The sequence below is a fragment of the Anopheles marshallii genome, chromosome 3 (assembly GCF_943734725.1).
Source record: "Anopheles marshallii chromosome 3, idAnoMarsDA_429_01, whole genome shotgun sequence".
In the NCBI taxonomy this organism is placed as follows: Eukaryota; Metazoa; Arthropoda; class Insecta; order Diptera; family Culicidae; genus Anopheles; species Anopheles marshallii.
In genome coordinates, this window is record NC_071327.1 from 31,724,797 (window position 1) to 31,792,663 (window position 67,867).

At 43.8% G+C, this 67,867-nt stretch overlaps 13 protein-coding genes across 14 annotated transcripts; 6 read left to right on the forward strand and 7 right to left on the reverse strand.

Moving 5' to 3' along the window:
• The first annotated feature begins 5,348 nt into the window (after window positions 1-5,348).
• LOC128714515 (phosphatidylcholine:ceramide cholinephosphotransferase 2-like) lies at window positions 5,349-15,107 on the forward strand. Its single transcript, XM_053809390.1, has 4 exons — window positions 5,349-5,453; window positions 13,884-14,586; window positions 14,655-14,833; window positions 14,946-15,107. Exons 1-4 carry the CDS (start codon window positions 5,349-5,351, stop codon window positions 15,105-15,107), a joined length of 1,149 nt encoding a protein of 382 aa, XP_053665365.1.
• Window positions 15,108-17,016: 1,909 nt separating this feature from the next.
• LOC128713485 (protein tilB) lies at window positions 17,017-18,305 on the forward strand. The gene is made up of 2 exons (XM_053808344.1): window positions 17,017-17,026; window positions 17,095-18,305. The coding sequence occupies exons 1-2, from the start codon at window positions 17,017-17,019 to the stop codon at window positions 18,303-18,305; spliced, it is 1,221 nt and encodes a 406-aa protein (XP_053664319.1).
• Window positions 18,306-18,335: 30 nt separating this feature from the next.
• Window positions 18,336-18,971, reverse strand: LOC128715021 (uncharacterized). Its single transcript, XM_053809902.1, has 3 exons — window positions 18,896-18,971; window positions 18,596-18,834; window positions 18,336-18,527 (listed from the first exon to the last, which is right to left on the reverse strand). Exons 1-3 carry the CDS (start codon window positions 18,969-18,971, stop codon window positions 18,336-18,338), a joined length of 507 nt encoding a protein of 168 aa, XP_053665877.1.
• Window positions 18,972-19,902: 931 nt separating this feature from the next.
• On the reverse strand, window positions 19,903-21,774 carry LOC128712237 (uncharacterized). The gene is made up of 4 exons (XM_053807133.1): window positions 21,557-21,774; window positions 20,707-21,490; window positions 20,155-20,646; window positions 19,903-20,094 (listed from the first exon to the last, which is right to left on the reverse strand). Exons 1-4 carry the CDS (start codon window positions 21,706-21,708, stop codon window positions 19,903-19,905), a joined length of 1,620 nt encoding a protein of 539 aa, XP_053663108.1. The 5' UTR covers window positions 21,709-21,774.
• A 1,892-nt stretch (window positions 21,775-23,666) lies between these two features.
• Window positions 23,667-26,459, forward strand: LOC128711765 (threonine--tRNA ligase 1, cytoplasmic). Of its 2 annotated transcripts, none has more exons than XM_053806651.1 (4): window positions 23,667-23,849; window positions 24,188-24,236; window positions 24,325-26,250; window positions 26,314-26,459. In XM_053806651.1, exons 1-4 carry the CDS (start codon window positions 23,667-23,669, stop codon window positions 26,457-26,459), a joined length of 2,304 nt encoding a protein of 767 aa, XP_053662626.1. The 2 variants fall into 2 exon arrangements, with proteins under 2 accessions (XP_053662626.1, XP_053662627.1); XM_053806652.1 differs by having other exon boundaries at window positions 24,328-26,250.
• A 527-nt stretch (window positions 26,460-26,986) lies between these two features.
• On the forward strand, window positions 26,987-27,958 carry LOC128714437 (phosphatidylinositol-glycan biosynthesis class X protein). Its single transcript, XM_053809312.1, has 4 exons — window positions 26,987-27,111; window positions 27,176-27,454; window positions 27,546-27,729; window positions 27,800-27,958. The coding sequence occupies exons 1-4, from the start codon at window positions 26,987-26,989 to the stop codon at window positions 27,956-27,958; spliced, it is 747 nt and encodes a 248-aa protein (XP_053665287.1).
• A 499-nt stretch (window positions 27,959-28,457) lies between these two features.
• Window positions 28,458-30,289, reverse strand: LOC128711203 (putative inorganic phosphate cotransporter). The gene is made up of 4 exons (XM_053806069.1): window positions 30,047-30,289; window positions 29,108-29,983; window positions 28,860-29,010; window positions 28,458-28,519 (listed from the first exon to the last, which is right to left on the reverse strand). Exons 1-4 carry the CDS (start codon window positions 30,272-30,274, stop codon window positions 28,458-28,460), a joined length of 1,317 nt encoding a protein of 438 aa, XP_053662044.1. The 5' UTR covers window positions 30,275-30,289.
• Window positions 30,290-43,201: 12,912 nt separating this feature from the next.
• Window positions 43,202-44,906, forward strand: LOC128713421 (WD repeat and FYVE domain-containing protein 2). Its single transcript, XM_053808281.1, has 5 exons — window positions 43,202-43,362; window positions 43,619-43,966; window positions 44,045-44,284; window positions 44,352-44,690; window positions 44,768-44,906. Exons 1-5 carry the CDS (start codon window positions 43,202-43,204, stop codon window positions 44,904-44,906), a joined length of 1,227 nt encoding a protein of 408 aa, XP_053664256.1.
• Window positions 44,907-46,286: 1,380 nt separating this feature from the next.
• Window positions 46,287-47,066, reverse strand: LOC128712499 (uncharacterized). Its single transcript, XM_053807390.1, has 2 exons — window positions 47,003-47,066; window positions 46,287-46,936 (listed from the first exon to the last, which is right to left on the reverse strand). Exons 1-2 carry the CDS (start codon window positions 47,064-47,066, stop codon window positions 46,287-46,289), a joined length of 714 nt encoding a protein of 237 aa, XP_053663365.1.
• Window positions 47,067-47,382: 316 nt separating this feature from the next.
• Window positions 47,383-47,883, reverse strand: LOC128715246 (uncharacterized). The gene is made up of 2 exons (XM_053810126.1): window positions 47,823-47,883; window positions 47,383-47,744 (listed from the first exon to the last, which is right to left on the reverse strand). The coding sequence occupies exons 1-2, from the start codon at window positions 47,881-47,883 to the stop codon at window positions 47,383-47,385; spliced, it is 423 nt and encodes a 140-aa protein (XP_053666101.1).
• Window positions 47,884-49,394: 1,511 nt separating this feature from the next.
• On the reverse strand, window positions 49,395-50,347 carry LOC128712500 (uncharacterized). The gene is made up of 2 exons (XM_053807391.1): window positions 50,290-50,347; window positions 49,395-50,224 (listed from the first exon to the last, which is right to left on the reverse strand). Exons 1-2 carry the CDS (start codon window positions 50,345-50,347, stop codon window positions 49,395-49,397), a joined length of 888 nt encoding a protein of 295 aa, XP_053663366.1.
• A 569-nt stretch (window positions 50,348-50,916) lies between these two features.
• On the reverse strand, window positions 50,917-55,845 carry LOC128714097 (uncharacterized). The gene is made up of 4 exons (XM_053808973.1): window positions 55,749-55,845; window positions 54,450-54,452; window positions 52,581-52,751; window positions 50,917-52,517 (listed from the first exon to the last, which is right to left on the reverse strand). The coding sequence occupies exons 1-4, from the start codon at window positions 55,843-55,845 to the stop codon at window positions 50,917-50,919; spliced, it is 1,872 nt and encodes a 623-aa protein (XP_053664948.1).
• LOC128714098 (uncharacterized) lies at window positions 53,224-54,487 on the forward strand. The gene is made up of 4 exons (XM_053808974.1): window positions 53,224-53,527; window positions 53,627-53,789; window positions 53,864-54,059; window positions 54,134-54,487. The coding sequence occupies exons 1-4, from the start codon at window positions 53,224-53,226 to the stop codon at window positions 54,485-54,487; spliced, it is 1,017 nt and encodes a 338-aa protein (XP_053664949.1).
• Window positions 55,846-67,867: the final 12,022 nt, after the last annotated feature.

Consider the following 67,867-nt stretch of genomic DNA (forward strand, 5'->3'; position numbering starts at 1 on the left):
AAGGTGTGTCATTTGTCCCAGGAACGGGTAAATGATGAAGTACTGTAATAACGTTTAGTGTACTGTCGGATTATAAAAAAAGCACCACTATCAAGATGGAAAGAAGGATTTATCACCATCGGGAAAAGATAAGGTCAAAATTAAAGGTGAAAAAGGTGTGCAGTTTAAGCAAAACCAAAATAATGGTGGGACACATAAAATATTTTGTATTGTGAGTCGTATTAAAGCGCTAACAGTTATAGTATTAAATTTTAATTTATTATATGTTTTGTATTGTTAATTTTTTGTTAACAATTTCAACAGTTTGCTCGTTTGTTATTCACCTCATGAGCAGCAATCTACGGAAATGTCACAATATATTCCTTTTTTATCACTATCAATCATGTAGCAGCACGCAGCGGCACGGACTGGGTGTAGGGACTTATAAAAAGGGTACCATCATTGTGTGTGTGTGTGTGTCCCGTAGGGAAGGATCCGAATGATATCCACATCATTCATCAGTGAGCGGGTAACGGGAGGGAGCCAACAAGGGTGTGTAAACCAGGGCTTGCCGGTCAATGGGTCATCGTCGTGCTGGGCACAATGGGTGGAAAACCTGTAGAGCGAACGCTTGCGTACGCGCTGCTGACCACGATTGACCACAAAACCAGGATTATGGTGCGGAAAAACGGATATCGAAAGGATTGCATGATTGTTCGGCTCCCGGCAACATGCACACATGCACACCCCATTATAACCACCACGGTGAATTAGGTCAAGGAAGTGAGTGACCACCACAGTGAAGCACACGGAAAGGGACACTACAATTATTTTGTCTGCGGACGCAAAACGTAACGCCCCACTCCCTGGACGGTGCAGACGGTTGGAGCTAGAAAGAAAAAAAGGTTAACCAAACCGGATATTCCGTGCGTGACGGTAATGGTGAAATATCCTTTCTCCTTCCGCTGTTCGCTGTCCAATTTTCTCGCTGTGTCATTTTTTCCTCCCGTTGGCGATTTTCTTTTCGCACTCCTTCAGGAACAGGCTGGCGGGGAATGTTGGATACCCCCGAGTACCGTGTGTCATTCTTGCACGTCCTTTCATCTTTCGTACGTTGCTTTCACTTTTTCGTGCTGATGGTTCCAGCGCTGATTGTTTACTGCGCAGGATGAACGGCTTCCGGTTGTTGGCTAATTGATTGAAATTAGTGATTGTTGGTTTTGCTTTTATTTTATATCTGTGTGTGTGTGTGCTTTTTTTTCGCTTTGTAACCACAGTGATGGTAAAGATGTTTGCCATTGTGATAAGGTTAGTGTATTACTGAACATATCTTTGGAGAAGAAGAATATAAATCTTTGCTAAAGAATCTTTGAAGATTTTTCAGAGATCAAAGAATCTTCTTTCATAAGTCGTGGACTCTTTCCTTCGGTTGAAAAAATCCATCCACTTTCATGAATGTGAGATAGATTCATCGAACACTTGCCGAGACACCTTTAACTTTCTATACTAATAAACGCATTCCATTGCATCCATTATAAGAATTGCTCACTGAGGTAGATAAGAGCAGCACCGGCACACATTCCATCGTTCCACTATGACACTGTTCTTGTGAATTCGCAGACAGTGAGTCACTTAGGTGACATATCATCGAGTTATGTAGGTCATATTGAAGGATTGCAAGTGGGTTAAAGGTTGACAGGTTTGGTTGCATTATTTTCTTCACAAACTGTGACAGTTTTCATGTGATGTACTATTAAGCTAATAGTTTTTTTTTACCAAAAACCACTGAGTGATATGAAAAAATAAAGCCAAGCCATCATTGAATTGCTGCCTTATGTAATTATTAGTCGCGTAAACAACCCATAGTGTGAGGTTTCAATTTTCAATTACCGACGTTCGACACCCCAGCTTTTTCCCCCGTTCATTGACTTTGAAACATTTATGAATAGTTTATCAACTAATAGTAGCGTTCTGTATGCTATGGTTTAGATTTTCCCATTCACAACCAACTTTTCCTGAGCAGGGAAAGGCTGCAAATGGAGGCGCTTCTTCGTATCGTGGCCATGTTCGAATTGCTTCAAACGGAATGTGCTGGTATTAGCCAGATGCTTACTCATTCGGGGTAGCGTTATTCTGTGTAATGCTGCGTAGGAATGGAACTTGAAGGTTGGAAAAGTGTACACTGCCCAATGATTGAAGCGTAATTGGATTTCACCGTGTCTTTTGGCGCCTGGTTGGTGTTCGAGAAGTTTATGGAACAAGTTTCAATGCCATGTTTCCGGTGCGTTTATTGCATCAGACGCGAAAGGGACTTTAAAATGTATTATTTTAGGTCAAAGAAACAATATTTCTAACAGTTTTTGAAGATCGATGTGATTTAGTGAATGAAAAGTTTCATTGCAAACACGCTGTTGAATCGATTGAATGCATTTGCCGCGAAAGGAATTGCACATTAATTTCCTTCACGTATGCATACAGCCAGAGATCACATTCCAAAACCTCGATCTTATTCACTGAACCACTCAAGAGTGCATTCAAAGACGCGCAGTGCAACGCTTCCGCGATCGGTGCACCGCCGGTGGACACAAACACTCGCACTCACGCGCGCTTCCCTTTCCGACTTCCCCACCCGTTCTGGTCCACAATCGTGGCGATTAGCTGACGCATCCAATGAATAGCAAAAGATGCTTGAAAAATAGTTTTGCACCAGCAGCACTACCACCACCATCGACAGCAACAAAACACCGGAAATCGGTCGGCGGCGAGAAACTCTCGAAAGATCGCCGTGAACCAGCCGCTGTGGTGTGCAATGGGAGAGAAAGTTGGGAAAATGATACGCAACAACATCAAACAAACCCGTTGGTGTTGTGAGAGGGAAAATACCGGAGGCAAGCAAGGAAATATTACGATAATAACACATAGGATAGTTAAATTACTTGATTTAATGCTAAATTCAAACGTACTGGGTTGATGTGCAGTATTATAAATCATTGTTGCTAAGTATAACATCGATTTATAGTTCAAATCTCAACATTAGAGAGTGAGAGAGCGAAAAAAGAAAGAAAATTACGTTTGTTTACCAGTTTGCTCGCCAAGGGTGTCAAACTTTGTTGACCGAATGTACCTGCTATTGCAAAGTTGGTTTAGAAGCTTCTTGAAATGCTGGAATTTCACAATGAAGTAGGTCTTCTATACAAACAAACAACCCTAAATGAAACGAAACTTTGCTATGAGTTTGACACACTTGCACATCGGAGAATCCCAACAAGTGTCCGATCGCTGTCTGAAGTGTTTGGCGGGGTAATCCAACGCGCTAAAGGGCCGCATCTGGATGGTTCGTTTGCTGCTCGCGAGTACCGTGAGTGGTGGCACGTTGTAACGAACATAAACACAGCGGAGAACCAGCTCGGAGCGGAAAAATAGTTGTACGGGACCAGGGGGCAAAATACTACCGTGAAGAGATTTTATTTTAACGTAATTTTTCAGTTGTATACACGTTTATTGTCTTACTTTATTAAGATTTCAATCATGTTACTTAGCAGTAAATGAATAATAAACAAAATATTAAAATAGATGGTTTTTGAATACTAAGTTTTTAATACTTAAGTGAGTAAGTGAGTAGAAGTTGGAGTTACAATCATTAAAAACATTATTGTTTTATAAAAATCAAATTTCGAACTATTTTACGAATATTACAATAAAACTTCTACAAACCAGCTTCTACGCGGTTCATTGTATTACATTGTATTACATTTAATTGTGTTAATGTTTTGCTTCATATGTCGAACCTATCATTCGTGGAACCTATCTCATCGATTCTTGTTTCGCTCTAGCTGAAGGTAAACCCATCATGCTTTTTCGTTTTGGCTAGTTTGTTGTTGACGTGTCTTATACAGAGTTTGAATTGAATAATTCTTTCGTCTCTCGTTATATCTGTTGTGAGAATGGAATGACTAAATTACCAAAGCAACGCGTTCGATGAGTAGAGTTTGACAGTTATAATACGCGATTAGAGAGAACAAACAACCAGAAAATCCTCCATACAGTATAGAGTAGATGCGCATACTTTGAGAGGTCATCTTGGCCCCATCTTCCCCTACCAGTTGTAAAGAGAGCGTTCGGGGGTACGTACCCGCTATTGTTTGGTTTCCGCGACGTATTACTTGAAGGTTGTTCTTCGAACTCGCCGAGTCGCCGGCTCCGCGGCTTTTCTACGCGCCCGAGAGCGCCACTGCTCCGACCGTTCGATCTTCCACCAGTTCCAGTACCAGCGCGATCGCGTACGTGATTTTCCATCCACTTTGGTGTGTGCGGTTGTGGTACGCACTTAAAGGGAAACCCAAGCGGCCAGGGTGAGAAAGTGCGATGTGTTTGTTTGAGTCTGTAAATGTGCAGTAAGCGGTAGAGCGGTAGCATCGTTTGCTTTGTTGTGTCTGCGATAAAGTCAATCAATACTGCAACAAACGGCCCGGTACGCACGTACCTAGCTCGATCTGTCTGTCAGAAGGAATTATACTTTCACTCCCCGCCCTCACGGGTTTGGGTGAGTTGATAAAAGCACATCGGAAGGCGCGAGAGTGTGTGATAAGAAAACAATAGTACCCCAGACGAGGTAAAAGAGCATCCACGTTCGCACGCTGCATTCAGTGGCTCGTCCGATCGTGCAAACGGTGTCTCAGCATTCAGGCGTGTCTTTACCGGTTGCATCGCTCCCAACAAGAAGGGTGGCACGGTGAGTGCGTACAATGAACTTACAGTTGGTGCAGTAATGGTGTTACCCTGTCGGAAGACCAGCAACATACGCACAACGTCGCGCGCATCATAATTGGCCCGGAAGAAGTGTGTGACGGCGCGGCGGTGTGTATCGCGACCCGTGCAACCTCGTGACAACCAGTTGTGAATCTTTACCAGCTACTATGTTGCCACGATAAGCGTGATCGTGCGCCTAGGTCGGCCATGTGTTGTGAGCCGCAGCGGCAAGAAAAACCGGAATAATATATCCTTGGACGAATCTAATTCAACGCGTTCAAGGCAAAATACGTTTGGAGAAGGTTCTTCTTCCGCCTTGTCTACCATCAACTGTCTGGAGTGTTGTTGTGCGTGAGTGTGTGGAATTGGTTTTGTTGAGTAGAGAATTCCACCAGCTCAAGAGTCAAAACATATCTATCGCCTCTGCCATCGAACGACCTTAAAAAGCATAGAGGGATAAGAAGGGTCTCTTCACCATTTATTAGACCGTTGCGCCGTCCGCCTGGTCTGGTTTCGTAAGGGGAAAAAAAAAATTGTGACCGCTGCGTGCCTTTACGCCTGTTTGCTGCAAGTGCGTGTTTTGTGTGTTTGTGTGAGTGTATTTCCGCCATCGCCCAACGATGTCATACTACGCACCGAAAGCAAAGCCGGGAGGAGGTACGTTGAGGGCGGTGTACGACAAACTATACAGCAACTGTTCAACATTCCGCAAGCTGCACTACGAAGTAAGTAGGAGGGGGGTGTGCTTAGCGTTTAATTGTCCGCGGTACCATGTGACGCAAGGTACCGGCGGCATCCAAAGGCACGGTTCTATTTCTCGACCATTCCATTCTGCTGCGATGCTACTGTGAAGAGTTGGCGTGCGCCTGAAAGTGTGAATTCGACATCCACCGGCGAAAAGATCACTTGATCAGACCGTCGACCGGTCCGATCGCATGGAGTACCGCTAAAAATAAACCGATAGAGAATGTTTCGAAAACATGGCGAGTCTTTCGCTTAGAATCATAAATAAGCGGTTGCACTTCTCGGCAAACCCTCAGACACAGGGGAGGGCGGATATTCCTGGTGGGTGTACCTTCGGACGACATCTGACTGAGATGATCGTCCCATTAATGGGTCAAAATAGAACGAAATAGGTATCGAGTTGCGCACCGTCTCAACCGCAGCCGCGTGTCTTTATATTACATTGTGAAAAATTGCGCCGTTGGGAATTATGTCAAACCCCGTCGGCTTTGAAAGAGGCTTAACCAGGTCTGTAGAATACGGATGAATGGGTAATTTTGTCCTGTTGAGGGTGTGTTGATATGGGCAGCCGCGAACTCACCGAACTGCTGACGACACATATTTTCCACAGCTGTTTTAGTGTCGGTAGCAACAGCCATTGGCACCGTTGGTGTTACAGTCAGCTGAATTCCTTCCCAGCCCGGAAGCCACACAAATCGAAGGGAAACTAAAAACCGTTCACCTCATCATGCACCGTGCGCCCAACCGAATGCTATCGCCTGAAGTTGTGTGTTGGTGTTGGCAGATTTATTTTGTTTATTTTATTTCGTTAAGAAACTGTAGCAACAAAACACATCCACGGAGGATGTGTTCGTTGGGATGATACATACCAGCATACAGTTGTTTTGTTGTATTTTGGTTTTGTGTTTTTCAACGTAAACCAGCTGAAACAAACATTGATGTACGCTGATTCACGTTATTCTGTTCAAGAAACTTCAGGTTTGTTGCGCACCGAGAAGATGTTGAATGGGATTGTTGCTCAATGGAGGCACTTGGCAGCCTTAAGGAAAGGTAATATGAATCCATTTCGATTGCGCTTTATTTTGCGGTTAACACCAATCGACCGGTTTTTTAATTCTGAGATATCAGAGACTCAACATCACTTTCAATGATGTGAAGTTTATGCAAAGATCTATGTTTGCAAAGGCAGAATGTTTGTTCTGCTTCTTCGTTTTCAACACAATACTTTCCATTTCTAAAGATATTTCCCGTTCCTATTAATTATGTTACACTAATAATCGCAAAAATATCACTATACAAGCTTTAGTGAGCACATCCCATTAACACACAACACCTCCAAACGCGACCCTAATTAACAAGCCCCCTGACCTGACTCTCCAGATTTAGCAACAATACAAACTGCTGCTAAACACGTGTGCTAAATGATTCGATAAAAAAAAGGGAACTGAAAGGCAATTTACACTGCTTCGGATGCAAATACTTGTCCAAAGCATTGTTCTTTTTCGCAACGGTTGTCAACCAGTGCTCGGCAGTGCAGTGGACATCAAACAATAGCATGATACGTAGAAAAGACTTTGACAAAACATGGAATATTTGTTTTATCATTTGATCGCCGAGTAATTGCTGTTATTTTATTTAAATTTTAGTTCATTAACTTTATTTTAAAATTTTATGTGATTTGTTTTAAAATTTAGAAATACAAAAATATTATTATTGTTGTACTTATCAGCATAAAAAAAAACAGTTGGAAACTATTTTTCATCTACAAAAGTAATTTTAATTCTTGGATCTTTACACTACCGATGTCAGGGCTTTTAAAGATTCCCACTTTGACAACCTCTGGCTTAGTGAAAACCATTTTCCCAATGAGTGCATCAAACAAGTAGCACTGTGTAACCACTTAAACCAAGAGGTGTACTTGAACCAAGTTAGCACAATATGTCTCTCGAGTGGCAAAAAAAAGTACACACTTGCGCGTACGTATGCGCATTGGAAAGCTCCAGCGATACGAACGAACAGTACGGCGTCGTCTGTGCGGCCTTGGCAGTATGATCTCTCCATCGTCAATATGCTAATCATCGGTGTCGCGATGTTGTGCAACCGAATTCTCAGTCAATCGCGTTCTTCCATTCATGCAGCACAGCGCAATGCAGCAGATATTTGTGTTTTTAGAGCCTCACGGTATCAAACGACGAATTCGTATCGGTTATTGGTTTGTTTTGTCTCTTATCCACCATTTCAGGGCAGTCTTCCAGGTTTTCTATTAAGCGGAAGATTTATTTGCAGCCAGCGAGTGTAACCAGTTGTTATTGGGAGCCAATTGAAGATGATTAATATTGCTGCGGTTGGCAAATACCGAGTCTTAGACGAGTGTCGTCCCCGTTCGTTCGTCGAAGTTGAACTTGGAACTTTCGTGCACGGTGGCAGTTCTTTGTTGTGTTTCGCTGCAGCTCACAAGCGATCACACCGTCGACGCATTTCCACCGAATGCACCACTGACGTGGTCGGTACGTGACGTTTCGGGAGGTATCTCCGTTGGCGCGTGGGATGAGATGGGTTGGTTTGCTTTATAATTATTTATAGACCCGTCCCTTCGAACGGTGAGTGATCGCGATCAGTCCTACGTACGCCGTGTTTACTGATGGATTTTAACGTCGCCAGCACACTACAGCTGACCGTAGTGCACCGAAGAGCGCGCCGGCGATTGAGACTGACGTTCGCGGACACCGATGAGTGCGGAAATTAGCAATTCGTTTGCACTGCGCGGATCGTTGCGAATATAAATATCGATCGTCCGGCACAGATTAAATGCGTGCGGTGGCCAACAAACGGGGCCCAGCCGTCAGCGGAGCGGTGTGATCTGAAGGCCACCAGAGTGTTGGAGTATTGACGCGCCCGATTACCCCAAACGCGTGTCTCCCCATTTGGCCCAACCGTTTGCCCGGCTGCGACGTGCTACCGGCGTGAACACAAATCGTTTCATTCTGCCAGAAAGCAACCCGATTCCCGTTTGTAGATAACGATCGATTGCTATATCAGCCGAGTTTTCGAGCGAGAGCGGAAAGTTTGTGGCTTGTCCCGCCGGTTTCGGTGCTCGAGGAGGACGGATGGTGAATAATGTATTGGCTGTGTCAGATACCTATTTCGGTGGCAGGACGGAAGCGGACGCATATGCAAATGTACACCCATTACGCGCTGCATTTTTGTGCCCTGCTTCTAATGGTACTAATGGACGAAAACACTTGAGCAGCTGCATGAAGACAGCATACAGTGCGTTGTGAGCGATGGGAAACTCTTTGTTGGTCGGTGGACTTGCGGTGTTAATGAAATGTGTCAACTTGTGCTCTTTTTTTTTCTTTGCTCCTCAATGTCGACAACAAAACCCATTACAATATCAAGCAATTGATCAATTTAGACATGAACCTTTGATACACGCGGGTACCATTACCGCCACAAATTTGCTGTTCACACGAAAGTTCTTCGCGGTCCGCAGGTGATAAGCGGTCAGATAGAGTTGGAGGTGATCACACATGCACTCCGGCAGGATGAGTGACACAGTAGGACACAGTCTCTGCTATTGTCATCGCCATTTACCATCGTCGTCCAACTGGCCAAGGACAGTTTGAGTGATCAAATTCAGCATCATCATTATCTCGCTAAGGCAGACAGCTTCCACACTGCTCGGTACTCGTGCACTCACGAAGCCAGGTACACTCGCCCGCAGTATGTGTAGTGTGTTACACCAATCTGAATCTGAAGGCTTGATGATGGATGACTTGACTAGTGAGTGGTTGGTAGCGTCAATCTAAATAAAACCCTACGCGCAATCGTTCCTCTTAGGGAAGCGAGCAGTAGAACACTATCATCAAAAAAGTTGGCGGGATGATAAGGAGATGGGACTTTTTGCTACCTTGGAATTTGTTGTACGTCCATCACGAGCACACCCATCTTTTGGCAAAACGCAACTGTAACAATGAGGCGTATTTGATTGCGAGGCGAAAGTGGTTTCGTTTTATTTGCATTCTTGTACTCGCAATCTTCTCGATCGTAGGCGATAGTGATTCTAGCACCAGACGGCACAAGGCTCTAAAGCTTTTGAATAATTCAAAGCCTATGTGCTCTGGAAGCTGGTTGTACAGCTTCATTGACCCAACCGTATCGTGTCGAGTAGGGAAATCGACTTCTCTACACACGGGATGAATTATTTAATCCCCGGCAATGTTCGAGCCGCGTTATGGTGTAGCGATATAAGTATGTTCTCTAACCATTCCCCCATTGCCTGAATTCCATTGTCAATGTAACTCACTAATGAACTAAGCTCATACGCTATCATTACCATCAATTAGTTGTACCTCATGGTTTCCGTTTTTTTTGTCCGCCCGCATCAGTGTACTTAGCAGAAGGAAATGAGTTGACCCCATTTTGTTTTTTTACTGTCATTTCTGGCTAAACATCGCACAAGGAAGGTCACGATCTCTGTGTAACGTTCGGTCACTTCACGTAGTCCTGAATAAGTAACACCGATACGATGGATAAAGCGATCATTTGTTTGATTTAGATATCTCGCTACCTGCTGTGGGACTGATGATGCTTACAGTGCTTATCGTTTGATGATGCGTGCGTGATGGAAAATTCCAAAAGAACTAAACCCGTAATGATGTCGGTGGTGTTTGTTAATGTACGGAGTAATTTGTTTCATTATCGTCACCCTGTCGGCGATTGATCGTTCTTATTCCACAACAACAAAAAAAACCGTACATCTGAAGCTGCTGAGCACTGCTGAACTCCACCAATCATGCGGAGATGTCAAATAAATATTTATCAGCAATCAAGGTCCAACCGTTTGAGGACAGAGCAAGCCGAATCAGATACTTCAAGTGCAGCCCGCCCAGTCCGAGTGGATCGCGAGAGTGTCCAACAGTGTGCGAACGCCATTGCCAGACGATGGTGATAATAATTTTGTTTACTTACACGCTGTTACTTTGAAGTGGGTCGTTGAAGCGAGTACACATAGGTGTAGCAGCAGAGATACAAAGGTAGTGTTTTTTGCTAGCGCTAGCTAGAACATTGCACCGGCCGGGGAGGGATTGCCCAAATCTCAGCCGCTTACAGCAGGAGTGTACGATTTACAACTGCAATTCACGGTACACACCCTATAGGCTACTGATATTTTGCCTCAAATGTTATCTTTCTGGCAGCCTATAAGTACGGTGGCAACTTAGAAACGCCGTTGCAACTCCCCAAAACCATTCGACCCCCTCTCCAAACGAGCTTGGACAATCTTTGCTTACTAATTTGTACGAAAATTGACTTCCCTTTTCCGCGATAACCATCCGTATTTGCGCTGCGCTGTCCCGTTGATGGTAAGCAAGATTATTTTATCAAGCTTTGATAGTGATGCTATCTATATGTACACGCGTCGTATGAATACATACCTTTGTCGGGGTTCTCCTGTGACAGCTGCATCAACATTGCGGCAAACGTCCAGACCCCTTTCATAATTGACTACCGACTTGCCAGAGAGTCGTTGCCGGGACGTCGCTGCCGCGGTTGGACACACAGTATGCACTTATGCACCATCATAGCGCTGTATATGATGAATTGTACAAACTTCTACGGTGGTGAGCGATAAACCAACATTAAATACAACTGCACAGATAAACAACGGATAAGTGACATTAGATCAGATTTCCTACTTGGGGATGGGTTTGATTTATACATTTATATATCTTGTTGTATTGCGTGTGGGTTTTTTTTTCATTTTACACTACATAAATGTTTAGAGGTATAGTGATTACAAGTATTGATCTAACACTACTCTTTTCTTTTTCTTAGTGGTGTATTTATGACAAAACACCTGAATTGAATAAAATGGTATTTTTGTTTTGCATTTATTTATTTTTACAATCTTATTCAGCACACACTGTAATCTGATAAGGGTAAGCAGTAAGAGCCTTACAAAAAAAAGAAATGAAGAACGGGAACTCAGCTAACGAGTCACCCACACACCACAGACGCGATCGTTTTGCTGATTCGACACAATGACGACAACGATGACGATCATACAGGCACACACACGCACACCCTACCACAGCGGTAAAGCCCGACAATCCGTAGCGCTTGGCGCGCGAGAATCACTTGTGGTAGAACAGTACAGTGCGTCGGTTGTGTGTTTTGTGCGTTGTGCGCTGTGTCGTTAGTTACCGGTGTACCAGTCGCGACCTCGATCTTAGTGTGTGCCTTCTATTTCCTGCGCTGTAAAAAAAAAAAACGCTGGTGCGCGTGTACCGGCAGAACGTTTATGTGACTCATCGGTGGTTTGTTGTGTCTCTGCAGCCTGCATACGATGAAGGTGATCCTCAAGGCGGCATGGCCCTCGACCAAGATCATACAAAAGCTTTCTTCCACGTACAGTGTGTATCCTTGGAGTTACTTTCCGTGCCAGGCAAGTGTGGGGTTTTGCAGACGTTCTTCATAAGGTGTGTCCTGTCGACAAAGGATAATAACGATTTTCCCTTGTTACAGAACAAACCATAAGCTGCTACCTTGGTAACTTGTCGCAAGTTAAAAAAAAACGAATGTTTCTGTGTTGTAATGGTGGTTGATAAGGAAAAAAAGTTATTCTTTCGCGTTCCATTTCATGGCTGCTGACGCCACTGGGGGTCGCCATTCGTAATCGCATCTTGTCTACTGATTACTGTGTTTTTTGTTCCTCTCTCGCTCTGTAAAAATGACCTGTGTATGTACACGATCGTTTCTGCAATGGAGAGCCAATTCTGAAGGTGATACGTTATGATCACAGTCACCGATGAAAGTGCACACCGATAAACGAGTAACAGGACACCGTCTGTGAGCTTCCACGAAGCGTAAATATGAGTTGTAATATCTTCCAACATCGAACTTTCCTATGATTGCGGGAGTGATCATGTTTCAGTGACCTATCAATAACATGTTTGCTGGTTCTTTTGCTTTTTTGTTGGACAACAGTGTAATATGATAAATAGGATTTTTGTGATATATCAGTTATCAAAATCATGTATACACTATCTAAAGGTAGCACGAATTGTACAGAAACAAGTCTATGTTTGCAATGTGCTCATCAATCAATCGTCGAACAACTTCACTTTATGTCCAATAATACATTATCTCACCACCACATTGGCCATTTGTACGAATATTGATTTCTAACTGTCGACAGACACAATCTTAGTAGTAATAAAAAAGAAACTACGCACCTAAATCACATGATGCGGATATCTTAGCGTTGTGTGAGGTTATAAATAAAAGGAAGGAGTTGAAGATGGTCTGCTTTAAGCAGTGTCCAAATCGTATGATCTCTGCTGACTCATAGTGCTTTGCTGGGTGCTTTGTGAGCCATGGATTAATCTTTGCGTTCAGAATATTGAAGTCATTCATACGCAACTGAAGAGGCCGTTGGAATCACCAGGATCCAGTCAGCAGGATTATAGGATAGATTACGATAAGATTAGTAAACGCTTTGTTGACAAACCTCTGGGTATGATAAAAGTATGCCATCTGATGGATTGGAGAATGTTAAGATGGAATGTCTGGAATACGTGATATCTTGTTGGTGAAGTTACACTACAACCTCCGGCAAGCAAGTGTCATGCAACGAACCAAGGGATTTTCAATTATTCAAGAATAATTGAAGACGTAGAGATATCGAGGGAGTTCAATATCTAACAATCGATGGAAACACTGTATTTCACAAAGCATATGAAGTTGTCGACACGAATGTTCTATATTAAATTAATTCATTTTCAAAGACCAATCCGCTAACATAAAATGGTAAAGGAGAAATAGATTAACTGGATAATTTATTATTTACAGCACTGGTTCTATTTATAGTTAAAGTAGACACGATCGTCGCGGAAGAAGTATGCATTATGGGCATGTATCTGTAGTACTGTAACGTGCACAATCGCCTGCTTCTCTTTTACGATCGTTATCTTTGCTAACCACGGCAAACAACAACAACAGGGCAAACAAAACTTCGCTTAGATGTTTTCAGAACCGCTCCCCAAAATAGCTTTTACAATATTTGTTTTCCATATTTTCCATTACAAATGGAAGCGTTGATACACCTACACCAAGTGAAGACGACGTGTTTAATGTAAAGGTCTATTTGGGAAACACCGGTTAAAATCTGTACAAGAGAAGTAAACTCAAACAGTCGATGCTATTCTTCATTGTTTGATTGCATGGCGACGTTCGCCATAAGATAAGATTAGGTGGGACATGAAATGTGCATTTCCTGGAGGAATATTTTGCCAAGGTAGTGCAATGAAACGCAAAAATACGGGGTAGGGAGACACAATGGAATGAAAAAGATGCTTCTAATGTCTGACAAGGAATCCTACATGTTTTAATGCTTTCTTATGCTATTCCAGGAAGTGCCTGACTCATACGATTACAACAACCCAAATGCTGCCAGCCATCAGTCCGCGTATGCACACCCTGGTTCACCATACCACCAGCAGAACCAACCGCCACCGTCCGACACCGGCAGTCCATCGAGCGATGCGGTTATGATCAAGATCGATACACCGTCACCGTTGCGCGACGATCAGCAGCGTTATCCGAAGGAAATTGGCAAAACGCTTGTAGCGTTACTCTTTCTGGCACTTAATTTTTTCATCGCTACCGTGTCACTCTCGCTCGTGCACGACCGTGTACCGGATCGGGATACGCACGAACCGCTGCCGGATGCATTCCTAGACCGGGTGCAGGCCCAGGACTGGGCGCTCGATGTGAGCGAAATACTGATCATGGTGGTGGTGAACTCATGCGTACTGCTGATCGCCTTCCACAAGCACCGGTTCATCGTGATGCGGCGGGTGTTTCTGCTCCTTTCGGTGCTGTACATGATGCGGTCGGTTACGATGTACGTCACGGTGCTGCCCGTGTCCAGCCGGACGTACTACTGCAGCCCGAAGTCGAATGCGAGCAGTGCGGCCGTGATCGTGAAGCGAGCGTTTCAGCTAATCTCCGGCATGGGTCTGTCGATCAACGGGAAGCAGATCTACTGCGGTGATTACATCTACAGTGGCCATACAGTGACGCTAGTGCTGGGTTATTTAGTGATATCTGAATGTAAGTAATGCGGTATCATCCTATTTGTTTCTGTCGTTAAGTAAATATTTGAACCCATCTCCGTACAGATTCACCCAAACGCTTCTGGCCGATACATTGGATCTACTGGATGGCCAGTGCGACCGGTGTGGTTATGGTGCTCGTTGCACACGGTCATTATACAGTTGATGTGCTAATAGCGTACTACGCGACGACGCGGCTTTTCTGGACCTATCACACACTTGCCAACAACAGCTTACTTTTGAAGGTATGGATAAATAACTGACATAACGGAAGCAGGCGAATGGCAATTCACTTTTCCAATAGCCTATAATGCTGGATTATCTAATTTAATTTATTTTTGTCTATATCTCTTGCAGCAAAATGGTAATAATTATATTGGACGTGAATGGTGGTTCTTTGGTTTCCGGTACTTTGAGCGCAATGTACGCGGCCCCATCCCGCTCCAGTACGACTGTCCGCTTGCACTCCCGGCGTCCTGGACGAAAAAGTCGCCCAAGTTGCCGGGACGTGAAAGTTGATACCGTCACCACCGATGCCTGATCGTCGACACTTACCTGATTGTGTTTGCCGAGCCCACCCACCAGAGGGAGGATTAGTGTGCGCTACGGTTGCAACTTGCATATCGTATGCCACAACTGAACTCCGGAAGATTTCCCTTCCGAACTCTAATTCACAGTGCTTAAATGCAACATTAGAAGACGAGCAGGACAATCAGTTCTAGGGGAGGGCGTTGAAATGCGTAAGCAGGAAGAGCTTACTCACCGTGAACATGATTTATGTCCATAAGAAGCAGAACGAAAATCAAAAACAAAAGACTTTTTAAAACCAATTGAATAAGGTATGAATTAGTATAGCAATTGTTAGGATCTGTGCAGGTAGCGTTCCCAAATGGTTAGGGACTTTATCTGTGGATTCGGATGTACATTACCATTTTTAAACCAACGTTAAAACGCAATTCTTTACCATCACAATCCCAGTTATCAGCTAAATGTTGTACGAACTGCTGTACGAAGGATCGTATCACTCGGCCAGACAACGTCCTACAGTCAGATTAGTTAGATTGTTTTTAGTATAGTTGTGTAAGCGGAGACGTGTTTAGAGAACTAATTGAGGAAGGTTTAATTTGCAAATTTACCACAAACAAACGGATAAAAGAAACCAATGTGATATAACAAATTGCGCCGAGCGCAATGCTAGCAAAAGAGTAAAAAAAAGGGATTCGCATATTTGTGTGGTATTTTTCTTTCATTTGTTCGTTTTTGTACATGAATGGTGTAGCGAATTTTAGTGTTGTTTCTCCTTTTCAATGCGTTTACCAATAGCATAGGCTAAACAGGAGGCTATCGCAGTGTGTGGGCTCCATATTTTATATGATTGTCTCTTAATTGTGCAAACGACAATCCACACAGAAGAGATGCATCGTTGCGAAGGGAGACAGAACATAAACAGTGTTCGTTCATTTATCGCCTATTGTCTAATGAACACAACTTCATACTACCGAAAGAAGACGAAAACAATAAGATTACTGATTATATCCGGTTGTAAAATCTCATACTACTAACGACGGTGAAGGCCGGTCTGGGTGTGAAGATAGGTAAACAAATCATCTAGTAAAGGAAACATTAGCGTTTAGTAATCCTAAGGAAAGCTGACCATAAAATTAGACGCAGGATTGTTTGATATATTCATTTTGTTTTGTCCATTTCTTAAGATGGTGTTTACACCATCTGGGTGGAGTGGAATAATTTTGTTTCTCTACCTAGATGTGCGCACGTGTACTCACACCGCTAAAACTCTATAGACTGTCGCCCGAAACAATTCACGTGTGCCTTCTTAACTGCCTTGTAAAATGTAAAAAAGAAACTGTTTAATATGTAAGAAATAGAAATGAAACAAATTGAGTACAACTCTTGTATGTATTTTAGTACAATCTGATGACTTTGGGCGAAGTAATATGAACGTTACGTATAAATCGTTGGGATCAACAAAATTGCAATATCCTTCCTGGGGGAGATAAAAACGATGAGGGTTCAAACGATAAGCAATTTCGGATTTTCGTCCCACGTACGATTGACGCATTGTGGAAGAGAAAAAGCACAGTGCACAGTTAAGAACCGTTTTACACAATCTCGATGAGACATAGGGTCACCAAATCACTTTTCTTATCACCTATCTTGCTCGAGATTTCAACTGATACTGTAGATTTCACGTTGAATGCCCTGAAAGGTCCTCTTTGAATATTGTAGTTGTCCACGTGCTTGAGAGTTTCGTTTGCGCGCATGCTTCATGAAGGTTTTCAAATTTCTCAATATGTTCAATTCACCAAGCAAACGAATGTTGCATCAATCAATGGTTGGCATGGATACGCTTCAAAACAACTCGCCGAGATAGAAGGTTTTTTGAAGCTATTTTCAATCTTGTGAAACTATGGTCAGAAGTAAGTAATTTCACACCAATTTCTTAAAGTTTTTTTTTTTATTTCAGAATAATTCTCTATCCCAATAGTTACGGAACAGTTGATACGTAAGAAATCCGAACATAACGAGCTTATTATCGGTACGCTTGAGGAACTTTCGTTACATCAGGAAGACATCGAGCGCATCGAGCATATCGGTCAATGGTGTCGGGATCTCAGGATACTACTGCTACAATCGAATCTCATCTCAAGGTTGGAGAATTTAAATCGACTAAAGAAACTTGAATATCTAAATGTGGCAATCAACAACATCGAACGTATCGAAAACCTGGAAGCACTTGAGGCACTTCGGAAACTCGACCTAACACTCAATTTTGTTGGCGAGCTGACGAGTGTTGAAAGTCTCCGGGATAACTACAACTTGCGTGAACTTTTTCTCACCGGTAATCCTTGCACGGATTTTCCGGGATATCGGGAATACGTCATAACGGTTCTCCCGCAGCTAGACCATCTCGACGGGAAAGAAATTACACGTAGCGACCGTTTGCGTGCAGCCAAAGGCTTTGCTGCCCTGCGTGAGCAAATCGTACAGCATGAAGCGTTACACAAGATCGAACGGGACGAGCAACGGGTTCGTGTGCAGCAGTCGATTGTGGAGCAGGAAGAGAGTGTACGCGATCTGCGGGATGATGATGAGCGAAAGGCAAGCGAATTCTGGCAACAGAAAAGCGAACACTGTCCAGAAACACGCATCCAAATGGCTAAATTTTCACGCCGCGGTAAAGAGCGCCCTGCCAGGGATGTCGATAAATCGGAAGAGCAGAAACGAAAGAGAAAACTCTTCGCTGAATGTGGTCGCCCGTACAGTTTGAATGAACCACGATTGAGCTTTGAATTTCGCGATGAACCGGATCGGTTCGAGTTGGATTTACATATCTACAAATATCTCGACACGTCGCTAGTGGATGTGGACGCTCAGCCAAACTACGTGCGCGTAACGATCAAAGGTAAGGTGTTTCAACTTGCCCTTAAGCATGACATCCACACAGATCGCTCCACCTGTCAACGATCGCAAACCACCGGACACATGTTAGTTGTGATGCCAAAGGTTCATCCCGAACGCATGATTAAACCTTCCACGGGAAAACAAATGATTGCTTCTTCAGGATCTGGAACGGTGGCGCAATTGCGCCCCAACACTGATCTAACTGGAACCGTAGATATTCGAAGCATTTGCAACATCACCAACAATTCAAAACCGTCCCGAATAAATGAAGATGAAGTACCGGACTTGGTTTAAAACCTTCAACCTTTCGTTCACGGTTTTATTTCATTGCAGTAATCCACTTTTTTCCAACTCCTTTGCAAAGTTAGCAAAATCATCCTCAGTAAATACGCTCTCTCCTGCGGCCCCTTGGTTGTCGGTATCATCTGTAACCGTTGTGCTTGCATACTTATTTCTGTTGCTCTTTGGCACGCGTACCCGTGATACGTAGTGACCGGTGCGCGCACGTTTAATGATCTACGCAAAATAAATTGAGCAATTGAGACAATATGTTTTTCTGCGAAAGCCCACTTTACCCTTCGTACCGTTTCGCGGGATACATCGTCCAGGTTGGATGAGGTTAACATTAGCAGTTTTTTAACGTTATCGTCTGTAGGATCGCGCCGATTAGCTAGCTCTTCTCGTACGTCCGTAACGGTGAGTTTTTCCCGCCGGCGAACCAAATCTTTCTCTACCTTTTTCCCTTTCTTCCCAACTATCTGTACCAGTTTCTGGTGTCGAGGTATCAGTTCCAGGGCACTTGCTTTTCGTTTGGTTGCTTTTTCTGAAATGAGAACATATTGTGTTTTTGGTACCGTTTGGACGGGAATTGTGAGTGCTTTTACCATCTGTTTTGCGCCTTGACGAAGACAGTTCTTGTTCCGCTAAAGCAAATGCTTTCTTCACAAGCGATTTAGACATTTTTATAATTAAACTATACTTTACTTGCAGTATTTAAATGAAACTGCGTAGAAACGTTCACCGAGTGGCTGATATCAACAACACATGCATTTGTTTACATTTTATTCCAAATACGACCCACTGTCATTTGTGACGTTTCACAGTGATGGCAAAATAAACGATACACCACGCAGTTCAAAATGGTCGTTTTCCACCGATTCTTTCGCCAATCAAAATCGTTTGAAAGTCTTTTGTATTTATCATTTCGTGTACAAGCGTTTATTTCATTCTTGAATAGAACAGTGTTTTCAAGCGGTCGTCGTCACACTGCAAATTCACTGCGGTAAAGCTATGGTATAAATTCCGGAGCAAAATTAGTGTTAATATAAGACTTCGACATCGATTTGTGCTACGGGCTTTAAATGGAATGTACGTTAAAAGAACGAACTTGTTTCCTTGTACTTATCTTTAGACGCACGATCATATCGATAAGCTATTACGATTTCGATTTTAGCTATTTCGTGCTGTTAACATTAACATAAAATCGCTTACTTCTTTTAATAGAAAACATTAAATACGCCTATCGTTCGGGCTAGCTCAATAACAAATGCAGAAATCCTCAACAAACTGCTTAAGAATTAAAAACCTTTCCTTCAAACGTAGACTTACTAATCTTGGTTGTACGTTCACAATTTAGCATGCGCGTGTTCTGCTGCCATCAAAGTGTTTTCGTTAAGATCTCGAGCGCAACGGAATCCCAGTGTGTTTTGCGATACACGCATTATTGCGAATGGCGAAGTTCGGTTAGAAAAGTGATGCAGCTGGCAAAAGTGTTCCCGCGTGTATCGGCGTTCAATACACCTTAGTTGCGCGGATCGAGCTAGCTGCTGCTGCTATTGCTGCCACTGCTGGTGATGCGTTTCCGACGTTCGCCGGAGCTGTTGGGCAATTTTCAAAGGTTCTCGTCCAGAATGTAGTCCTGCTCATCCTGACGGTCCGGCAGACAGACGAAGAATTCGAACAGATTCAGCACGGGACCGCGGGAGAATGGGTTCTGGTAGCGGCCACGCTTATCCCGCAGATATGGGTAGCGTTTGTAGTTGAACATTTCGTTCGTTGTAAGGTTCATGCAGGCATGGAGAATCTAAAAGGCATTTGTAAATGAGATATATTGTACGAGGCGTTTTGTAAGCGTCATACTTACCGATGTGCACGTAAGAATCCAACCGAGTCCACAAAAAACAAACGCCTCCAAAAGCCCAAGCACGTACAGCAAACTGAAGCCCTCGATCATGACGCAGTAGCACGCGAAGTAGATAGTGAACGAACAGTTGATGGCGATGCTCAGCACAAAGAGCAGAAACCACATCCGATTGCGTAGACCGACGCAGTTGTAGATGAACGGACAGTGGTGATCGAAGTACGATACGCATCGATTGCAAATACGGCAATGCTTGGCTCTCAATGGTCGCAAACACCTACAGCTGTGACACAGTCGCGATAGGATAACATTTCGCTTCTTCCATTTATCAAAGTACGGGATCTGCTTGATCGCTCGATAGTATGTGTCGGAATTCAATGGGATATAGCCAGGATCCCGACGATTGGCTATTATCCAGCTGATCCACATGACCGCATTCCAATAGATGAAGCAGTAATGCGACCGTCTCAAGATGTTCCACGTGATGGGAATGCACTGTAACAAGATCAGTAGCTAGTAAATGGTCAGTAACGCGACCTACCTAACAGTTCTTACCCGTATCATGTACATCGGATATCCCCACAGTAAAACAGACACGAGGAACAGTATCAGTGGACCCTTCGAAGCGCCTGCTCCACCGAACAGCATTCCCCAGATCTCCGAGATCGGTGGCATCCAGCGGGACTTTTTCTTCATCTCGTTGTGCAGCAGCTTAACCACCTCACTGTTCCGATGGCTTTGGGCAAGCATCACAGGCGTCTTGCCATTCTTATCACGCGGTTCCAGCTCAAGATTACGCTTCTCGCACAGAATCTTCACGCACTGCAGGTTACCCGACAGGCAGGCAAGATGGAGCGGTGTCGAACCGAAGTTGTCCGTCTTTTGCAGATCCACCCCGGAGTACATTAGCAGACGGATAAGATCGGCATGTCCCTTATACGCTGCCCAGTGCAGTGCCGTATCACCGTTTATGTCGGTAAGATGGTTCTGTGCGCCCATTCCCAACAGGTAAGCTGCCGTAGCGGTACGGCCGTACATGCAGGCCGTCATCAACGGTGTGAGACCTTTAAAGTCGGCCGCATTTACTGCCACACCGGCCTGTAGGAGTACCTGGACGACTGCAGCATGTCCTTTTCGACAGGCCCAATGGATAGGACGTGGTCCTTGCGTTCCCAAGCAGGGCAAATCGACCGGGGCATTTCTTTCCACGAGATAGCGCATCATTTCCACATTACCATCTAGTGCCGCCCAGTGTGCTGGGGTGTATCCGTGCTTATCTCGGGCACTTAGCGCCTCCTGGCCCACCTTCTCTACCAAATTCTCCACCTCCGACAACTCGCTGGAAGAAAGAGTGGTTTAAGAATGGTTAATATTCTTCCTGGAGGAGAAACGTTTGTGGGCTCACCCCGATTTGATAACATCAAAAATGTCATCCATGCTGCTCTGGATCAATATCTCGCTGCTGTCGGTACGCGCTAGCAAGTTGCTATCCTTCTCCTGCGTTGGAGTCTTCTCCTCCTCCGGATGGTGTGGATGATCACTCTCCTCGGTGACCATATTGCATGATGCGGTCAGGGGCAGTGCCCACACCAAAGTGCGAGCACTACCAGGACTCGGATGCACTCGGGACTGCGTTTTGATTCCGTTGTCGAGCGCCACTTTCGAATAAACGGACGTCCACTTCGATCACTGCTGCTGCTGCTGCTGCTGGCTGCAATCGCTTCCGGAACTTTCCTTCAGCGAGTCGAGTTGAAACCGTTCCCTATGTCCAGAAACTGTCTACACTTCGAAACTGGTATGCAACGGAAAAGTTATAAGCAGTTGGTGGAACTATTTGTTTCGGTGTCCAACTCGACTCCAGAAAAAACCTTTCTCACTGTCGAATCGAAAGGCGCCAAAGACTGTCGCGAATGTCTGGAAACAAGCCGTATGACTGATACTGCGGTGATATTGATTTTCCGATTGATGGACAGCGATTGGGAAAAAGTGAAAACTTTCCACAAAAGACAAGAAACTTCAGCGATATTGCTGGAGCATGCGTGGTTGGCGTGAACGGAACTTTTGACAACCGGTCGATTGCGCCAACGAGAAGCAAAAGGAATGAAGCATTTGTTTTGGAATTGCATCGGACATTGCGGTAGGTCAGTGACAACTACAAAGGCAAAGGGGGTGTGTTTTGGAGACATCCAAACTTAACTGGTATGTTGTTTTGCGTTAACACAATTCACATGTTCTTCTTGAATGCTCAACAATAACTCACGATGAAAATAATTGTGCTTCTCAGAGTTAGGAAATTCATTCCGGAAAGGAAATCTGTTTTATATCAAATGTTTATTAATTTGTATAATCTTTCAAGTTGTAATAAACGACCATGTCTATTTAAAAAATGGTACAGTTTGGCAACAATCACCTATTTTGTCGTTTTCGGAGTCTGCGCACTCGATCCTGTCAAAAACATTCTCAGACCTGCAGGAAGACCAAAGGGAATACCTGGTTTCTCTGTTTGATTAAAGATTTCCCAAAGCTTGCCCCAAGAAAAACAGTATCCGGGTTGTTGTGCAGGTGTTCACGCAGTTTTACAACCATTAGGCACTAGAAGAACGTCATTGTAATGGGTAAAAACAACAAGGTAAGAATCAAATTAGAGGCTGGCACACGTTGTAACATGCGGACACGACCAATGGCTACCGGTGTTCGGTCATAATTTCTACGTATAAATAGCTGCACATGGGTGCCTTAAATTAATGTGGCGTACGGTTAAAGTATCGTTTATATGTGTGAAAACGTGACTACCAAAGTGTCTAGCTTCCGTTTTGTGGAGCAGCATATGCGCCTGATATGATGCAATACATGTACGCAAAAGTGCATCCACTGGAGCTGCAACTGGAATGGAAATCAATCATAGAATAGAGTTGATCTTTGGCTATATAAAAGTGTGAGAATGGAACAGGAAATGAAATTTCATGTGGTTTCTATTAAAGTTTCATAAACAAGACCCCTTAAAACGCATTTTAACAAAAGAAAAAACCAAAGGAGACCCATCCAGAGATCGATGAAACGTTTCATCGATTCCTCTCCAGCACCAAAGCCCTTGAACGAGTTCCAGTTTCCAAGCCTGTGTGGACCGTGCTTGAGATCGATGCTTCGCAATTTGACAGCGCCTCCACCAAACAACTGTCAAAACGACCTTTCCCCACGACTGCAAAAGCTAGGAAAAGGGATTTTTATTTGCGAATCGATTGAATTCAGGTGTTCTGGAGAAGTGCTTACAAAAGCTAAGAGTGAAGGAAATGCCGGAAAACGCTCCAGTCGCCGAGATGGAAAAGCTGGATTTGAACAAGCAAAAGGCATGAGTTAAAACATCACTATTTAACCTATCATTAGCGCCGTGTTGTGTGTGGTGCCCGTGTCCCATCATCTGCCAACGTGTTGTGTTTTGGCTGTAGTGAAGGAAAAGTGCATCCGCCTGTAAAACTGACGCTAAATGTGCAAAGTAGAGTAAAAGTTAGGCAAAAATGCGACAGACAGTCGGTGTGTTGGTGGGCAGATGTGCACGATGGTCAATGGGGGCCGGCGGTCGGATTGCGTACCGTGGAAATGGTAGCCGGGAATGGTTGATGTTACGCCAGTTGCATCGATTAGCGCAGCCTACTATTGAGAGTCAGCATGCCAGCAAGAATCGTCCTTTTGCTACACTGGTTCGTTAGTCGACAAAGCAACAGCAACGTTTTGTTTTTTTGCTTGCAATGTGTTTTCTTTTCTTGTTTTAAATTTATGTTTTCTGAAAGCGCACATCGACGGTGCGATGGGGAATTCCGCTTATGTTTCGTAGCGTACACAATAGTGACATAACCTCTACATTGCGCATGGGGAGAATGGGTGGCCTTTTTTTAAGAGGGCGAATAGCTAACGTCACACTGCCTCCGAGCAGCACAATGCAAACGATTTTATTTAGTTGTTTACTTAGAAATGTGCCCAAATACGTATATTAGCAAGGTTTTACGATGTTAACAGACGGGGTTTCTTCTATTTGTAGGCAAGTAAGGCGAAGAAGGAGAAACAGAAGAATGCTGCAGCGGAAAAAGGTACGACGCATAATAGTGCAGTGCGGATATGACTAATACTGTGTGAAACTATTCTGATGCAATACTACTAATTTGTTTCTACCAATAGCAGCAGCCGCCGAACCCGTCCAGGCTGGTCAGGCTTCGAATGCCGGTGAAGCATCCAAAGATGGGCCGGAATTCATTGATCACCGGATCAAGATTTATGATGAGCTGATGGCTCAGTACAAGGAGGAACTGGAGAAGAAAGAGAAGACTCCCATCAAGGTTACGCTACCTGATGGCAAGCAGGTGGATGGATTAAGCTGGCAAACAACACCGTACGACGTGGCTAGAGGAATCAGCCAGGGATTGGCGGATAATACCGTGATTTCGCGCGTAAACAACGAACTGTGGGATCTAGACCGTCCGCTCGAGGGTGACTGTAAGCTGCAGCTGCTCAAGTTCGACGATCCTGACGCGCAAGCCGTATTCTGGCACAGTTCGGCCCACATACTGGGAGAAGCGATGGAAAAACGTTACGGTGGTCATCTTTGTTACGGACCACCGATCGAGAACGGGTTCTACTACGATATGTTCCTGGAGGGTAGTGGAATTTCTAACCAGGATTACGGTACGCTGGAATCGGAGGTTAAGCGCATCGTTAAGGAGAAACAACCATTTGAGCGGCTGGTAATGAAGAAAGCCGACCTTTTGCGCATGTTCGAGTACAACCAGTTTAAGGTGCGTATTTTGAACGAGAAAGTAACGACCGACACGACAACGGTTTACCGGTGTGGTCCCTTAATTGATCTGTGCCGTGGACCGCATGTACGAAACACGGGCAAGGTGAAGGCGCTAAAGGTGGTGAAGAATTCGGCCACCTACTGGGAGGGTAAGGCGGATGCGGAAACACTGCAGCGCGTATACGGTATTTCGTTCCCTGATCCGAAGCAACTGAAGGAATGGGAAAAAATTCAGGAAGAGGCGGCCAAACGTGACCATCGGAAGTTGGGCAAGGAACAGGAACTGTTCTTCTTCCACGAACTGTCACCCGGGTCGTGCTTTTTCCAACCGAAAGGTGCCCACATCTACAACACGCTGATGGGATTCATTCGGAGCGAGTACCGTAAGCGTGGCTTCCAGGAAGTTATTTCACCGAACATTTACAACGCGAAACTGTGGCAAACGTCCGGTCACTGGCAGCACTACGCGGAGAACATGTTTTCTTTTGAGAGCGAAAAGGAAACGTTCGCGCTGAAGCCAATGAACTGTCCGGGACATTGTTTAATGTTTGACCATCGGAACCGATCGTGGCGTGAGTTGCCACTGCGTATGGCGGATTTTGGTGTGCTTCATCGCAACGAGCTGTCCGGCGCACTAACCGGATTGACGCGTGTACGGCGGTTCCAGCAGGATGATGCACATATCTTCTGTATGCCGGAACAAATTCGTGAAGAAATTACCGGCTGTTTGGACTTTTTGCGACACGTGTACACGGTCTTTGGATTTACCTTCAATTTGGTTCTCTCGACACGGCCCGAGAAGTATCTGGGTGAGATTGAGGTGTGGAACGAGGCGGAAAAAGCACTTGCCGATTCGCTCGATAAGTTTGGAGAACCGTGGAAAGAAAATCCGGGCGATGGTGCGTTCTACGGGCCAAAGATTGACATTACGATTATGGATGCGCTCAAGCGAAACCACCAATGTGCTACGATCCAGCTCGATTTCCAATTGCCGATTCGGTTCAACCTGAATTACATCGACGACAATGGCGAAAAGAAGCGGCCGGTCATTATTCATCGTGCGGTGCTAGGCTCGGTGGAACGTATGATTGCCATTCTGACGGAAAACTATGCCGGGAAGTGGCCGTTCTGGTTGTCCCCTCGGCAGGTAATGGTGGTCCCGGTAGGACCGGCGTACGATGATTATGCAGACAAAGTGCGACAGCGATTGCACGAGGCCGGGTTCATGGTTGAGGCCGATCTGGATGCGGGTGATACTATGAACAAGAAAATTCGCAACGCACAACTGGCACAGTTCAACTTTATATTGGGTAAGCATTCGAAAGGATAATGCTGTTGTTGGGATTTAATGTTAAATTCATGATGTTTTCCAGTGGTTGGCGAGAAAGAACGAGGCTCGGAAACGGTAAATGTGCGCACACGCGACAACAAGGTCCATGGAGAGGTGTCAGTGGACGATTTGGTAACAAAGCTATCCAAGCTGCGTGACGAGTATGCTCGCGGAGAAGATCAGTTTTAAGCGGAAATGGAATTTTGCAGTGCATTTAAAGATCCATATCGTTCGCAATAAAGCAGCCGTACAGCTCTTTGCATCGAATATAAAAGCCAATTTGTCGCGTGGAACTGCAGTGATTAGACAGGGTCTGTTCATTCTTTGAAATTTCAATATAAGTTATTGTTCATCATACGTTCTGCTTGTACCACTATCTCCCGATACTAATTTGAAATGAAATAAACTTCATTTGGAATCTTAAGTTAAGTTGTTTTAGTTAGTAGCAAGTTGAAACATGAAATAAAACTGTTCTTTCGATTGTCGGGCGCAAAACCAACTGAGGAAAAATTGAACGTAAACAAAACAGGTGAAAAACTGACATTTTGTTTTCTGACATTTGTACCGGCTGTCATATCGCACCGTCGTAAACAAATACTCAACAGAACAAGCCACACTTGTGCAATTTACGCGAATGGATCGCCTAATTTCTCCATTGGGAAGCATCTCTCACGTTTAGTTCCTTCTCGGTACGATCCGATAAGGGTTGGCTGAAAATGGTTTCAACTTCGAGTACAATCCATGCCATAAGTGCAGTGCTAGCGTTAACTGTTTGCATTCCCATGACGGAAGCATTGGGCGCTTTTCTTAACGTTGCCATACACAACAGTGGATTCCATCGGTAAGTTATAGCGAAGTTGTGGTTGTAATTAGTAATAAAACAGGTAAATTGTCTCTCCATTTAGTGATATACATTATGGCCTTCGGTTTGGCGGCATCGGACGCATGTCCTGTGAGCTATTGCTCGTACAGCACCTACCGGCAGCAATCTACGTCAACACGGACCAGCTGGTGGATATGAAGCGTTTCCACAAAATCAACAGCTACGTGCCTTTGTACGTCGATGTGGAAAAGCCGGCCAGTAAATCGTACCCATTCACCGTGTACTTATACGAATCGGTCCGGAGGGAAATCAACATTACGCTACCGATCCATTTCCGCTATCACGATCCGTCCGGGCGCAAGTATGTGTGGTTTATTTGCGTAGCCTCGATCTGTTTTGCAAATTTATCGTTATCTGGTGCCATATTTAACACGGTTTGTTTGCTTTACAAGGTTCGAACGGATTCAAGTGGAAAGTCCCACACTGTATGTGCGGTGTAGTAATGTGCATGCAAGCAAGTATCCGCTACGAACGGTTGGCAAAGCAAATCTACCCTGCTCGGACAGTGCGGAGATAGAAGACTACGATAAGCTAGACCAGGCGGAACTATGTGAATGGGATGAGATGGAATTCAATGTAAGTTTTTGCTTGTTTTGGTTCTTTGCATATTGTACAAAACTACATTACTCTTATTCTCTCGTTTCAGAACCTACCTACGGTAATAAGTGTTTTGATTCCGGTCGGAAATAGTGCATCGTACAGCTTCGTGCTACCGGCCACCATCATTGTCAGCTGGATCGGCAGTATGTATCTGATCTACGTGATTCTTAAGGTGGGACGAAAGGTCAACAAAAAGCTGCTCTAAATCGGTCATCAATACCACATAGAAAGCACAAAACACGTCGATCTCATGTGCACGTTTGCAAGGCTCAATTCTTTCAAATGCATTCGGTCGCATTTAGTATTTTTGTTTTTATTAACATAACATTTTTATAAATATAGCCAATCTTTCTACGATGATACAACTTCAGCCTAAACATTAAAAAAGTAACGTCGCGTGTGCCTTTTTCACACCTTTTTTTGTCGCGTAGTTGTTTCTGGAAAGATTTCTCCCTTTAGGAGGGGAGGTTTTAGCGTAAATCCCTTTTTCGTACTTTTTCTTATAATACTAAATGATATGACTATAACGAGAAAATTCCCAGTACATTTTATCACACCCCTTCTCTGTTCCTGTAACGCAGTTCCTGTCTTTTTCAGTTCGCGGTATTTCAATTTTGGGCGGTTTCTGCTGTGTTGCGTATGTTGTTTAGATACGCTAAATGTTTGATAGGTGGACTAGAAAAAGCCCCTCCAATTCAATGTGTTTAATCGCTATGGTTGTCGTTGCTGGTTGCTGTGTTGTTTGCATTCCGTGTAGGTTGGGTTTCTGAAGTGTGAATATCAAATTTAGTTAGAAAATTGTAAGAGATAGTAAAATGAATGAGTGAATTAAATCTTCCTCGAGGGTGAATTTATTATCTTATCATTTGCCGTTACCTCGGCGATGAGTTTAATGACCAACAACTCACTCACATTTGAATCATTCGTGAGTCACTCCATCCGAGAGTGAGTTGATAATCAACACGAAGAACTAAATTTCCAGCCAATTCACTCATTGGTTTAGTAATTGAATCGTTAATGAATTATAAACTTTACTCTTTATCATAACTCACTCCCCCAAATGGAATTCCCTCAAGTGTGCTTTAATTCGCAGCTTTAATACATACCATTAGCATTGGACATGGTACGAGGAATCGGTGATTCAGGTTCATTCCATGACTGAATATCAGCCTTGCCAAAGATGATGAAGGTAAGATTACCGAAGAAATACACTCCAGCAGCAATGTAAAACACCCAGCGCCATTGTATCGGATCAGTCTGCAATGTAACACGAAGCATTAAAAAAATATGAATATGATCAGTTTCGATGGAAGGATCTTCCCGGAGAAGGATGCTAATGGTTTCTCGCACTTACCGCGTCCGTTATCACTTGTCCCACGATGAGCGGTGCAATGATGGACATGATGTTGGCCGCACAGTTCGTGATGCCCATCATCGTACCCGCATGGTTGGGAGCGAGATCGATATGGTTCACCTGGAAGCCCAAGTACGTCGCCGAATTGATACCGACCGCTAGCGTAAGCAGCACGATCGCAAGATCCGATCCACCCTTTGGCACAAAGGCGAGCCCCAGCAATGCAGCCATCGGAATCCACAGACCGATCGTGTTGAACAGCTTGCGGCTAACCACACGCGACAGATACTGTCGATTAATAAGGAAGTCCGACACTGCGCTAAACACGAAGCTTAGTATCCACATCACCAAATACGGTAGCGAGGACAACAGAGCGTTCTTCTTGATGTCCTTCTCTAGCACCTCCTTCATGTACGTGGGCATCTCCGTTAGCAACGTCCAGAAGCCCCAGTTGTGAGCCATGTGCGCGATCGTAAGCGCAATCATCGGTGCGGATGTTAGGATGGCCATCCAGGGCGTAACGATACGGCGGCTGTGATCTTGCGGACCGAACGAGCGCTCAATAAACTCACGTTCCTCCGGCGCAATACCACGATACTCGGCCGGTGAGTTGCTACCGTAGAAGAACCACGCTACCGCCCACAATATTCCAACTGCGCCAGAAATGTAAAATATGCTCGGCCATCCCATGCTCGAAGAGGCGAGAAATCCGCTCACCGCTAACATTATCACCGTACCAAACTGAGCACCTGCGTAGCTGAGTGTACCGAGCCGACCACGTTCCGATGCCGGTGCCCACCGGGACAGCATCGTGTGTGTGGAGGGAAAAATAAATCCCTGACTCAAACCTTGCACTATCCGCAAACCGATAACAGCCTGCAAGAAGTGGAAAACCAACGTTAGTTTTAAAGCAATTGACGAACTACCGTTTATGCTTACCTTTGCATCACCGACATGGGCACAGAAGGGTGTCAAAACCGCCAGCATTGAGCAGATGCCAATCGAAAACAGTAGGAGAATCTTTGGACCAAACCGTTGCGCCATCTGGCCGGCAGGTATCTGCGTTACCACGTACCCCCAGAAGAAGCTGCTCAGGATGATTGATTTCGTCTCTTCGTTCCAGTTAAAATCCTCAAAGTCCTTGTTAACGGCATGCCGATCGACCATGGCCACGATCGCAACGGAAAGGTTAACGCGCAACGCGTAGGCCACCGTAAGACCGAAGAATAGCAAAAGTGTTTGTACATGGCGCGCACCAAAACCGCTTGCTGTGTGAGATAAATATAAAAAAGACAGGTTAGAAAGCTGACAGACAGGATTACTCACAGAATGGGCTGTGCTTAGATAGTTTTTCGAGCAGAAAAGTTGTCTAAAACAATGAAATTAATCATTACGTGGCTGAGGCTCTCCTATGGGGCGATATTCGTATTCTGAGGTGGAGTCCCCGCAACAACCGCAACAGAAGGGCATCGTGGTTTATGGATTTCAAGTGTCGCTGATCTCGCTTTTCAAACTCAACCCAACCGACCAACCGGTACATCAGTGGTTACGGCGTTTTCGTTTGTTTACGTTACGATGCGTTCCGCTGTGGGGCAGTTGCTTCACGCAGCATAGCTTTCGTTTTTTCTTCTAAAAATTGCTAAGGTTTCCACTTCATAGGACGTGCGTGGTAGATCATAGTAGCCATGCACTATCGTTGGGCAATATGGCATACGGATCGGAGTGCGCAGAACAAATGATAAAGTTGTTTCCGACGGTCGCGTATTATCACGCGGCGGTGGCGATAGAACAAAGCAGTAAAACAAAGGCACAGCGCTGCGTTAATCGCTACATAAATATGGCTCCAACACTGTCAACAAGATACCAATCTGCCACGAAACAATCACTTTCACGTATTCGGTGCGTGGTGCATTTTTTGATCCAGTAACGCTCCTGTAACACGATGGAACTATTTAATTTGTCATGAAACTTTCGCTGGTTTGGCGAACGCGAACTGACCGAACTGGTAGGCTATTACTGACTATATGTTTCGCAAATCTTGCGACTTGCTGTGATAGCAATTGTTTTGTGGCCGCTCTGTACGCCTGCTGGGAGTGTGTTTATTTTACACAGCAGCTGTTTGACCGCACACACGCATGACTGAAGCTTAACGCACACCAATGCAGCGCACGGTCTGTGATTCTCTCGTGAGGAACGATATCTGTCTTTTTTTTGCCGAACGTTTACCTGTTGCTTTTGTGGCTTGTTGCACCAAGCAGACTGTCTCGTTCTGTACAATGGAGACCATACATGTAAACAATATGAAGCTGTCTCTGTTTGGCGCGTCTACAAGCAAGCGCGAAAGCAATCTTTTCTCTCTCGGGTTGTGCAAATCAGGGGTTTGCAAGGCATTGTTGCATTTTGAGTGTTTCGGTATGCAGTTTTATGGAATTATTTTTACTATTTAGTTTCTATATTACATCATCCTTTTGAGGCTCGGGTTCGGTTTGGTTCTATGTCTGGTTTGATTGAACTTTATTCAAATTTAATTACAACGCAACACAATTTTGTGTTTTCTTCAACCAAAATATAAAAAATAATCATGTTCTTCAAGTAATTTAATGAAGAAAATGTAGAAATTAACTAAAAGCCTCATATTTAAGTCTTAATTTAATTAGTACAAGAAGGTGTCTATTCTATTAAATTAAACAATTTCATTTGCAACAATTGCAGAGAATATGTCACTGTCGTTTCACATTAACATTATGATATGCTTCATACCAGTGAAAGGTTGTTTGGAGAGTGTTGGCTTCGACTGATCCAATTATATACAAACACAGCCACCTAAACATGGGGTATAATAAAGAGAATGACCGCGATACTCATCTAACACGCTGGTGCATAAAAGCACGTGCTCAGCTGTTGTTGTGCACATGTGTGCATCTTATCACAATGAGCTACGGAGCTAGAATCTAGAAAAAACTACTGCCCAAAGCTTGACTAACAGAAGAACATTGTTTTGATGGTTTTGCTGCTCGACAACTTGAATTAAATTAAGTAAAATTTAATATTAAACGTTATAAATTTAGCAGTTCTGTAACAAAACCACCGCAAAAAAAAAAAACTGTCTATGGCCTGTTAAAACTCCTTCCCCTCCAGTTTGTTGAGTGGGGACCGGTTCCGATAACGTCGCTGTGTCTCTAATAAATGTTAATCACCTAAAATATGCATAATGCGCCGGTGATAAAGCGAACGCTACGAAGGACTTCCTTCAGTGGGGAGAATACAAAACCCCCTAACCAAGCCAAGCCGAACGGCCATGTGTTTGTGGAACTTAATTGGGTGAATTTAAGCAAAATTTCTGTGACACAATTCTCAATGTAAACCTCTATTGGACATTCTTGCACACCCGTATCATGGCCCATTGACACACCTATTTTGTTTTATCGTAGAATGATTGCTATATTTAGTGCTTTCAGGTGGTAAATCCTTCGCTTATCAAAACACACGCCGCTGTTGGTGGCGGCTCTAATGCCGTAGAGTCTAGCAATTGTAAACTTTACTATCTTCAAATACACGTTCTTGAGGGTTTGTTTGCGGTTTAGGGACGTAAACCTTGTAAATTGGGTGAGATTAACATACCCAACAAAGTGAGAAGAACTAATATTGGCTGCACAAGCACAAATAAAAACATTTATTGCAGAAAGGTAGTACATTTGCTATAAACAGTTTGACATTTGCTCAGCCGACACTCACTCGATAGTACAGGCAGTTCCCGAGATACGCTATTATAGCTAATCGTTATAATCCGGAAAAAATCCGCGTATCTTGAATTTCCGCGTAAGTCGAATCCGGGAGTAAAATCGTTTAAACTTCTTGTTAGATAGTTGACTTCCCTCACTGCACTTAATTTATTAAGCAAATCATGCTACTTTTTGATATAATATATTAAAATAAACTAAAAACCAATGTTTTATATGACAAAGGAAGCTATTTTAGACTAATTTGACAGCTTTTTGCTTAGATTTTGTGCGCGTATCTCCGAATCCACGTACAAGAGGTACCGCGTATCTTGGGGACTACCTGTATTTATTATAGCAGAACGGTTTTCTGTGGCACTACAAACAAATGAATCGTTTTTTTTCACTCTTCGACTCGATAACTTCCGTTTTCCGGTGTTTTGTTCCGTACTGTAGTAGTAAACTTGCCTCTATCGTACATTATGAGCGTTACTTTTTTTTCAATATTTTAGCTCTGCTAGTAGATCGTTCTATACACGTGGAAGTTTGTTATTCTATTTTGCACTCAACACATTGAACTGTGATTAAAACTCACGCCGACAGGAAATTACACTACGACCATAATCCGTAATAGAAATGCTATTGAAATACCTTCGTCTTTACGATTCCGAGCCATGATGGTTTTAGAACTGGGGCTGCTTGCTCTTGCTTTCGACCACCGAATGTGGCGCTGTTCTATATTTTCTATCAACTAATCACTCTCGAATCGAGTCTCCGGTGGTTATTGCATCACCGTGTCACCCTGGGTGGAAATATCGATAAAAACCTCCCGGGCAATAAGCAATTCAGTTCATCGTTATCAGATTGTACAGATGAAGTATGTGTGTGCACCGAACCGAAGAAATCAAACAGCAAACAAATCGCCCGACAAACAGTCGGTAGCTACCTTAAGCGTGCGGGAGAACCCACGATCGATAAAGGGACAGCGTGCTCGAGTTACTATTTGTTCACCGGAGAACCTGGAGTGTGCTCGATTCAAACATTGTAAATTTTGAACAATTTCTCTACGGCACTTGGGTGCGAAAGCAATATCCGAACACCGTCATTGAACACTTGACCGTGCCGATCGGTCAAGTGGAGTCGTTCGGTTGCGAAACGTGACCACCGTTTGGTCACCCCTAGCAGTGCTAAGATTGCCCTTGAATGTCCTGATGAGCGATAATCGATGACAGCGCTTATTATTACGGTGCGACAGGAACAATAAACATATGCGACCGCTCGAATGCTAATAACCAAGAGCTGAAGATCGGACACAGGAGATTAGCGATCACATCTAGGGACACATCTAATGAGCTCATAGAATCTGTGCTGCAATATCAGCTTGTGGCATCTTAAGGTGAGTGAAACAGCTCGCAACTTTATAAATGTTGAACTAATCGTGTAGCAAACACAGATGCTTCAAGCAGTTGCTACTAATTGAAGAATTCGCTTTCAGTAATAAGTGATACCTCCGCAACCTCGTGAATTCCTGAAGTACTGAAACTGCGTCTTCAGCAGCAAGCGATACCTTGAACTTGTACGTGGTTTGCTAACTTTGCTTTTGTTAAACTAACTTTGCGACAAACAATACCTCAATTTCGAGGTTATAAAGCCTTTAATAATGTCAATCGAAACCGATCGCCAAAACAAAAAGCTTACGAAACATATTCATCACGCATAGCGCCATGACGCACGAAATAATGGCCCGCACCGGTCCCGGCGGTGATCGCAACCGATAACCGGAAGTATTAACTGTTCACAAACTACCATTGCACCTTGCCACCTCTGGAACGTGACCACCCGGCAATGGAAACCCCCCTGCCCGCCTTGACAATGTACGTGTGAGCAGAACGTTTGGGCCATTCGGCCAATTCTTGAACTCGACAGATACAGAAGCGATGCGAATACTATTTGTTAGTGCCAAACACCCGGTGACACCATTTCCAACGTTGTGTGTGCGGCTGTACTGTCGGCAAAGATCACCACCTAACTGCCATTCACGCGCCATTTGTTTGTTGCAGTTGCGGGTGTTAATCCCTTCGCGCCGTCTGATAACCATCGTAACGCTCGAGTTGATGATAATACCCGGTGGAACAATGCACTCGAGGTTGATTTTTATCCGATGGCGCGGGCTTAGGGTTTGTGTACTAATGAACTAATATATTGGGACACGATCGAGCCGGTCGAGCATCCTGGACACGACCGTGACGGTTTATCTTTACAACCGCATCGACCTGATTGATAGTGAGCGTACGCCCGGGTGGAATGAAACGTTCGGTTCGGTTTTGTTGGTGGAATGGTTCTTAAAGTGGCCGGGTTATCAGATTGGCGCTACGCTGAGGTTGTTGTTTGTGTGACTGGAAGTGGATTAAGGACTCTTGAAGCAATGTAGGCAGATGGGGTTAAGTAACCCGTCCCGACAATGCTAACAAATGAACGGTTATGAAACTTTGCAGCGATTGTTGTCACGGCAAAGAGCAACTGTCAATACATTCCCTTAACAAAATTCTACATTCCTGTGTAATGTTAGATGACTCAGTGTTCCTAAATCTTCTAATTCCGTGAGCGGAATATGCAAATTGGCTAATTATATGTTCACTCTGTGGGCGCTTGCAGCACATGACAGGCAATATTAACGCAATCAATCTGTCAAACCACACTAATACCCCCGGACGTTTAGAAATCATGTCTGATCAAGAGGCATTGTGATAAAGTCATCTCTCCGTGGAGAATGTTAGAATGTTCCACCGAAGGTTCTGTAATGAAGTTCTCCACACAACGTCTCCCGGACGCCACGTGTCGCTGCGCGGCGGGTTCTCCTTTGACAAACAGAGCTGAACTTTATACAAAAATAACTAGCCACGTTTCAGGTATGCAAGATCATAAATCAGACGACATGCATTGCATCGGCGATTCCACCGGAACTTTAAGCGCGGTGCTGGGGGGGGGCTCTGGGTGAATGTCAAGCGGAACTTCCCATCAACGGGCCGACACTACTTCGTACCGGATCTGATTGATGTGTTTAGGCACGACGCGCGGATTCATGTTCCGCGGCGAAGATCGCGACAGATCTTGCGGGCGCGTGCATGCCTGTGTATTGACGCTCGTCTGTCCAGACGTCCGGATATGAGATCTTGCGACAGCTAAACTTCACGAGAACTTCCTTTCGGGGTGTGCGAGATCATCACGAGCGGCAAAAAGATACTGGTGGGGCACGATCGCCTATCAAAATCAATCGGAGAACAGGGTTATGGTCGTTTAGTGGAACTGTGGTGGTACAAAATAGCCACCGTCGGTTTTGTGACACGGTTCGGTTTGGGGACAGGTTGAGGTTTGCGTGGTGGCGCTCGTCACCGTGTTGCCAGTTCTCGTCCCAAAGTAGCCTTCGAAGGCTCACGAAAAGAAGACAAAACATTGCTGCTGATCGAATTCCTTCCCACACAGCGCAGGACCGCAGGAACTCGTTTTGTTTACAAACAACTCGGCTGGTTCCGCGATCTTCCGCGTCATTTTTGCGAGTTCCTTCGCGAGTTCGGAGTCTGTGGTGGGAGAACGTTAGGAATTTTGGAACCGGGTGCTATAAATGTTTGACCACCGCGTTCGTGTGTTAGCCAGCAGCGGTTGAAATTCTTGCTTGGTGCGAGTTACCTTCACCTTTTCAACAGCGCAGCGAAAGTTTCAGCACGATCCTGATTCTTCGGGGGGAAGGAACCACGACGGTTGTGGTCATGTCTCATTTTTTTTGTGCGGTTTCTTAGTTCTGGTTTGTTTTGATTTACAACGTCTGTCTTTTCCACCGTCCGGTCCGTACCTTGGTTGCGCATAAATGCTTTGTTTTGGTACGAATCTCTTCGGATCGGTGCCCGTTGTAGTGCGTCGACACTGAATTCTACTCCCCAAGGACGGTCAAGGTTTTTGGAAAGGATTCGATTCGCTGCACTCAGAGAGTGGGGGGGGATTTTTAGATTGGTCGGGTTCTGTTTGCAATCCCGAGGGGAGAAGAGTGCTACCGATGCCAGAACGAATGTGGACAGACATTCTGGACGGGCACCGTGTGCAGATTGAGCGGAACAGTGCTGGAACAAGAGCAAGGCGGAGAAGAATGTAAATATTGCGGAAGAATTGCAACCGAACCGATAAAAAAAACCCACATCGATCAGCCAGAAAGAGCAGCTTTTTGTCCCATGCCGAGTGCTACCGGGTAGGTGAAGGACCTACGTTATATCTGTAACCATAGTACCGTTTTTACCAACCGGGGAAGGTCAACTCAGGCACCTGTACGCTTAATGCGAGCATGAAACTAACCCCATCAGACCGTTTATTCAATATTGATCTGGCGAATTCGTTTGCGAATTTGCGAACTGGATGAATAAGGTTTAACGGACACGGTGAACAGAATCGGGAATCACCGTAGCGGAGTGATCCGACATTTACGTCCTCTGCCAGTGTACATTGTAGGTTGCGGAAACATGCGCCAGTTAGCAAACAGTGCGAGTGAGTGGACAGTAAAAATGTACACAACAATGAAGATTTCAAATCAACAGAAATTGTTTGTTTGGTGTAGCAATAAACCTTTCAACACAAATTGATTCAACGATATTTCGATGATCAGCAATGATTTGGAACTATTTTAATGGATGTATTTTGTGGCACATATTTGCGAGCAGAGACGTCACCAGTCCACAGAGCTAATGGTGAGACTAATGCACATTGCAGGTGATAGGTGATTGTTTTTTATTTATTTAAGAGCATCTCAATTCGCTGTTCTATTACAAATTAATTATAAAGTATTGTGTTAAACAATTTTTCCTACAGATTCAGTAGGAAGGAAGGACCTCTGAGATCAATGATGTAAGTAAGAATACAGTGACTTGGTGTACTTTAAGAACAGTTGTTATTGAACTAGAACCCAGACCGGGTTTGTTCTAGAGCCGCACACTGTAACTTAATCGGAACAACAACCTCAAGAGGTCTAGGACTGCAATTTCTGGCTTTATTTACCCGCAGTCCTGCGTACGGGGGATTGGTCCGAATGGGATTTTGGACCGGGCCTGTCATGTGACGACCGACGCCGCTACCAATAAACCACGGTGGCCGCCTCAGAGTCGCACACTATCCACTGTATTACTTCTGATCCAATACATGCGTACGAATGCGTACGAATATTTGTTTCCAAAGTACTCTAAAACAATTAACTGACTTATCCAAAATGCTAATAAATCTCTTTCGTCCATCTGTCGATAGCTCGGGCAATCACAATCACGAAACCTTTTCCAAAATAATGTATCTTTTCAGCACAAAAGCAACCTGCTACACAACTTCCTCCATAAAATCGGAATGATTCAATAACAATAGACAAGTTCTAGCAGCAAATGCCAACGAATTATGGCTAGCAGTGTTTCTATTGCTGTTCTAAAAATACAGAAACTGCACATTCCTTCAATAACTTCATCTCGAGCTTATCGGTTCGTTAACGTGATAGAATCGTAGCTAAAACGCTTTGGCAAACAAACGAGCATGTTTGCGCCACTCGAGAACACTGTTCCACATAGTTTTTACAAGTTGCCTTTAACTGATGATTAGAAAAGTAAAACTTGTTGAACTTCACATAACTCTTGTGCTTTAATTGCGCTTAGCACTGTGTGTTATTAATTTTATTTAATTTTCGCAATGTTTTACCGTAAACGAATTAAACTACTTACGAGATTTTCCTTCACCGTTGTACGTTTTCATCTGCTCCAAATCCTTCACCGACCCATTCGTACCGTCGATCGGTTTTCCGTCGTTTGTCGAACTATTGTCGGTTCCCATCTTTGTGTGATTTCCTTATTTGTGATTTCAGCAACAACAATTCTTACACACTTATTGTTATCTTTTTCTCTACACTATTTCCCCTTGGTTTCTTTTTCTGTCAAACAATATTTTCAACACATTTCGTTGCGCGTTGGAAACTGTCACTGGCTTTTACTCTAGATTGCAACCTATATTCACTTTGCACGTTATTTAACCTCCTGCTTCCGGATACTCATACGTCTATGATGGGGGATTGGGCGCGATCGGTGGGCTTTTGCCGATCGAGTTTGATGCGCGTAAACAATAGCACGCGACCTGCGCAACCGCCGTCATCGACGTGCGGCGTGATGAGATGAGCCCGGTGAGAACCGTACAGGGAAGTAGAAAATAAACGGCAAGTGCACTGGATATGGCGAACGGCGAGCTGTAGTACGCACACGGTCTATCATGCACTGGGCAAACCGACCTAGCCGACCGACTCGCTGAATGGCACCTCAGCACTGAACGGAGGCACCCGATAGAATGCAGAAACAATCGATCGTTCGAGCCTGATAAAGCGTGAAATGGCCGTCCCCGTCGTCCGCAGTCGTTACCGCACGACTACACCTGTGCGTCCGGTGCGCGTTCGAACGCTGGTCACCGCCATCGAGAACCGACGGCTAACCCGATCTGGTAGCACTTTAATGTTGCTGGCAGCTTTCGAAGTTCTCCCTCCGAACTATTAAATCGACAATGGAGTATACTGGGCATTATGACGCGTGTATGAGTTTCGTTTGTATTGTGTGTGTGTGGTGGTGTTCGGGGAAGTATTCTATTGTGAAAGGCTGTATTGGGCGGAGAATGAATTCCCAGCTGAGATTGGGAGGGAAGCAAACTTTCCACATGAGTTCTGAAGTTTTTCCACGAGCTCTGGAGGTTTTCCGGGAGTTGTGGAGTTCCTCCACGAGTTCTGCAGTATAATATTCTTGGAGTTCCGTATCCTGTTAGAACCCGTTAGAACTCGTGTAATCTTCAACCGTCAGATTACCATTATCCATCCGGGTCCATTATCACGAATAATCCTATCAGTCGTCCAGCCCGTGACCACCGCTCCTACCAGGTATAGGGCGACTGTAAGATGACGTCATAATTGCCTGACATCAGGTCATGCGAGTCTCATTGCAGTCCTGCGATCGGTATTGATGACCCACTTCAATAGAGGCTGATATGGCTGAACGTAGTGCAACTAGGAGCTCGGTCTCCTATCAGCCCACCATACCGGTGCCAACTGGTTTGCCAATGGCGGAGAGGAAGAATGCAAGTATGCACTCTGGAATGCTTTTTAATTTTGCTGACTAATTACCACTCCACATGTGGCGCGCGCGTTCTATTGCACGTGGGGGAAAGTATTACACGATCACGTTCTAATCGGCATATTACGCGCCAAGCGCATTGTTCGGCGTTCTTGTTCGCTATTTGCAATCCGGATGGAAAGTAAAATCTGACCGGACTTCCTGGACAATCTGAACGACACCTGCTGTAGTTCCTGTACCGTCTCAGGGATGATACCGTGTGGACCGATCGCACCGATCGGATGGGACCGTCCGGGGGCCGATAATAATCATAGCTAATAGGATGGGTTTAAGGAAATGGCGAGATTCCATAAATGTGCCGTTTAATGTCAATTAGATCTTCAAGTACAGGGTTACATAAGGTGCAAGTAAAAACCCGCCAGTGCTCGTGCGTACGTGCGTGTGCTACGCACGTGAGCAGCTGTGTTCCATCGCACACCTGCACACATACGCACACAAAGGTACGTGTGGTGTTCAATAAATTTTTGAGTGAATGTTAATTAGATACGCGGGGCACATTGACACACCACTTTGGCAATGGAACGGGCGTCGGGTTAGGGTCAACCGGACGGACGCGTGTCATGTCCGAACAGCACGGACAGGCGGGGACCCCACTCTGATGAGCTGCTATCCTTTCGGGAAGTGTTATGATACCCGGACGGGCCGATGTTGCAAGAACTGCGCATAAACGTTTGGCTGCCCATCACCTTGAACTATTGCGAGGAAGCGTAGAGCATGTGTTGGAGATTCGCGCATTCTGTTTCGTTTTACTGCCCCATTATCGGGACAGTGTTCCGGAAGTGACGGGAGGGAAATGTTTGAATGGTGTTCTTGCACGTAAGTGCATCGTACTATTGTAATGGATAGGGAATATCCACAACGCCGGTACTTGACGTTGGAAAAGAAAGAAAATAAAAACAGCATAAAGCAAAATTGAATCAACGCTATCACTTTCACGGGGACATTGGCTGATACTGGCGTGGACCAGTTTAAGGCTGGAACCTACGATATCTCACCTGATATGAGGTAGATTCAGTACCATCCATAATGGAGGGAAAAGGCTGCTTTAGAGTGCAATGTAAAGCAAGGACTTTCGTTCAGTCAACACAATCGTCGTTCGTCACCAAGCGTGTGTTGAGGATTCCCCATGCTCGTCGCGATACATCACATGAATGAACGTTCAGCTACTAGAACGCACGGTGCTGCACTACCGTACCTCTAGGAGCAACGATTAATAAACAGCCTTCAAACGGTGTGACGATCGTGCTTCCAAAACATGTTTCCTATTCGGTCGTTGGCACGCGTGCACGATGGAATGGAGATTTATGACGATAGAACAACACGGCTCTCCGGGGACAGGTTGCTGCTTACTGCGAACATGCTGCAGGGTGTAAGATATCGTAATGTTCAAGGAACAAGCGGTATGTGAAGATGTTGTGGAACATGAAAATGTTTAGAAAATTTGAATGAATTTAAATAACGTGAACCGAAAAAAGGTTGAGGGTGTTGCTGAGTTTTCCAGAGACTATCAAGTTCATTCGCCTTGGTAGAGAGGCGAATCTAGTTTCAGAAACTCAAAGCCTCTAAAAATAAACAATTCGCCTTAGTTTTTTTTTTGTATCGCTTCAATATTTAGGCAGTCTTGATTGTAGTTTTTTTTTAATTTTCAGAGAGACTTTGAGCTGGGCCCCTCCATTCGCCTGACTTTATTGTAGATTGCGCAATAAAAATGAAATCTTTGCAAAATAATACTGTATGTATTATTGGACAAGGCTATATGAATGAAGAGTTTTTCTTTTACAGTTTATATCCAGCATCACTAGCACGATCTTAGCGTTCGGCTCGCTGCACCCAAGATTACCAAAGATCGAATCTCAATCTCATCTGAACCGACTCCTCGTAGCTATATCTGACTATTCAGATAAATTTTTAGCTATGTGATATAAATGCCTTCGTCTTCCGTGCGAAATAGTCTTCCAGTACCTGCCATTAGATTCTTGGCAATTCCATACATACTCCGCAGGTGCAACACCAAGTGCTCAACTACTGTTAACTGCTATAGATAAACAGATAAGTTACAAAAAAAGATATTATCAACCTAGTGTTAGATTGTTATAAAATAAAAATTGAGTTGCGTAAATTATTTCACAACTGTTTGACGAGGTGTCCAGCCTTTTATATTCTGCTTGCACGCAAGATAAGGCTGCGCTCTACGAAATTTAAGCTTTAATTTAAAAAAAATCACACGATTGCTAGTTCAGCTATGCATTGAGCTTATTTCTTACTTTATGTATGACTAATCAAATATGTTTAAATCGTATCGGAGATCTAAGTTCTTATTTGCAAAATTCTTGTAAAAGAAACCTCAGCTGGAACTTGCATCCAGTACATCGATTGTTCCGTTCGTCGATTAATCGATTTCGCTACAGTTTTGACACATGGCCACAACAAAAAAAAAATCCCCTAGTTTGACAGTTTTCGCTCGCTTTTATCAGGCTCTATCGCAAAATAAAATCATCATCGCTGGTTAATTTTCTCGTTGGCAAATTTATTACCACTCGGAAGTAGGAAAAACACAGGAACCGATACCGTAGCGATTAAGCGCCCCTCTTTTGTGTTTAGTGTCGTTCGGTCGATTGTGTATCTGAATATCGACATCCGCCCGTTGTTCTACCATAGTTCGCCTGCATTTTTACAAAGGGCGGGTTCGATCGGCCACTTCACGGGCTCTGCAACTTGTGTGAGCAAGTGTGTTTTTGTTTTTCCCTCAGCGTTATCTACACAGTCACGGTTTCATTTCTTCCGGTTTCGCGTGGAGAAAACAGCGCAAAGCGTCTGGTGGAAAGCGTTATTCACCTTCCGTTGGTGCATCCGGTGTTCTGGAACGTGAAACGCATCATTAGTGCCTGAGGTGAAGTGTAGAGTGTGGAGCAGCAGCAGGAAAGAAGAGCATCAGCCGAAAGAAAACAAGAGCGAATCAAGTTTCGTTCCTTTCGTTTCAATCTTCCCTCCCCAACGAGGTAGCCGTCATTGGGTGACCACAAACATCACACACCGCCCCGTCATAATTGGTGCGCGTACAGGAGAGCTTGTTTTGTTCACCGCGTACACCACTTGCTGGCGTTGTGTGTGTCATCAGCAAGACAGAAAACCGTGTCGCGTAGCAGCTTCCCGTTGAGTTGAGCATTTGAGTCGCTGTTTTTGGTTTGGCGATGGCGGCCGAAATAAAGCCTGCACCGCGGAGTGCTAATGACCGTTTCTGCACAACGAAAAAGCCGGAATTGCTGAGCAAGCTGGAGGGCAGTAACGATGACGTGAACGCGGCCGTACTGATCCCGGGCGAGGACGGTGTTATCAGTGTTTGTGATGGCAAGTAAGTGGGTCTAATTGAATTTCGTCCCCAGCACTGTAAGCACACTTCCGTGCTGTGACAGTGACCGTTTCGGATCGATCGCAGTGTGCCACGACACATTGAACGAAGAAGAAACGAGCGAAAGAATGGATGAAGGCGGACACGAGAAGGCGAACTCATGAGTCTCGTTCCGAATCATTGATTTTACCATCGGCAATTGCCTTGGTTGGCTGATGTAGAATTATCAAGCATGTGTTTCTTCTTTTCCCCATTCCAGAACGATACGGGTATGGCAGAAACGCGATTCGGGACAGTATTGGCCGTCGATCTGTCAGTACATGCCATCGGGATGTACGTCACTGTGCTACACACCAGAAACGAGAACACTGTTCATTGGCCAAGAGAATGGAACAATATCGCAGTTTACGCTGTCGGATGATTGCAACAGGCTGACACCGATCCGGGAGTATCTGGCGCACCAGGCACGCATCACCAGCGTCACGTTTGCCAAACACACCGGATGGATTCTGTCGGTTGGAAAGGACAAATTCTTCGCCTATCATAGCACCGAAACAGGTGAACGGATCGGTTGCTACACATTCGAAGCGATGTGCACCGCTATGCAGTAAGTATGCGAGGCACGATGATTAGCAGCCCAACCTCATTCCTAATAAATCTATTTTCGCACGTTTGCCTCCCCTAGGTATGACGCCTTATCTAAGCATGTGTTTGTTGGAGATTATAGTGGACAAATAACGATGCTAAAGCTGAGCGGTACTGGTGCCACAATGGTAACAACGATGAAGGGCCACTCGGGGTCGGTTCGCTCGCTGTACTGGGCGGAAGGGCCTCAGCTACTCTTCAGTGGATCTCAGGATCAGTCCGTAATCGTGTGGGATGTTGGTGGCAAGCGTGGTACTACCTATGAACTACACGGACACAAGTAGGGCATGAAAGTGGTAGCAGTGCTTTCTATCAAGTTATTAATCGCTTATATCCACTCTCCACAGCAATAAGGTGTCTTCCCTGTCGTACGGTTCGAACACGCAACAGTTGATATCGGCCGGCGAAGATTCGGTGATTGTGTTTTGGGAAATGAATGCCATGCGCAAGGTAACGCCCGAATGGGTCGAATCGGACACGTGTCAGCTGTGTACGCGAGCGTTTTTCTGGAATTTGCGTGCGATGATCGATCAGAAGCAGATCGGCATACGACAGCATCACTGTCGCTACTGTGGTAAAGCGGTGTGTGACAAATGCTCGACCAATCGGATCAACATACCGATCATGGGCTTCGAGTTCGATGTGCGCGTCTGCGACCAGTGTCACCAGCGGTTGAAAAGTGAAGAGTAAGTGTTAAATAATGGTATGAGCTTAAGAGTATTTAAGAGTATTAATTCGTTCGTTTACTTTTATTCCCACTTAGACGACCCTCGCTGGCAACGTTCCACGATGCAAAACACAGTATCGTCGGGATGGATTTGGATGAACCGCGGAAAAGATTACTGACCGTCGGGCAGGACCGTATCATCAAGATCTGGGATCTATCCTCCATCTGGGGTTAGTAGTGTGTTGGACTTGGAAATTGAGAAACCCTATTGTGACGTGTATAATCGCTTGCAAAAGCATTATCCTTAATGAAGAAAGGTGAAATACTGGAAACCAATCTTGGAAATGGTCTGGGAAGTAGGTGCGCGACAGAATCGATAGAATGATTTTTTTTTAAATGTCGGTAAGACAGTAACCATTACCGGTTATCATTTATTTATTCCTCTGTGCTCTGTTATTAAGCTTAAACGTGTGTCCGTCCGTTTGGTTGGGGCACTATTGAACGTTCCTTTCCTGTTTGATGAGACTTTTTTTTCTTTTGCGTTAAAACTTTGAGTTGTTGTTTAACACTGTCCCATTTCTTTATCTACTTCTTTGTTACTATCCTTGTTGCTTTATGTTTAAGGCTGAAAGAGATAGGTTTTATATTAGAGGTGTGTTTTCTTTGTTCGATTAGACGGTGAATGTTTGAAATAGCTCATATCTGTCCCTCCCATTCCGCGTGACAACCTGGTTCCGCCTAGTGATCTAGTTGATCGGTGTAGTACCTTCAATGTGTACACATGTGTGCGAGGTTCTGTGAAAGAACAAAGCAGAACGCGACATTGTCGTAGAAGAATTGTATCTTTCCCCCATTTTGTTTTTTGTTAAGTAATACAAGAGACATTTGTAACCAAAAGGCAAGGTAACCGGTGCCGGCGCGTGTAAATGCCACGAAAGTACGCTGAGTGTGATGAGGTATTTCGCGTCTTTCAACGGACCAAAAAACCAACGAATCAAAACCGCTGCTGCTAGCGTTAAAATGAAGCGATTTCTTCCCTTCTGTCGGATTGAAGGGATAAGACTAAGACACACAGGAAGGAATAAATTAATGTGCAAATAGTACGGTAAGCGGTTCAGCAGAGCAAACCTAACAAAAACAAAATTAAACACAGTGCAATACTGTGCAAGTGAAACAAAACAAAATCAACAAAACGTGACTAGAGGATGAATACGATGTTGTCGGCGCTTTTAATGTTTCTGTATGACCATGAGCATTTCGTTGGGGGAGATTGGAAGAATTGGGAAAATGGACCTGGTGATGCCTGTTGCTAACCGACTATAGTGGACATCGATCCGACAAAAGGGGTCGAATAGTTTAGCACTGTAAACAGAATTGAACAAATTGAAACGAAAGGAACCCGTGGGCCGAATGTTCAGCTCGCTGAACCATACCGGATACGGAACAAAAAAAAAATCCGCAAGCAAACTCTGTACATTATAATCGTAATAATAATTCGCAAATAGAAGAGATATATTGTTAAATTTAATAATAAAACTAACCACTAAATAAACACAACCTCGAAACAATTCGATGGGGACATTTTATTATGCTATTGAATGCATGTACAAGTGTTCTAGCGGCTAAAATTACTTCGAATATCTATTAAATCATACACGTTCTCTTCGGACCGATCCGCGATTGGTGCAGGTGTGGATTCGTTTAAATTTTCTAACAAAAGCTTAACGGCTTTAATCAAACGTTCAAGATCGATCTCCTTATTTACTACATCCAATTTCACCCAAAATGGATCGTTTGCGATATCTTCTATTAGTTTTGGATCTGATTTAGGAAAGGTTTCCTTAGTCACACTCTCATGATCTTGTTTGATGGTACCATTTCCGGAAAGTTGTTGCTCTATTTGTTCTAGCTTTCGTTCAAGCTGGTGAATTAAGGTCTTAAGATCAGACAAATCTGTTTGCTTATCTGCTGGTACGTTGTATTCTGGTTGAGTTGTCAGCGATGGTTGTTGAATTGGCGGTGAACGATCATATTTCGTAGTTTGCGCCATGGAAGATGATGGTTTAACAGCGTTGTGTTGGAATGGAACAAATTTATTTTGCCACAGCAAACGAGACACTGTTGGTTTCGAAGAAATATGGTGCCATATTGAGTAGTTCTCTTTTTGGTGATGATACGAAGAATGACGGCCGGAAGTGTACCAGTAGTTTTGGTTAGTAACAGTCCTTGGGGGCGTTGCACGATTGTTGTAGTAAGGAAGATGCGCTGAAACATTAATATACAGTAAGAGTCAAAATCATTTAGTACTATTCATAGGACCTGTTGATTTACCTGTGCAGGGGGACAAAATGTTTAAACCAATCAGAATTGTTACGGCAAGCAAGATGTTTCCCATATTTCTTCGGATGATCAGTTTGTGCAGTTATCGAGTGGTGAAGAGTGAAAGGATTGGCATAGACTGAAGCATCTACTAAAGCAATTCTTAAGTTTTATTGTGAACAACAGAAATGGTACAGGTATGGGAAACAGTTTAGGTGTTGGTGAAATGTGTACCCTTAGGAAACAATGTCAGAATGTATGGATTACATTTAGGAATATTTCGTCAGATGTCCGAGAACTTCTCCTTCAAGACAAGGTAAAATAACATTTTTTAATGGGTAAATCGAATCAAATCCTTTTATTTCTAATCCGTATTTAACAATCCGTTTCAATCAGTGCTTATGAGTGTTGCCCAGCTTCTCGAGCAGATGTGGCTTCTTCGTTTCCACGGGACGGTGGGTAGTGGTGGTCGTTGTTGTTGGCTTGTGTGTTGTAGTTGTCGTAACCTTCGTCACGTAATGCTTCTTGTTCGGGCATGGCGTTGTTGCTCCGCCATGATAGTGTGGTGCGTAGTGCACCTCGTGCACATACTCCGGTCCGGGCCATGGGAAATTTGTGATCGGAGTCCACGGCATATTTTCCCAGGAATGATGCTTGACCGCTCCGTACTCTTGTGGCGGTGGGACGTCATAATTTGGCAGGTATTGTGGTTGGGATGGCGGTGGTCCAGGTTGTTTATGGTAGTGATACATGCCTAGGGTGGAATAGATTTATGAAAGATACAATTAGTTTATGAAGAAATGCGAATTAGATTTTTTTTAAATCTACTTACCAGCACTGTTGAGTGTTGCACAGCATCCCAACACAACCATTGTTAAAAGCACGGTCTTCATGGTTTGTGATAATGTTAAACACAACGTTTCGAGTGAAAGGACAAAGTTGACTGACACAGCTCGGTGGAATTTAGTTCATATTTATACCGAAGATGTACACATTTTTACAGGTAACAAAGGATGCACGGTAAAGTGTGTCAAACTTTGGTCTACCACAATGTTATTACCAAACGAAAACTTCTAGGTACGTCTAGCGAAGTGCGGTTCAGGTAATGTCCAAGGAAATACGTGTAGTTTGGCTTTAATGCTTGCAGGTGGCCTATTTTAATGAACATTTTTTTCCAGATGATACATAGGTAGTATTTTTTAAAAGTTTTCGGCCGTTAGCATATTCCAGAAGTGCGTTTAAAGTTTTTCGAGGTGTGGCTCATTACCGAGACATCAATAACCTTGAGCTAGAAATGTGTTTTGTTAAATTCTGAACAAAGGGCTTTCGATGGGAAGCCTTAGCTTAGGTAAGACTTAGGTATAAATTGATCCAGTGGTTTTGCTTTTGAAGGATAAGTTTTGTTTGCTTACGATCCTTAGATCAAGATCGTTTCAGCATTACTATTTTTGTAAATTGAACTCATGAGGTTCCAAAGTCATTTGTTCTTTTCGTAGATAAATGCGTTACAACTGTTAAATGACAGAACCTGATAAAGACATGAGTTAAATAAATTAGGCTAAGCTGAGAGAAAATCACCTGAGCCTGGTGGGCAAATATTTATCAATAAGTTAAGTCTCTGCTGGCTTTTAAAAATATTTGATATTTGATAGTTATTGAATACTCCACCGGAATACGGCTAAACTAGACATTATTTAAACAGGACATGGCGCTATGAATGCCAGACAAACATAAACATAACATAACAAATTTTAAAATCACATATTACAAACATATTAAGTTGCTATCAAACAAATCGCAGATTTTCTCTAAATGCTGTAATTTTCATATTACAAACGAAATGCTCAGACAATCAGTTGAATTCCCTGGCCATCAATAATATGGGGTCATTTGAATAATGATAGTTTTATAGACTTTGACAGACGTAGAGCCTTGCATGATGGCCTAAACTTTAATTGTATAGTGTTTATGATATTATACCATAAATAATAGCATCGAAGAGTAGTAGAGTAGTTTCTCCACTTCTTCAAAATAACATACATAACATACATACATTGATACATATTATTTCAAACTTTTCTATAATGATGCTTTTTTATGGATATTTTTAGCATCATTGTAATCACATCGTTGCTAAAATGTTATTTATTAATTTAATCTTAACTTATTTAATTACCAGACAAATTGAATTGCTTCAGCCTTCAATAAATCAAATCAAACAAATCCAACAATTATCTACGAAACCAATTTTTACCAATTCAAAAATTTTACTATTTATCCTTAGAATTGATCCAATTTGAAAAAAAAAATCAGTTCAGCTGTGTTCGATTATATTTTTTTGGCAGTTTTATTTCCATTTATATGTATATACAAAAACAAAAGATACATGTTAGTTTCCGGATGGTTACTTTTTATTAAAATTACCCCTAACATCGATAGTTCCCGAAACATCTTCACTTTCGACCGATTCTTCCAACGGTAACGCGGCAATTTTACCCAAATCTAGTCCTTCGAACCACTTTTGCACATTTTCCGTCAAGCTTCTTCCATTGTCGAAAGGATTCGTTTCAAATTCCCTATGCTCCAGCTCCAGCTCGGCTGTGGGTTTATCATTCTCCTCTAGCAGAAGTTTTCCCTCATCCTTCTCAGCGGATGTGGACATAATATCCGTTAACACTCGAGACGCATCTTCAACAGATGTTTTCAACTCTTCGAACGCTTCATGATCCACGTTTGTGCTTTCGTCATCGAATCGCGCAGTATCATCGTTATCATCAATCGTGGCATCATTGGTTAGTGTTCGACTACCGAATAGTTGCAGCTTAAGCTCTTGTAGCTTATGTTCCAGCTGTAGGATAACCATTCTCAGCTGACCAACGTTGGCGTATTGCAGCTCGTCCGACACCCCAACAGGAAATCCAACCGTTTGGATCCCCTTACCATGCTGATGCTTGTGTTTGTGTGTTTTTTTGTGAAGATGCCGTCCCTCTGGTGTGGCGTCTTCGGTAGTTATTGACGGTGGAGACTCAGTTGTCGGGGGCATTGTGTGCATTTCGGGTTCTTCTGCTACTACCGGCTGCTGTACGGAAATCGGTCTCCAGGGCAGTTGGAACCACGCGGGATAATGAATCGCATCCGGTTCATCGAAGGCTAGGACATCTACGTTGGGCCAATAATAAGAGACGGGAACTGGTTCCAGTGTAGGCAACCGGTCATTGTAGTAAGCCAGTTTTCCTATTAAACATACTATGGCTTTAGAATTATTCTTATGACATCTTTTTTCTGCTGAAGTAACTCACCTGCATTTACCAGCAGAAAACTTCCAACGAACAGGAAAGTGATCAGTGTGGTGATCATCACAAAATTGTGTCAGAATTTCGTGGACAGAGCTTCCCACGGTTTGCCAAACGGTTTTTGAACGACTGTCGACAGTCTGTAACCAGTGAGGCATTTTTATAACATTGACCAAATGTCGAACAGCAATAGCAATCCTTTGCCGTAAACGTAACAGGTACCTGATGTTCCTGGGTTTCTGGGAGGTACCTGTTTGGAGACACAAGAACTTCAAGCAAATAAAGCGCTAAACACGCAAGGGAGGGCCATTAAAGGTACAGTGTAGATGAAAATAGTTTATTTGGCAAAATAAGGTAACATGTAACACACATAAATAATGGTACAGCTACATTAGCCGTTTACGAACATTGTTTGAATTCAAACGTACATTGTACAATGAGTCGTCTGGGCCGTTACACCCAGTGTAGCAACGGACACCGAGACTCATTCGAGGCTAGGGAAGCTACTTTATCCTTAACACACCACTAACGGTCCAAATCTACAGGGCAGTACGTATGGTGAACAGATTGAGTAAGAGTATTTGCGTTACAAAGGTCAATATGGCGTCGATTCCGTTTATCGTGTGCTTGCTGCTAGCACGACTCAGGTGGCGTACAGTAACGCGGACAGTAATAGGACGCTTTCGGCACACACAGCTCTCCGTTGAACACATAATTCCCGGAGCAGGACAGTGTGCTCTGTTTGCCGTCGATGCAGAAATGGTACCGTTCGCACCCGCTATCATAATCGGCAAAGAAGCCACCCTTCGTGCAGGCCGGTTCACAGTGGCGCACGATACAGTTCTCGCTGGCAGCCGCATCAACATCGTCGGCCCCGGTCGGGCAGGTGTAGCTATCCGGCTGGACGCACGTACGCCCATCGAAGAGTTTGCTTCCCCGGCAGGTAAGTGTCTGGAGCTTTTCACCGCGCTGACAGAAGTAATACTGGCGACACTGGGTATCCCGGTCCTGGTAGTACCCGTCTGGTCGTTCCGCACAAGGCGTGTCCGTGGCACAGAGCGACTCGTGCGTGCGTTGTACCCGTTGGATGCATTTACCATCGATAAAGATTTGGCCCGGTTCGCACAGGTACGATATTTTGTTGCCGTTTGTGCAGAGATGGTACGAACGGCAACCGGTGCGTGTATCCTTGTAATACCCGTTAGGTTTTCCCTGGCAGGAGTTTACGTCCTCCACCGGGCATTGGTAGCTATCCTGCGGGACACAGTTTTCTCCATCAAACACGTGACCTTCATCGCAATGAAAGCTCGTCTTAGCGCCATTATGGCAGTGGAAGTATGTACGGCAAGGACTTAACGATACATCGTCCATGGCGGTAAAGTCCTGGTAAAACCCAGACGCCCGCTGTACACAATCCGTTGAGAAGGGGATCTGATGGCAAGTTGTGTCCAGCACTGCCTCACGGCACGTATTCTCCAGCGCATCGTAATGAAATCCATTCGGACAGGAATGCTGTTCTACGGTGCGTTGTGCTTGACAGCGGACATAATACGCACAGCCCTTACGAGGATCCACATGATATCCGTCGTTCCGATGCTGGCAGATATCGCCCGGTATATCCATCCGCGGACAATGATGGAGAAACGTTGGAACACACTGCTTTCCGTCGAATACCGTCATCGATGGACAGTCCTGGCGGCTAATCATTCGACGACCCTGACACTTCACGTACGTCCGACAATCGTAGGACGTTACCGCAAGATGAAGACCATCTGGAAGAAAGCTACAACCATTTTCGTCGGCCATCTTCCAGTCATGAAACTGATCGGATGTACGACAGCTCGTCCCTTGGGTGGCGAGTCTACAACGTTTGCTTCGTTCGTCAAACCGATATCCCGATGGACACTCCAATACATCCAGCACCTGATCGTTCGCACAGAGCAAATACTTGGTGCAATCCAACCCATCCCCCGGTAGCACGTGTTTCCCATCGGGAAGTCCATAGCAGCGGGGATCGGTTTCGTACCGGATGCTTGCTGCCGTCGCTTCCGGACTTTCGCAGATCACGTGCTCCTCGGTGTCACAAACCTTCCCATTAAACATCAATCCTTGCGGACAGTTTTCGATGGTAGTAATCTTCCCTCCCCGACATCGGAACGATCGGTGACAACCCTGGGACGTGTCTGCGTACAATCCGTTCGTTTTGCCAACACAGATAGCTTCGTAGCAAGTTCCTGAAAGGGAAAGCATCACGAGCAATTAATTCGTTTCTGTTGGAATTTTCTCAAAAAATGTACCTTTGGTTCGGATACATCTCTGCTGGTAAAAGTCAAACATTGCGCCATCGGTGCAGCTGTAATAGATCGGTTGGTTCTGGTAGCATCGGTAGTATGCACCACAGCGTGATCCCGGTAGCGAATAGAAGAACTCGTCGCTGTACGTACACAACACTTCTTGGGCTAAGGTTCCTGTGGGGCGAAATGAAGACGAAATTGGAAGAAGTCATCAAGAAGTGGTCAGAATATTTCCATAAAATGAAGCATTAATCGTCAGTGTCGTCATTGAGTTCGGATAAACGTCTTATTCGAATGTGTTTTAAACCGGATCTCACCAGTTCCCGTTTACGGAATCATGCCTCTGACGTCAATGGTTACCGGTGGATATTGGGCGTTCTTTTAGTAGGAAATTCCCATCCCTATGATGTTTGTTTCAAAGTGTAGGTTATTAAAGTCTCCGCATCTTTTGCCAGCATCGTCATAGTAGGCTTGCGATTACGTCGCGGTGCAAATGAAAGATGGTTGCCATAATCAATATGAAGCACCAACAAGATAGAATGGTGCGAAAGTTTAATCCAAGTAGCCATAGAAATATTAAGACTGTCTACGAAATCAGTTTCCATTCCCATTTTGATCCGTAAAGCAGGTGTTACTCCCAGTGAAGATGAAGCTGTTGTTAATCTGGTTCTGTATCTCGTGTATATTTTCATGCCATTGTGCACATTTGGACCCCACTGCGAGCTATGACGTAATACTCCACCAGGAAGAAGATGCGCTGAGCGGAGAATTTTCGGAAGGAAGTGGTCAGTATTTAACGTCGGATTATGACGACACCGTTACCTTCGAAGATTGGTTCAGAACAACGGCGAGTCTTGGTGAAAACAATGTAGTTGATGAGAGCAGTAGCGAAATACCTCAGGAGTTAGGTCTGTTGAGTGAATTGCCTATCATGGAAGCAGAATTGTTCAGTACAACGGCAATCCTCGATGAAAACATTGCAGTTGATGGGAATAGTACCAAAATTCCTGAGGAATTAGATCTCTACAATGAAATGCCCATCATGGAAGAGGATGCAGATTGGATGGAGTCAAAGTTAAGGATCGAACATACACCATATTCTGCTCTGCTCTATCAGGAGGATGAATTTGGGCTGGAGTTCTTGTGTCCAGGATACTGGTTGAGAAAGGATATGTTACTGGTCCGCGGAGACTGTTGGACGAAGGATATGGAGTAAGTGTTTCATGGAAGTCTACACTAGTTTCTGCATATTAAATCATAAATATTTCTCCCTGTCTAATCTGCAGTCTGAACATTGAAGATACGGTTGACGAAGTTTTCTTGAAAAGTGATTTAAATTTAATGATTGTACATTTGCTTCCAAATTTAAGTCATTCTGAGGAACAAGAACCACTACATTTGGCAATCATTCCAGAACTTATCCCTGGGTCCATTAACGATTGTACATTGTATGTTCTACAGGAAGATTACGCATTATTTGAGGTAACCTTTTAATTCTTTGGGATGCTTTAAAGAAGATGCTAGACAACACACTGTCTCTTTTCGTCTCTCATCAGTTATATTCCTGGGCCATCCAACCGTTGCCTTTCAAACGTGCAAAGGGATTGTGTGGCGAGAATCATATCTGTCTACGAACACGTGCATCAGCTGCGTACGGGTTGGATTATGCGCTACTTTGTGGTCAATCGTTTGCCGGTATGCTAACCACGGATCGAACGAAATACGAGCGAGTATTCGGAAAATTAACCCTTATGGACTTATCGGTGGCGAAGCCTTGGATTGATCAAGTATTGGAGGAGACCGAAGGAAAAAATGAAGCCTCAGAGGAACATGCTACCACATTCCTTTCGCTTTCTTTAACTCCGATGCCACCAGCTGAGATGAATAGCCATGATGGTGACGGTATTTGAATTGTTCCTTTTTCCATGTAGAATAGCTTACTGTTTGGTTCTGAACATAAATCATGCTACAATAAGCACGTGAGTGAATTTGTAACGAGTGTGGTTGAATTGTAGCGAACGGATCGCGTACACCTTCCAAAAGAACGGCAACACTGCTTGAATAACAATTTCAAATTTTGCATCATCACCTCGCGCTGGTTTGCCATCTGTTTTCCTCGACGAAGGTGGGCTGAACCATCATCTGGTAAAGTCCGCAACTAGCGTCAAGAATGGGAAATAAACTGTCCACCATATTATGCAGAGCATGTATGCGGACACCCTGGTGGAACGTTGGCCAATCGACAGGCTCTGTCGATTTAATTCCACATTTCGATACATTTATTCTTCCATCCCGGATTCGCCTAACAAGGCATTAAATTTTATGAATGATTGTACGGCAGCCACACACGTACCCGGGTGTGTTTCGTACCAAATCGAGCGATAAATCAACCGATTAGCCGATTGTTTGGTGTGTTTCGTTTTGTTTGCGGTTCTACTTTCGTTTCACTGCGACTGTGATAGTTTTTCGAACGGGCATTGATTAGATATGTAAGACGCGCTGTCACTAAAGCTCGATCATGGTGGTCGATGCTGGGTTGGAGGAAAAGTTGTATCGTGTTTCAGAAATGCTGCTTGGTTAATGGATGGTTAATGGTTAATGGAGCTTGGTTAACTTTTTCTTGGGACAAAGTACCTCGTGCCTCATATCCCTTTTCTTAATAAGGATCAATGGCAGAACTGCCTCACATATATTAGACAAATGAAAACTAATATGATTAATTACAGTCGCAATACAGAATAAGCTAAAAAAAAATTATTAAAGTCTCTGGAAAATGAGTTTTTGTATTTTTCTAAATATATTATGATTATTATACTAACTGCCGTAGCAGGATTAACTCCCTTATACAATTCTTTATAAAGATGCACTTCAAAACAAATTATAGAGGATTTTTTCTAAAGATAAATGAGAAGATTGCCAAGAAAAAAAAGTTTGATGCTAAGTAGTACCTATTTCCACTTCCCAAAAAGTACCTCCAAAGAACTTTTCGAACAACCTAATACAGTGATAACAACATCGAGAGGAAACCATCCCTAAGTAGAAAAAGCGAACCCATCACCTAAGACGGCTACGATAAGCGCAGTTTATCGGCCCGGATCTGTATTGGATAAAAATAGTCACGAACGCTCTCGAGCTGTTCTTCTCGTTCGGTTCACTTTAAAATGGGCTTACCTCTGGCAAGGACGGTCATTGCCAGCGCAGCGGCGGTCGTTATGAGTTTGCATAAATTTCCATTCCTCCGTGCGCCACTCCGCCCGGAACTCCACATCCTTCCACCGTGGCGCTCGCGTGAACCTCAAACCCCTTGGTTCCTCCTGTTGCGCCACACCTCGCCCACCAAAGCGAAGTTAAACGCCAGCAGGTCTGTCGCGTCGGTCGCGTAATACGATTGAGATGTTCTCGCGAACGGAGTGTGTTTGTTCGCGCTTCCGTTAACGGATTTGGTGGCGAATTTAAATTCACGACCCAGGGCACGATTTGTTACGGTGCCGGAGGGTACGCTAGGGTCTTTATAATTTGATTTCGGTTTAGTCGTTTCTCCGGGTTGCTGGCAACTCTGGCAATCGACAATCGGGAGGTTACAGCTTAATTAGCTGGGCCGTTGTGATTAGTGAATCGGATGGGTTGCTGGCCAGTGCCTGGATGAATCTGTGGTGGCGGTGAGAATTCGCTGTATAATTGAAAGCAGAGAGAGAGAAAAAACAAATGCGGTTGATAGACAAGAGCAATTGAAGGTGTGTACGGGTTTGCGTGGCGGAACACGTATTGGCACGTGACTTGATCGCGCGGTGATTGACTCGATTATTGGCGTATCAGAATGCTGGCCAGTGTATGTACCGTTGTGCGTGTGTTGTATGTATTCCCCACCCCGAACATGCATGCAAAAGCATTCCGAACCGACAAGTCGACGAGTTCGTGCCTGTTAGTGCTTAGACCAACCATCGTCGGAGGATCGTCACTAAAGAGATGAATCTAGAAAGCAGAAACCAGTTCGTGAAGGCGGATCTAGATTGGAGCGTTACGTGGATGGGTTAGAAGCCCATGCCTGCCATGCTCACGGCACTGGTGCTAGGCCGCGGGTTTAATGTCAGTTTTATTGGACGATGTTTACGAGATGTCACCGATAATGCGCACTAAAGCCTCTAATCTCTCTTTTTATGCGCAAAACAAATACGGGTTTTGCGGACGGTTCTTGAACGATGCATACGATGTTACGCACGATTGTGTGAGATCGAACCGGCGTCAGAAGTCAGAATCTGCTCAGCTGTGCAGTCCATTATTACCGTCGTGTGGCGGGGGGTTTTCATAATGCCTCGCCTTTAATATGTCAAGGTCTACGGCGCTTACGGACGCATTCGGCGTTGTATCATCGGTAGTCCAGCGATTAATAAGTTGAAGGACGTTTTTTGAAGTGCGTACAGTTACCGGAACTAAAGATTCCTAGCTACGCGATGGAACTGTTTCACCCGGGGGTTCGTCGCTTGTCGTAGTCTTTCGTTTGCAAAATGTCTTTTTGTTGTACCAATTGTACCAATTGTACGTGAACCAATTGACCGCACTACAAATAATTAATTAGCAAACTTTAAACATTCAACTAGAACTAAAACAGTTCCATCTAGAGAAAATAGCAGCATTCACCAATTGTTTCTTATATTTGCGTGAGTAATGCAAATGAATCACCCTGTAGTTATTGTTTTTTTTCACTTATAGCACACGTGCACGCGCAGGCCTTGACCTCTGATTAAGTCGGTGCGTTGAAGATAACACTCTCGTTTGAGCATTTTTAATGATTTAAAAACATGCTGATGTTAATTATTGTTTTAAGCGTTTCTGCAGCTGATTGCTGATCGCTGAGAACTACAAAACAAGAGGATTACACAATGTTATTTATTTACTGTAGTTTTTTTTTTGTTTTGTTCTCCGATTTCCGATGTTAATCGCTATGTCTTTTTGTTTATCGTCGTTTGTTTATCGATGGATTGCCGATGAAACGGTGTCAGTAAGAAAACAAAACCACACAAAAAAAACTGCAAACAAACCCACGGCAAACCATCAACTCGCACTACCGGAACTGATCAGGCCGGCTCCAATTGGTTTCACATGCGCGCACCCTCCGCGAAGCTGTTTGTATGCTTATCGGAAGATCAATAGTTTCTTACGCACACGATGCACCGAACGTGTAGCACAATGCACAGGGCACAAACGAGCCGGGCAAACCTTTTAGCGAAAGGTTATCGGCTTAATTGATGAGGTGTAATAATCACTCACTTGATATTTCTGATATCCGTTGCTCTTTATCAACCAACTGCCAACAGGCATTGACTGTTTTGTTACATGCACGTCACCGAGGGAAGGTAATTAACATGGCACAGGAACCGCTGATGTGTAAAGCACACTAATCCTTCCAACCCACACAGAGACGAACACACTGATGAACGATCTGCACAACCAAACATTAAGTATAAATATTGTGAATGTTGCGCGAAATATTCGACCGGTCTAGTGGCACGCAAATGGATGAGGCTGATCATCCGGCTATCGACTGAATGAAGGCAGGGTCGCCAGCGAGTCTCGCATTTATAGGTCGGTGGGAAAAGAAAAATGATTCCCCCCTGAGAGGGAGAGAACCAGTGCGCGCAAGAGCAACATCATGAGCAGATCGAACGTGTACGATCAGCGCCAGATGACGAGACGTCCATCGTATGTTGCACGGTGTGAGATTATTTCGGCTATTCGCCGGTGGGTGGGGTTTTGTCGGCAAGCTCCAACCAGTTCTGGAAGAATTAGATTCGACGTCCGCTAAGAAAGTGATCGGTGTGGGAAGACGAAGCATTCTCTAATTTGCACAATTTGAGGATGTTCTCTCGTTACATGGCTCGGTTTGTGGTCAAACTTTTATGCTCATACGATTGGCAGAAGTTTGTTGTTTTATTTAGCTGTCGATAATAATATTTTAGTTTAAATTTTCTTCATTGTTAAGACTTCTACATATTTTTTTTATTATAAAAGCTTAAATTGGGTTAGCTTAAAAAAGATTTAAACCATTTTTTAAGTGAGCCTTTGATAGCACAGCGGATAAGTAGGTGATATGGTGATTATGGTAATGAAATATTATTTGATATACTTGCCGCGTACTGCAATTTTCTGCACAGTTTTACACACACCAAGCTAAGTTGGCGATGAGAGAAATTATCCAATGAGGAATGAGATTCATTAAATCCTTAACAAAAAGATTAACTCATCGTATCTGTATTTCAATTCTGTGACTTCGGAACACCCAATACCCAATATACCCAATGCTCCATGCGGTTAGAATGAAAATGATCATGCGCCTCCATTGAAAATTTGAATTTCCATTGTTTAGGCGTTTTTTTTATCCCTTTTTATGTGGATGGAATTGATTTTTTTTGTTTTTTTTTATAGTTTTCTCAACGACCATCAATTCCACGTCCTATTGCCGTTAACCTGATTTAGCGGTGTAAGTTTTTTTTTTTATTTTCTGTGGGTCATTTAACATCTTTGTAGAATAGTATACATTTGCATGTTAAATATCCATGACTTTGCCATTTTCTCTTATTTGATTTTACTGCAAGGCGTGAAATATTTTGACGCTTCTCTGTCTGCTAAAATTGTCGGGTTTCGGGTGACGATCACGGCGCGAAGAAAAAGATGAATCATCTTTTGTTCTTTTTATCTTCGTACATCTTTTGGGCTGGAACATCGTGTTAAAGGGAAGATTTGTTTTTTTGGCGCTGTGTGTTCAACGGTATCGGTTACCATACGCTGGACGGAGAGAGATTCCGGTAATTGATAGCCTATGCGCTGTGCTGGCGGCTATTTAATGGCTATGTAAATGATTAACACCGGACGTAGAAAGGCTACCGCGCGGGTGTGTATAAGATTGGCTACCGACTTTAGCGGCATTTCATGTTAGTCGGAATAAATTGTCAAATCAATGTTCGAACCGGATTTATTGCAATGATGTTTCGCACCCGTTAAGGTGAAAATAGAGACGAGAAGAATAGCTACAGGTATTGGCCAACAGAAGCATAACGACAAGCTTAGCTATTAGAAACACTCGTAAAACAAAAGATAAATTTCAATTCACTGGAGACTACTTGGTAAGCATAGCTTTTGTGCGCAGAGTGAGATCATCTTGAATCATGGAATTCCGGGAGTGACGAAAACACTTGATACGGTATGGTAAGGTAAGGTAAGGTATGGTATGTAAAGTATAGAACCGAAAGATGATCCTCTCAGGACGAAATATTAATAAACCATCGTTAGTTGCGATCATTGGGTCATTGTTCGCTGATGAGCAGGAACCCTTTCGCAATGACTCATTGAAATTGAATTTAGGATTGGGTGTGAAGTTTGGGCAAAGTTTTACATGGACCTATATGACATGCTTTTGAACAAAAATGATTTAAATTGAGTTTATACGAGTTGTGTTTTATAAGAATAACAAAAAAAATCATAGAACCCGCGTTGAATTTTCGATGGAAAAAACCTTGAAATACTCTACATTGGGATCTGATAAATAAGACGAAAAATAATTTTCGATCAGTAATTCGATTGCACGTTTAGCGAACTGTAAGAAACAAGTGTGAAAAAATATTATTCATAGTGGTTGAATCATATACTTTTGCATCATTTCTAATTATGAGAAGGATCAAATAGATAGTTTGACGATAAAATGTCTTCAGATTTTTGGTTACTTGTTGCTTAATTAACACTTGAAAACTTAACCCCCTTGGGTAACTTTTCTTCGCAAGAGTTTAATGGTTATTTCAATAGATTTTTGGAGTTAACCATTTCGACCGTGGTTGATGCATGACTTTTATACATCTATTCTGCAGTACGAACTTCCAAAAACTGTTAAAATATATTATAGGGTTAAGAGATCATTTATAAAGTAAAAATACATTGAGAAACCCACGTTTTAGTGTAGCGCTTGACAGTTTCTATATTTTGAAGAATTACGCAAAATTTAAAATTTTTTTCAACTTAATTCGATTTTTTTATAGTAATAATTTATTATAGCTTTAAAAATCTCAACATATGAAAAAACAGAGGTGAGAAAACCCCCAAATTTGTTCCAAATAAAAATGTACCTTAAATTTGAAATATCCGCTACACCAACCGATCGGACCCATGGTGCAGAAATTCTCTTCGCTTGCTCACCTGTTCGCGCAGTAAACGCGTTTTCGCGGCGAGTAAAAGGTGCGTGAGTATTGGTCGCAGCTTGCCTTACGGCACCTTTCACAAGCATGCACGCACACAGCAAAGCCGGAGCGATAGCAATAGGCATCCGCAGTCTGTCCGACCATTCGTTGGGTTCCAGTTCATATCGCGGAAAGGAAATAAACACGCACCGTATTCGAGTACGCGAGTGGAGTTGTAAGCTTGATTTTGGCTGGGGTGGTACCAATCATAACGCACCGTTTGGGGGTTGGGGTTTTGTGTAAACATTCTGCATTTTGGCTTTGTTTGTCGTTCGATCAAAAACCCCGTGACACTAGGGAGAATGTGAACACGAAGAACGATCGTTAGCTCGGACCGGAAGTAACGTGACCGGGAGTTGCAGGTGGTTCTGTCGATAGGAGTACGTCAAGCGTGAAAAGGCACCACCATCGAACACACCTTTTTTCCTTCCGGCCCTCCGAGAGATTCCAGAACACAACAGAGACAGGTTCGCTGGGCCGTTGGTACTTTTTCTTTCCTGCGTCCACACATCGTTCGGCATTGTGATTGCGCTTACAAAAGGTTGCGTGAAGCTTCATCCCTTGCGCGATGTAGAGGGTTTTGCGGTGTATACGTACCGTACCTGTCAGTGGCCGGAGACTCTCAGGTGCAGGGAGTGAGAAGGCTGTCGGATGTAGCCCGTGTAGGTAGAAAGAGTGACGATGCATCAGCATGTTCGCCGGCCGCTATACTGGCCGGGTGCGTTGTGTGTGCGTAAACGCGCGATTCGAGAGAAACGGTGAGCGATCGGGAGAACGATTGAGCACAGAATACCTCCGATTGCTACTTATCTCCCAGCGTAGAGCCTGTAGCTTGAAGTGCATTTTGAGCTACCAAAATGTTGCCGGTTCGTATCGCAGTAACGTTCGCTCTTTTCCGACGGGTAAAAGAACGCTTTTGCAGGGGTTGTTTTCTTTGCCTCTCACGCTCACGCAAAGATCTCTAGCTGCATCAACGTAAAATGCAACGGATGGTCAAAACGAACTGTCAGAATTGCATACGCGCGAGCGTTGATTCATCGCTCGCGAGCAATGTTGTGAGAGCACGAGCTGCCTGAGAGCGGCGGGTTCAGTGGCACCCAGCGCGAGACTGTGCTCCGGAAGCTCCGGGCAACTGCCGGGCCAGTTGGAGTAATACCTTTGATGCGTACGCAGGCTAGTAAACAACGGTAAGGCAACAAACAGTGCACGGTGATCAGCCACCGGAAAAGTGTACGTGTCGTTTTCGGCTCGATAAGAAAATGTCCCAGCAGTTGCGGGTGGATGTGGATGTGGAAATTGTGGATTTTCCTCGGTGACCATAGTTCCGAAGGTTGGAAAATTGCTTTTCCAACAAAAAAACCCCTTCGTACAACAGCTTGTGCAATCGATAGACACACGGAGGATGCGCTAATTGCACGCCCATTTCGGCCGGTATGGTTCGTCTGGTTCCCGAAAGATCATTCTTGCGTGATCAGGTGACGGGCGTGTGTCTGTGTGTGTGCGCTTAGTGGTTCGCTTTTAGTTGGTGGTATTTCGTCCATCATTCGCAATGCTCCCGTAATACACACTGAAAAGGTGATGATGATCGCACTGGTGATGATGATGATCATGCGATGAGATCGTCTGCTGGTTGCGTCATTAACCCGTGGAGAAAAGCCGTGTGCGTGTGTTTGTAGTTGTGTGTGTGTATGCTAGCTGTGGTGTTGTGTATGGTAATTTCCTTTTTTTTCTTACTCGATTCCTTTTTAATTTCTTTTGTTACACATAATTCCCAAAAAAAAATCGACTGTACGTTAATGATAACAAACTGTGCTGACATTAAGCAGTGTGACACTTTTCCTCACATTTCCACATCTATGTGTGAATGTGTGGGTTTTTTCGTGTGTTGTTAAATGAAAGAAAGGAACATAAAAATGTACGATACTCTACCCGCTACGTGTTCCCGTCGGGCAGAAGCAACGGCGAACGAGGGAGAACGAACGAAAAGAAATGAAACTTTTATTCAAATCAAGTGAGAATCGAAGGCGAAAGAAAAACAGGTCACTGAGAAGTATGCCTTCTTTGGGAACGCGTTTCTTTTGCTCTAGCACTCGGCACTCGACTGTGTTTCTGATTTCCCTTCGATCTTCGATCCATACCTCGCCGCGCTCCGGTTCCGCTCGGCACCGTACGTACGTACCTTTCTCTATCGTACACAACACAGCCGAAGCACAGACACAAGCATACCACTGCGGGCAGCACCAACAACAGAAACCAACACACAAGCAAAACGGGCGCGCTTCTTCCGCAATGGGGGTTCGTCTTCTGCCGCGTAAGAAGTCTTCCGTATGCGCCAGTGACTGCACCGTTCGAATTCTCGCAGCGACGAACCGCCGTTCATTGGCACACGGGGAATGGATGGTTAGAAACGATCGAACCGGTTCCCCTGGTGAGGAAGGGAGGGGTAGGGAGGAAGGGTTAGATGGTGGGGTTGGGGATAGGAATGTGAGGGGTGCTGCATATCGGAGAAGGTGTTGCCTACCACAGCGTAATTAACGGCAGTTTTCGCCCGTCCGAAGAAGAAAACCTGGACAGAACAGACACCAGCACCGCCATCGGGCATCATCGGTGGATGGTCAGCCTGGATCTGGTCTGGGTTATGGCACAGGCAAGAAGAAGCTGCCCGTGCACCGAGATCGCAATGGGGCACGCAAGATCTGGCCCGTGTCGGTGTGTTTCGTTTAGCCGTCCGGTGGTGGTGAAGAATGCTAGTAACCACCGCGGATCGGATATTAGACGTGAATTTGAACGGGGCGAGAATTTTCCTACCATCGGGCATGTGTCTACGTTACTAGCGAATATCACAAGTGTGTGCATAAGTGTAGTGGTGTTAGCACGCTGTGTATTTTTGTTTCATTTTTATCACTATTTTCTATAACAGCCGTGTGGTAGGCAGTGTTTTTGCGGAATAGAGCGCGGAAAAGCGAGCGCTAAGAAAAACCGGCGGTGGAAAAGGGGTGGAGTAGAGTGCGAGAGGTACAGGTAGAAGTGGCAGAAAATTCCTTAGCTCGTTTTTTCGCCCGCCGTGATCGCGATCGGAAGAACGTTTGCGCGTACGTGAGTGAGTGAGTGTAATTGTCTGACAAGCGCCACATTTTAAATGAGTGAAGTTTGGAGTGTGTATGTGTGCTGAAGCGGTGCAATCGATAATAATGGCGATGGTGGCTAGGAAGTGAATCTAAAAATAATATATTGAAATCATAACGAAATTAGCATGATAACGTATCATCACCAACGGTAAGAGGGAGAAAAAGATTCAGCTTGTGTGTGTGTGATTTTGGTCGATTTTTGAAGTAGTGAAATTTGTTGCAAAGCTGGCCTACTAGCTCAGTAGATCCGTGGCAATATAAGTTAGAACAAAAATAGCTGCGAGGATTGAAGTTATTCGCACTCGTCTCCACGTGGATATTGATTCGGACTAAAGCTACTGAATATACGGTTTCGTGCTAAAGGTGAGCATATTGCAATACATTTATTCAACAAAGATTTTATTAAAAAGTTTTCTCTAAATTTTTAAAATTGTACTTACGCGCTATACAAGTTACTAAATTTAAATTAAAATATATTGTTTATCGTCGACCTCCAACAACATTTCACTCAATGTCATAAGCACTATGACACTACGGTTGTTGCAAATTGTAAATGGATTCCGATAGGGTCGCTGTTGCCCCAACATGAAAACGAAAACCGCACACCTAACGTGATCGTCACCCTCGTTCTGGGGCACCTGCTTCGGATGGCGTTTTTAGTCGTAATGTTTTATTGAGTTTAACTTTTTGTTGTTGTAAAAAAGGTTAATTTTACATTCGGCCTCAGTATCGTGCCTTCCCGGCGTTCTCGTGCCTTCCCATCCTCCTCCCCCGCAAATACTGCCTGACACCCATTTTCTCCAGCGCGATCGGTCACGGTAGAGAAGGTTCATGAATATCCAACAACAAAAGGCACCACACGGACACACTCACACTACCCATACGGCACATCAGCCAGGGTAGCTGTGTACCGTGTCTAAGTTTTTGGTCGAGCTTGAGAGCGCCCCGGGGTGGAAAATGCTGGAACAATACAGCCTCATTCCAAGCGATGTGTGTGCTACGGATGGTAGAGAAGCACAAAACAACAAAAAAAAAACGCCATGTAATGTTGGGTGATAGAATAGCAACCAAGAGGGGTTTTGGGGTCAGGATGAACGGGGTGAACGGTGGAAAAGTGAAGGCTGACGGTAACGGTGGTAGTAGAACGAACAGCGAGAAAAAGTGTCGCAAAAACCAAAACAACGACAAAAACAAAACACACATCGTGTGTGGTAGTCGTCTTTCAGCTGTCGACAGTTGCTGAAAAAGCCAAAGTTAAATATTGGTTTGAGTTGGACAAACTAATCGACAAATAGTTACCTGCATGTGCGGAAGAGCAAGCAAAAAGAGGTAAATTGTATAAAGATTTGTTTGTTTCGAATGAACTGTAAGCACACAGCTTTAACTGATGTATGAATAGTTATATAAATGATTTTGCTAGCTTTTATCAAAATTTGGGACTCCTGAATTCTATTCGAAAACATTAAACAACTAATTTATTCTGTATTGGAATTAATCAATTAATGTTAAATACAAGTAGTACATAAACCAATTATACCATTATACCCACTGCTAACTGGTTAAAGCCATCGCGTGAGCTATGGTGGTGGTTGTAGCTCGATATCTGCGCACCCGCATTCTAATGCGTTCCCAGTGTACTCGAAAGCCACCATCTGCGTAAAACGTCCGATGGAAATGATTAGCATTTTTTAATACCTTCGAAAGTAAGCAGGGATGGTTTTTTCACCTTCGACACCTGTGTTTTTGTGAAGGTTTGTGTGATCATGCATATTTGGGGGAATGCAATAGGAAACCTTTTTGAACAATGTTTGTGCCCTTGCGATAGTGCGCTGGTGTGTAAAATGATACGTGTTGAAGTTGAAAGGAGCTGTCTAAAGATAATTCAAACACCTGGTGTACGGATGGGGCTTACAGTTTTCGAATGAGTTTTGCGTATATCTTCAATCGTTGTGAAATGCTATGGATAAATATTGAATATTGATTGTTTCTGTTTTCGAATTTTAAATTTCAACACTTCTGCTGATGATTAATTAGAATACTTGATCGAATCTTTTCAATTTAAATTAACTCGTTAAATAAACGATTTACTACGGACGCGCTTTTCGTCTGTGCATATTCTTAGCGCTGCATTAAACACCGCCCATTTAAAGTGAATAAATGAGTGATTAGACGATGGACAAAAATCGGTTCAACTTTACATTGATGGAACACGTCCGATTAGAGGCAAACATTGACCAAACTTTCACACTCCCCGTTACGAATCGCTCCACGATCGAATTGGCTCGCATTTGATTGATTGCAAAGGACCGGTTGCTAAATGATAACATATTCCATCCGTACACCGGCTGTGGTATGTGCCTGCCAGCGCATCAAAAAGCATGCATTGCAAACAAACAAGTTAACCACTGCACACTCCCAGAAGTCTCGAACGCAGGTGGTTGATCGATCACAAACAAAAAGTGTGACACGAAACCTGAATCGAACGAATGGTGAAATTTCTTTCTTTCCTGTTCGATGGAGAAAAGGTTCGTTCGCGAGCCGCGCTGAGGGAGATGAAAAGTTCCGTAGCTATTCCACAACGCACAGCAATGTCCCCTGTAGCTATCGGTGTCCGGTGAGAATATGTAATGGGTGAAGTTTCGGTGGAATGTAAATAGTAATAAAGAAAACGTGTTTAGTGTGAAGAAGCGCGTCCAGCGTGATTCGTTCGGTCACATTCCAATCGGATGGGTTGCGTGTGTGGTGTTTTTATTCCGGTTTTGTTTAACTACACTATCTCTCTCTTTCTAAGCGCCTTTAGTTATGTACGATGGTTTAAAATGTAGTTGGCTATTCCAAACCATTTCATGACAATCTTTTTAGTACAATTTTATGTGGAATACACACAATATGCAAACAAAAGATTGTTATTTGAAATTTATGGAATTGAATTGCTTCTTATTGTAATGATTTCTTGCTCCAGGCAAGCATCTGATCAGCTGAGAAGAACTGTCTTTTCTTTAGCGTAGAAAGATACAAATATCTAAATAAATCATACGAAACACACTTGGGGTATATCAAAGAAAAGTGTTTTTTTTTGCGATAAGACAATAATGTTATGGAAATATTACTTACTAAATAGAACAGCAGTACGACAAATTAACAATCATAACAATAATTGATTAATTATAAAGATCACAAAACTATCAATTTTATCGATTCTGAACGAAATGTCTGTAAGATTTAGTTAGTAATACTACTGTAAACTATTTTCTCTAGTTCTATTCTCTATTAATTAACTAGTTTGGTATTTCGGTGGGACCATCTCAGGGTTGTTCATTATGAGCTACTGCAGTAGAACTAGGCAATCTTTGCATATCTTGTTGATTGGTCCTTAACATTAAGTTTTCCTTGTCAGGAGTAGCAAATTTGTAAAGAAACGCATATCTGCTACAATCAATGTATAAAAAGGCAAATTAACCACGATTTCCGCTTTAAATAATATGCATGTAAAAAAAAATTGTGAATGAAAAAGAACTGAAGATGTCACTTAAACAGTCCTTAACACCGTTGACATCGTTAGCAAAGCTTAACAATTTGTGAAAAAATTGTTGGCAAATCCTAATAACAGTTTAAAATCGCCAAAATAAACACAAAAAAACTCTTTGCGTCGCTTATGTTAACGTCGTAAGATGTTAGTTGGTAACTTTAGTTGTTTCGAAATTTAAAGATGAGATTTATAGTACTATGTCAAAAAGTAAACATTATAAACTAGAATATTTGAGATTGTAATTTTTTTGCTTGAACATTTTTTTAAATTTAAAGTGAAATTCCCTTTAAATCACACCATCCAATAAGTTTCACGGCAACGGAAAGCAAACACTGGCTCAAAGGTTCTCTACATTCTCCACAACACCATTGAGTCATGAGCTGGTTGCTGTTTGGAATCTGGAAAACC

Coding starts and splice junctions, on each gene's coding strand:
- LOC128712499 (XM_053807390.1), bottom strand. CDS start 47,066: ATGGGAAACATCTTGCTTGCCGTAACAATTCTGATTGGTTTAAACATT. Junction 46,937..47,002: donor CATTTTGTCCCCCTGCACAG/GTAAATCAACAG, acceptor TTAATGTTTCAG/CGCATCTTCCTTACTACAAC.
- LOC128714515 (XM_053809390.1), top strand. CDS start 5,349: ATGTCATACTACGCACCGAAAGCAAAGCCGGGAGGAGGTACGTTGAGG. Junction 5,454..13,883: donor TCCGCAAGCTGCACTACGAA/GTAAGTAGGAGG, acceptor ATGCTATTCCAG/GAAGTGCCTGACTCATACGA. Junction 14,834..14,945: donor ACAACAGCTTACTTTTGAAG/GTATGGATAAAT, acceptor TATCTCTTGCAG/CAAAATGGTAATAATTATAT.
- LOC128713421 (XM_053808281.1), top strand. CDS start 43,202: ATGGCGGCCGAAATAAAGCCTGCACCGCGGAGTGCTAATGACCGTTTC. Junction 44,285..44,351: donor TATGAACTACACGGACACAA/GTAGGGCATGAA, acceptor CACTCTCCACAG/CAATAAGGTGTCTTCCCTGT. Junction 44,691..44,767: donor CAGCGGTTGAAAAGTGAAGA/GTAAGTGTTAAA, acceptor ATTCCCACTTAG/ACGACCCTCGCTGGCAACGT.
- LOC128714437 (XM_053809312.1), top strand. CDS start 26,987: ATGGTTTCAACTTCGAGTACAATCCATGCCATAAGTGCAGTGCTAGCG. Junction 27,455..27,545: donor CACGATCCGTCCGGGCGCAA/GTATGTGTGGTT, acceptor TTGCTTTACAAG/GTTCGAACGGATTCAAGTGG. Junction 27,730..27,799: donor GGGATGAGATGGAATTCAAT/GTAAGTTTTTGC, acceptor CTCTCGTTTCAG/AACCTACCTACGGTAATAAG.
- LOC128715246 (XM_053810126.1), bottom strand. CDS start 47,883: ATGAAGACCGTGCTTTTAACAATGGTTGTGTTGGGATGCTGTGCAACA. Junction 47,745..47,822: donor TGCAACACTCAACAGTGCTG/GTAAGTAGATTT, acceptor ATTCCACCCTAG/GCATGTATCACTACCATAAA.
- LOC128714097 (XM_053808973.1), bottom strand. CDS start 55,845: ATGTGGAGTTCCGGGCGGAGTGGCGCACGGAGGAATGGAAATTTATGC. Junction 52,518..52,580: donor GAGATGTATCCGAACCAAAG/GTACATTTTTTG, acceptor TTTCCCTTTCAG/GAACTTGCTACGAAGCTATC.
- LOC128712237 (XM_053807133.1), bottom strand. CDS start 21,708: ATGGTCACCGAGGAGAGTGATCATCCACACCATCCGGAGGAGGAGAAG. Junction 20,647..20,706: donor ATCCGATGTACATGATACGG/GTAAGAACTGTT, acceptor ATCTTGTTACAG/TGCATTCCCATCACGTGGAA. Junction 20,095..20,154: donor GGATTCTTACGTGCACATCG/GTAAGTATGACG, acceptor AATGCCTTTTAG/ATTCTCCATGCCTGCATGAA.
- LOC128715021 (XM_053809902.1), bottom strand. CDS start 18,971: ATGTCTAAATCGCTTGTGAAGAAAGCATTTGCTTTAGCGGAACAAGAA. Junction 18,835..18,895: donor GTCAAGGCGCAAAACAGATG/GTAAAAGCACTC, acceptor TTCTCATTTCAG/AAAAAGCAACCAAACGAAAA. Junction 18,528..18,595: donor ACGATGTATCCCGCGAAACG/GTACGAAGGGTA, acceptor TATTTTGCGTAG/ATCATTAAACGTGCGCGCAC.
- LOC128712500 (XM_053807391.1), bottom strand. CDS start 50,347: ATGATCACCACACTGATCACTTTCCTGTTCGTTGGAAGTTTTCTGCTG. Junction 50,225..50,289: donor TTTTCTGCTGGTAAATGCAG/GTGAGTTACTTC, acceptor TATGTTTAATAG/GAAAACTGGCTTACTACAAT.
- LOC128711765 (XM_053806651.1), top strand. CDS start 23,667: ATGCGACAGACAGTCGGTGTGTTGGTGGGCAGATGTGCACGATGGTCA. Junction 24,237..24,324: donor GAATGCTGCAGCGGAAAAAG/GTACGACGCATA, acceptor TTCTACCAATAG/CAGCAGCCGCCGAACCCGTC. Junction 26,251..26,313: donor ACAGTTCAACTTTATATTGG/GTAAGCATTCGA, acceptor GATGTTTTCCAG/TGGTTGGCGAGAAAGAACGA.
- LOC128714098 (XM_053808974.1), top strand. CDS start 53,224: ATGAAGCTGTTGTTAATCTGGTTCTGTATCTCGTGTATATTTTCATGC. Junction 53,790..53,863: donor TGTTGGACGAAGGATATGGA/GTAAGTGTTTCA, acceptor TCTAATCTGCAG/TCTGAACATTGAAGATACGG. Junction 54,060..54,133: donor AAGATTACGCATTATTTGAG/GTAACCTTTTAA, acceptor GTCTCTCATCAG/TTATATTCCTGGGCCATCCA.
- LOC128711203 (XM_053806069.1), bottom strand. CDS start 30,274: ATGGTCGATCGGCATGCCGTTAACAAGGACTTTGAGGATTTTAACTGG. Junction 29,984..30,046: donor CCCATGTCGGTGATGCAAAG/GTAAGCATAAAC, acceptor CACTTCTTGCAG/GCTGTTATCGGTTTGCGGAT. Junction 29,011..29,107: donor GACAAGTGATAACGGACGCG/GTAAGTGCGAGA, acceptor GTTACATTGCAG/ACTGATCCGATACAATGGCG.